The 72,089-nt window shown below is 48.0% G+C and overlaps 1 long non-coding RNA gene across 1 annotated transcript; it reads right to left on the reverse strand.

The window, feature by feature from the left end:
* Window positions 1-13,940: 13,940 nt before the first annotated feature.
* Window positions 13,941-47,633, reverse strand: LOC146356984 (uncharacterized). Its single transcript, XR_014786548.1, has 4 exons — window positions 46,935-47,633; window positions 43,480-43,639; window positions 25,633-25,738; window positions 13,941-14,834 (listed from the first exon to the last, which is right to left on the reverse strand). It is a non-coding gene; the product is annotated as an uncharacterized LOC146356984 (long non-coding RNA).
* Window positions 47,634-72,089: the final 24,456 nt, after the last annotated feature.

Raw genomic sequence — 72,089 nt, forward strand, 5'->3', positions numbered from 1 at the left:
TGGGTGTGTTGAGATAAACAGAACTCCCCAGGGGAGTTTTGCTAACCCTTATTGAAATTCAGTTGGGTTCCCGTGAAATTTCTAAGGCAGGGTGGGCAACTTTGGGTGGTCCAAGGGTCCATTTCCTGCCCCGGAACTCCCCTGGGGGCTACACTCCTGTCATCATCTCACTGCATGCTGCAGCAAAAAAAGGAAGAAAAGTGCCACCAAACCCCTATGGAGGTTTAAAAAGACCACACCTTGAAAACAAGCTAAATATGGCATGTTTGAGTCTCCATAGCAGCTTGCTGCTAAATTTCAGCAGCAAAACAATCTTTTTTTTTCTTTTTTGCACTGCACCACTGAACTTTAGAAATATAGGGGTGGCAGTAGGTACAGGGGGGCACACTCAAGGCCACAGGGGTGCATACAGTCCTTGGGCTGCATGGGAACCACTCCTGACCTAAAAAGTGAAGCCCAGAGATGTCACTTCGTATGATATTTTGGCGACAACTCTTTATCTTTTTCATTTTGCCAAGTGTAGTGAAAAGAATTTGACCACTGCTATGCTTCCCCACTTTTCTGATTAGGTACAGGATTGTAGTAAAAATTCTTTCCACATCGTTTGGCAGAGCAATACAGATTATATGGGTTTCCTGAGAGATACAACTGTATCATCTTCAGTTACCATCCACCTTGAACATTTTCATCTCTGTTCACCCCCATGGCACCTCTCCAGTAATGCCATCCTTCCTTTCCTGTTCAAAGTATTTTAATTAAAATGTTGTACAACATTCTTAAAAGACACAGTATTCATTGTAATCTAGTGGCTTTGCAGCACTGCTTGTGAGGAGATGCAGCGTAAGAGGCCTGGGCCTGGATAGATTGTCAGAGTTATGCAGCCTTTGTTATTTTTATTTCATTTTATTTCATTTATTAATTGATTATACTTTAAAACCATCCAGTAACCCTGGGCAGTGTACAATAGGGCTGTGCACCACTTCGGCCCAAGGCCCGAACCCCGAGTTGAAGCGGGCTGCTTCGGGTCACTCTGTGCCCCTTCCAAGGCAAAGCGGAGGGGGCACGAAGCAACCCAGAGAGGGTCAGGGGCTCTCCGAAGCACTCAGTGTGATTCGGAGCTTCACCCCCCCAACCCAGTCACCCTGGCCCAGCCCCCCCAGCACCTCCAGCCTTCTCCTCTGCTGCCTTCTCCTCTGCTGCCATGCCACCACTGCCATCCTCACCCCTGCTGACACCGACGCCCTCGCCGACACCACCGCTGCCTTCTCCACCACTGTCCTCACCACCACCACTGCCGCCACCACCGTCATCACCACTGCCACCACCACTGCAGTCACCACTGCTGTCCTCGCTACCTCCTCCAACGCCGTTCTTGCCGACGCCAACTGCTGAGGCCTGGATGCGCGCAACGACCCTTACTGCAGGGAGTCGCCATTTTTAAAATAGCAACCTCCAGGAAGTTCCAGGAAGGTTTGCACAGGGGTATTTGGGGGGGGGCAAGTCAAGTCAGGGGCCCCCTGAAGTTGCCCAAGCCAAATTGGGCCTGCCTCAGACGCTGCAAAGCTGCTCCCGAGTCGGATCAGGGGGTCCCTGCACAGCCGTAGTGTACAATACATTAACAACATTCAGTTCCAACAATAAAACACTGAATAAAACCAGCACACATTAAAAACAAGGTAAAACCAGCAGCAAAGAGTAAAAACATTCCAGCACATAAAACCAAAGTTAAGCCAGCAGCGCTAGGGGTGCACGAAAGTCACTTACCTGGTCTCGCAGCTTGCTTTGCAGTGGGGGGAGGTGCTTCACTGCTCCCCCCGAAGTTCAGGCCGGGGGCGGAGGCTTCCCTCCTCGCCCGGCCGAAATTCAGGCCGGGGAGGAGGCTCCTCGCCTCGCCCGGCCGCGAAATAAAAAGTTAAAAAAAAACGCCCCCGTGATAGGCTACGTGACGATTTACGTAGCCTATCACGGCTAGATCTGCAAAGTCAGCCGTGATAGGCTACATTAATCATCACGTAGCCTATCATGGGTGACTTTAAAAAAAAAAAAAGTGCGTACGCAAATGGCGGCCCCCATAGGGAGCCACCATTCGCGTTCCTTATTTGGTCGCTGTAGTCTACGTAAATCTTTACGTAGACTAGAGCGAAAATAAGGGCAACGCAAATAGTCTTATATAAGAATGAGACTTATTTTCGCCGTAGTCTACGTAATCTTTATGTTAATCGTCACATAGCCTATCACGGGGGTGTTTTGTTTTTTTTTTACTTTTCTTGGAATGGCGGCGGCGGCAGCCTGTCGAAAGACCAGCTGCCGCCCCTGCCCCTGTCGAAGCCCTGCCGAACCACCGCTGCGACCCGCCACCGGGAGCGACATTCGGGAAAGGTAAGTCCCATCCCGGGGGGGCGGGGGGCGGAGAATTTCTCCCCGAAACTACTTCGGGGGGCCGAATACATTGGCACTCGGCCCCCCGAAGTTTCGGGGAGAAATTCTCCCCCATCCCTAACTGCAGCGCTAAGAGTGCAGTGATCTAAAAGCACTAAAAACAGTTCTTAAAATGCCTGGGAGAATAAAAAAGGTTTCACATGGTGCTGAAAAGATCACAGTGTAGGTGCCAGGTAAGCCTTGCACAGATGGGGGCCACGTTTTAGTTTCTGGAATAAAACTTGATGCAACTAGGGAAGGAAGGGCACCTCCCCATCTGGGTTCTCCAGGTACCTGCCCAGTCCTTCCCTCTCTCACATGCCCTTGGACCTGCACCCGAGTTCCCTGCTGCTCACAGAGCCACCAGCACTCACCCAGGACCCCTAAATGGGCCATTTACACCTGTAATCTTGCATATATGGGCTATTTCATGGTGCCATTTTGGGTACAACTAGATATACACACATCACGATCGCTATTTGTTTTGCAAAATGGCAATCACGGAGCTTGACAACAGGTCCCAGGTGAGTGCAGGTGACTCAGTGAGGGGCAGGGGTTCGGCAGGCACAGCTCAGGGGTGCGGGGGAGGGGAGGAGTTCTGCCAGACTCCCAGATAGAATCAGGCACCTGCACCATCCCTAGTTGCAACTCAACCTTTGGTCCCTTGGTGACTTGATACAACTCGTGGGCATTTTTTCAGATTAGTGTAATGTTACCAAGTGTCCCATCGCCATAGGATTGCACCCTAAGAGAATTTTTTTCTTCTTCTTCTCTCATAAAACTACAAACCAGGGTTCATCCAGTGCTGATGAATTGTGGAAGATTCAGGACAGACAAAAGGAGGTGCTTCTTCAGACAACACATAGTTAAACAATGGAATTCACTAAATGTGGTGATGGTCACTCACTTGGTTGGCTTTCAAAGGAGATTAGACAAATTCATAAGGATGTCAGAGAATTCCGCCACGGATCTTGGTGAGGCCGAATGCCAGTGCATTCAGCCCCCTGAACTCCGTGGCGGAATGGCCTGCCCCCCACCCCCCCCGGGGATCCCCCCCAGGATGAGACTTACCTAGGGTGGATGTTCCGGATGGCGGCGGATCCAGCGGCAGCTGCGGCGGCGGCAGCGGTGGCTGGTCTTCTGACCGGCTGCCACCGCCGCCATTTGCAGTCTGTTCCCCCCCCCATTCATGATAGACTACGTAAAGACTTACGTAGCCTATCACGTCTGGGTTAAAAAATTTTAAAAAACACATACGCAAATGGCGGTGGCTACAGCCGCCACCATTTGCGTTCCTTATTTTTCGCCGTCTTAGTCTACGTAAATGTTTACGTAGAGTAAGATGGTGAAAATAAAGGGGAACACAAATAGCGTCCGCTACGCTATTTGTATTCCCCTTTCTTGTCTTCGTCTTAGTCTATGTAAATTTACGTAGACTAAGACGGCCAAAAATAAGGAATGCAAATAGCAGCAGCCATAGCCACCATTTGCGTACGTGTTGGTTTTGTGTGTTTTTTTAGCCCAGACATGATAGGCTATGTAAGTCTTTACGTAGCCTATCACGGCTGAATTGAGGGATGCAAACGGCGGCGGCTACAGCCACCACCCTTTGCATCCCTGCTAGCCAGCGGCCGGATGTTCGGCTGCTGGCGGAGCTGGCCAGCAGCTCTGCAGAATCCCCGTGGAGCTGGCTGGCCAGGATTCCAGGGGGAGGCGCAGAGCGCCTCCCCCCTGGTGAGGATTCTGGGGGGAGGGATGGAGCGCCTCCCCCCCAGCGGAACCCAGCAGAGCCAGGTAAGCAGGGTTTCGTACACCCCTACAAATTCATGGAGAATAATGCTACCAATCTCAATGAGTCTTGATGGCTATATATTATCTCCAGTAATAGAGGTATTATTTTGTATTTATTTATTTTGTAGTTCTTTTATTTATTTAAAACATTTATATCCTGCCTTGTATCATTAGGATCTTTGGGTGGCATACAGATAAAATCAATTTAGACAGTATAAAACAATAAATAATGTTAACAGCTAAAAATATATTAAACCATTAAGCAAGCTAATACCAATTTAAAATCTAAAACAATAAAACAGTTAAAACAGTGTGCTACTTTAGGGAATGCATTTAGCCCCCAAAGGCTTTGGTGAAAAGCCATGTTTTGACTTAGCACTGACATTAAACCAATGCACATGCCAGTTGGGCCTCCGGGGGGGGGCATTCCACAACCGGGGTGCCACAGCAGAGAAGACCCTCCCCCATGTCCCACCATAGAATCATAGAATAGTAGGGTTGGAAGGGGCCTTTAAGACCATCGAGTCCACCCACTGCTTAATGCAGGAATCTAAGTCAAACCATCTGTATGTCCCAGCCGTGTGCTGCTAAGGTTTGGAGGTGCCACGGAAGTGATAAGCCAGATCCAGGTTTACTTACAAGAAGACTTTATTGAGTACGTACAGCACACAGGCGTACCCAATGGTTGGATCAGACAGCTTCTCTGAACCCAGAGCCAAGGGGTACAATGGGTCTTATACCATACATGTTAGCAGTGAGGCAGCATGATAGCAGGAAGAGTTAATTATTGTTCACCTGCAACTTTCCCAGCACAGACTAACAGTGCTTGTTCAGAAGGAAAACCATCAGAACTTTCTCAGAACAGACACCGTAGCTTAGCATAAACAAAGCCTCACTTCTCAGGTGCATCCTAGGCCCTGATAAGATACCAGAGCTTGTTAGCCTGTAATGTGCTGAGGCGGCAGTATCAACCTTTGACTCATCTTACAAGCTCAGATGCCCGCTAGCAAGGAAATTGCACTTAATAATGAACCAAAGCAAAGCATTATGGATCTCTAGGCCCCTCTAAAACTACTGGTGACTTGGTTACAGGCCTTGGGCCATTACAGCATCCCTGACAGATGGCTGTCCAGCTTCATCTTGAATGCCTCCAGTGTGGGAGAGGCCACCACCTCCCTAGGTCATTGGTTCCATTGTCATATTGCTCTGACAGTCAGGAAGTTTTTCCTGATGTCCAGCCGGAATCTGGCTTCCTGTCACTTGAGCCCATTATTCCATGTGCTGCACTCTGGGATGATTGATCCATAGTGTATGTCTAGCACTGGTGGGATGCCAAGGACGGCCCCTCCAACAGATCTCGATCTTCAGGCAGGCATATATAGGGAGAGGCGCTCCTTCAAATATCAAGGTCCCAATTCACTCAGTGCTTTTAATATCACTAGCACCTTGAATTCTGACCAGCATTATGCCTTTGTATGCCAGTTGCTGGGGGACATGAGTGGGAAGGATGCTACTGTGCTCATGTCCTCCATGTAGGATTCCGATGGGCACCTGGTGGACCAATGTGAAAAACAGGATGATGGACTAGATAGACTGCTGGTCTGATCCAGCAGGGCTCTTCTTACATTTTTGGTGGGCCATAAGCAATAAGTTCTGAATCAGGGCCTGGGCACGGTAATAGACTGGATGAGGGCCAATAAACTGAAACTCAATCCAGACAAGACGGAGATACTGTTAGTGAGTGGTTGTCTGCCCGGCTAGGTGATAATCAACCTGTTCTGGAGGGGGTTGCACTCCCCCTAAAGGATCAGGTTCATAGTTTGGGGTGCTCTTGGATCCAGAACTGTCACTTGAGGCACAGGTGAACTCAGTGGCACGGAGCACTTTTTATCAGCTTAGGCTGGTATACCAACTACGCCCTTATCTGGGCAGAGATTAGGGATGTTAGAGAATTCCGCCACAGATCCCAGGGGGGCCCAATTCCAGTGAATTCGGCCCCCCAGAATCCATGGTGGAATGGAGCCCACCACCCCGTGAAAGCCCCGCAAAACGGAGCCTACCTGGCTGAGGCTCCGGCTCTGCCAGTGGCGGCTCCTGACACTGCCAGGCTGCTGCAGCCGCAAATGGCGGCTGTCATAGTGGCCGCCATTTGCGTCCCTATGCCAGCCCGTGATAGACTATGTATATATTTATGTAGCCTATCACGGCTAAAGCAGGGATGCAAATGGCATCCCCTATGCCATTTGTGTTCCCACTTTAGCCGTGATAGGTGACGCCATTTGCATCCCTGCTTTAGCTGTGATAGGCTACGTAAATATTTACATAGCCTACCATGGGCTTGCGTAGGGACACAAATGGCGTCCCCTACACAGGACGCCATTTGCATCCGCAGCAACTCGGCAGCAGCTGGAGGCCCCGCTGTGGGTTGGCCTGGCCAGCAGTTCTGCAGCCTAGCCACAGAGTGGAGCCGGCTGGGCAGGATTCCGGGGGGGAGGAACGGATCTCCTCCCCCCCGTTGAGGTTTCCAGGGGGAGGAATGGATCACCTCCCTCCACCTGTGGAACCTGGTGGAGCCAGGTAAGCGGGGTTTCATACACGCCTAGCAGAGATAGCCTAGCTACAGTTATGCATGCTCTGATAACTTCTTGTTTGGATTATTGCAATGTGTTATACGTGGGGCTGCCTTTGAAAATGGTCCAGAAACTTCAGCTGGTCCAAAATAGGGCAGCAAGATTGTTAACAGGGACTGGCCAGCGAGCTCATACTATGCCAGTACTTTTCCAGCTGCGCTGGCTGCCAGTCCATTTCCAGGCCCGATTCAAAGTGCTGGCATTAACATTCAAAGCCCTTAACAGCTTGGGGCCAGGTTATCTGAAGGATCGCCTCCTCCCATATGTGCCTGCCCGGACCTTAAGATCATCCTCAGCGGCCCTTCTCCGTGAGCCCCTGCCAAAGGAAGTGAGGCAGGTGGCTACTGGGAGGAGGGCCTTTTCTGCTGTGGCTCCCTGGCTGTGGAATGAGTTCCCTATTGAGGTTCACCTGGCACCTTCATTGTATTCATTCCAGTGCCAGGTGAAGACCTTTTTATTCTCCCAGGCATTTCAGGATTTTAGCTCTTTAGACTTTTAGCTTTGCTGTTTTAAATCTGTATTTTAAATCCCTGCACTGCTGCTAGCTTTTATTCTGGTTTTATTCTGGTTGTATTGTTTACTGTGGTTTTAATGTTTTATATATTTTGTATTGTTTTGTGTGCTCTTTGGTTTTAAGTTTTGTGAACCTCCCAGAGAGCTTCAGCTATTTGATCGGTATAGAAATGAATAAGTAAGTAAGTAAGTAAGTAAATAAGGCTGCACCCAGATTCCGTGATGCAACACACGGGACAGCTGACAGCCATGGGGGAATCCCAGGAGTATTACCATGGACCTGAAAGCATGGCTACATCCCTGAACTCTGAAGACAAAGAGGCTGGGACATGCAGATGCCAGGTTAAGTGGGCTTTGTTTTTGCAGCTGCCCATTATTTTAGGGCTTATCGATGAAAAATAAATGCACATTTTTGAGTGTAGGAGTGAAGTGTGCTTTCAGTGTTAATCCAGGATGGGGAAGGTTTACGCCAAGTATCAAAAGCTTGGGAAATACAGATGCATTGCATTTATATGCATTTCATCCTTCTGTCACGATGTGCACTCTAAACTGAAAAGGTGCACTTAATGGGCTATAACAGCCATAAGTGACTTGAGATGAGTAGTTCAAATCAAGACCTTTTGCCTTGCTCCATATTTCTCCCTTCCAGCATCCCTTTGCCTCTCCTTTACACACACATCAAATATTCCAGGAAGTGGTTAGCACCACATCAAATCTATAAATACAAAAACAAATGAGGTTTGATGAGCTGAGCTCTCCAAAATTAAATTCCCATGGGCGGTCTATACTTCTCTTCCCCCTCCCCCAAAGTAGTATTCTTATGCTGGTTTTACATAATCAGGCTGTTGCATCTTCCCTCTTCCAATGATACATTTACAATATCTCTTAGACAATGCTCGGTTTGATGAGACAGGCTCTGGAGCAGCAGGAAACACCTATGCTACATTGGGCATTAGAGTAATAGTTTAGATCTATCTCCCCAGCAGGTAACACACATGTGCTTTGAAGCATAAAAATCACAAATGATTAACCTACTTGATTTCTTCCAAATGACAGAAATATGCCCTTTCTAGCCTATTCTTGGAATAACCAAAAAAAAAAAAAGTGTGAAGCCATCATTTGCTAGAAATCAGAGATTGTCTCTGTGGGAATTGGGGATTGTTGCTCAACGTGGTTATTCATAGTTTTGCCCTGCAACAATGGCTAATCATTCTCCATTTGCTATGTGCCCCCAAAGCTTGAGGAAGATATAGTCTTAAAAGCTTGTGCCATGCATTGTCTTTCTCCAATCTATGTAAGGTTGCCTCCAGTCTATTATAAATAAGGCTGTGGCAGAGCAAAGGGGAAAAATGAGTAAGGTCGAATTAAATATGAGATATGTCTAGATATGAGAAGATGAGAAGATCCCTATTGGATCAGCCCGAACAGTCATCTACTCCAGCATCCTGTTTCCGATAGTGGCCAACCAGATGGCCCCAAGACAGAGATGCAGGAGAAATTTATTCATTTATAATGTGCTCCAGAATTTTCCCAGGGATTGATGTCAAACTGATTGGTCTGTAGTTCCCAGGTTCCTCCTTTTTGCCCTTTTTGAGGATAGGGACAACATTAGCCCTCCTCCAGTCCTCTGGCCCTTCACCCATCCTCCATGATTTCTCAAAGAGAATAGACAGCGGTTCTGAGAGTTCTTCTGCCAGTTCCTTTATTACTCTAGGATGCAGTTCATCTGGCCCTGGAGATCTGAACTCATTCAAAGTAATGAGGTGTTCCTTGACCATATGCCTATTGATCTCAAGCTGCAATCCTGCCCCTTCAGCCTGTACTTCACCTTTGCCAGGGGGCTCATAGACCCTCTTTCAGGAGAAGACTGAGCCAAAGTAGGAATTGAGCACTTCTGCATTTTTCTTGTCATCTGTTATCATTTTGCCATCCCTATTGAATAGCTGAACCACCATTTCTTTCCTCTGCCTTTTACTATGCACGTAGCTGAAGAAAGCCTTCTTGTTGTTTTTAGCATCCCTTGCTAACCTCAGCTTGTTCTCAGCTTTAGCCTTCCTGACGCCATCCCTGCAATTCTGTGCTACATGCCTGAACACTTCCTTTGTAGCTTGGCCTTCCTTCCACTTCCTATATGTGTGCTTTTTTTGTTTTCAGGTCATTATCAAACTTTTTGTGAAGCCACATTGGCTTCTTCTGTTGTCTTCCACTTTTTTCTTGTTCGAATTGTTCGTAATTATGCCTTTAGAATAGGGATGTGCAAACTGACTGCCATGTTGGTTCTCCGGAAGCCTGCCCAGCTCCTGCCCTGGCTCACCGATCCCCGGACCGCTCCGGACCTCTGCCATGCTCGGTGCGCAGCCTGCACTCACCCCAGCAGCCTTGTCAAGCTCTGTGGTTGCTGGGGGGTTTTTTGGAAAATAAAATGGCAATCGCAAAAATGCGCACGTTTTGGTATGCACGAAAATGCACATTTCTATGAATACACATATGCGCAAAAATGCACATTCTTAAAAATGCGCGTCTTCACAAATGTGCAAATATACACATTCGCAAAAATGAGCATTTCTGCGTGTGCACAAATATGCACGCTTTTTGGAGTTGCCATTTTATTTCTCAAAAAATGCTGACTGCGAAGCTCAATGAGGCCGCCAGGGTGAGTGCAGGGCATTCACCAAGCATGGGCAGGGAGCCAGCAGGGGCTCAGCGAGCGGCGCTCAGTGGTGGTTCCTCTGAATTCCCGGACTGAATCGGTCACCCTCACCATCCCTACTTTAGAATTTCTTTTTTTAAAAACTCCCACCTATCTTGGACTCCTTCTCTCATTACAGCTGCTTTCCAAGGGACCTTACTTATCGTTGCCTCGCATCATGTCAAGGGCTCCTTGGAGGGCTCTCTCAGTCTCATCCAGTAGCCAAGTCCAGACACAGACCAAGGGCTTCTTTTCAAAGCTTTATTCTTATTTTACAACTTAACAACTCTACAGGTAGCAACTAGATCTGAGCAGCAGAGTTGTTGTTGTTGTTCAGTCGTTCAGTCGTGTCCGACTCTTCGTGACCCCATGGACCATAGCACGCCAGGCCTTCCTGTCCTGCGCTCTCTCCCGGAGCGTGCTCAAGTTCATATTCATTGCATCCGTGATGCTATCTAGCCATCTCATCCTCTGCCGTCCCCTTCTCCTTTTGCCTTCAGTCTTTCCCAGCATCAGGGTCTTTTCCAGGAACAGTTGGTCCCTGTTTGAAAGGGAATTACTGGCAGACTCCTGAACATAAGGACTAGGGAGAGTCCCTCCCCTTTTCCCTTGGATCCTTTGGGCGCAGCCGTTGTTTGAGCGCCAACCAGGTACTATGCCTCCTTTTCGCACCCTCCATCTGGCGCCGCTCTCTGCGTCTGCGTCGTGCGTCCACCAAGACTGCTTCCCATGCTTGATCACTCCCTGGACTGCTTTCTAATCTAGGAATGCTGGTGGGAGGACTCCCAGGAGCGACTGCTCTTCCTCAGAATCAGAACTACTCTGGGATTCTATGGGGTCAGTGTCCACCCTGACACATCACTTGCTCAGCACCCACAGACTGTCTGGCAGCTGGCCGCACATAGTAAACAGGTTTGGGTGCCGGCTGGAGTCTACCAAGCAGCGCTCAAGGTGAGCAGGGGTGAGTTCATCCATCCCTACGCAAATTCAGCAGTGTAGAAGAAAAAAAGGATGATCTTTCTCCAAAATGTGCATTTCCCACGAGTTTTGTTTTAAATAAAAAATCCCTATTTTTTGCTGCTGCACTGACATATTTCGGTGGCCAGTCACCATTGTTTCCTGTTGTGCCAGTTAGGGTGTATTAAGCATTGGCTTACACTAGCACAGCATCATTAACGTTAGTTAATGATCATTGGATACTACCTTCTCCGTGTGTGTGTGTACATCTGCAAAATATGGTGTTCCCATGAGCATGTTCATACCTTCTCCTTTGTGTTTCTCAGTGGCCCAATTTTGGCTCCATTTTTGTTGACACTTACCATTTGCGTTCACTGTTGACGGAAGTTATAAAATAATACGAAAATACATTCTTCCAAATTCTCCTAAATAAATTCTCCTCTAAGTGACACTGTTCTTCTTGTTGTTGTTGTTTGTTTATCTATCTATCATCTATCATTTGGGGTGCGTTAACATCAGTATGCTGATGACACGCATCCCTACTTCTCCTTTTCATCTTCTTCAGGTGAGGCTATGGGTGTGCTGATTCAGTGCCTGTCTGTGATAATGGACTGGATGAGGGCTAAAATAAACTGAAACTCAATCCAGACAAGACTAGGGATGGGGGAGAATTTCTCCCTGAAACTTTGGGGGGCCGAGTGCCAACGTATTTGGCCCCCTGAAGTAGTTTCGGGAGAAATTCTCCGCACCCCCCCCCGGGATGGGACTTACCTTTCCCGAATGTTGCTCCCGGTGGCGGGTCGCAGTGGCGGTTCGGTAGGGCTTCGACAGGTCAGGGGCGGCAGCCGGTCTTTTGACCGGCTGCCACCGCTGCCATTCCAAGAAAAGTAAAAAAAAAAACGCCCCCGTGATAGGCTACGTGATGATTAACGTAGCCTATCATGGCTAGATTTGCAAAGTCAGCCGTGATAGGCTATGTAAATCGTCACGTAGCCTATCACGGGTGACTTAAAAAAAAAATAAGTGCGTACGGCTAATGGCGGCCCCCATAGGGAGCCGCCATTCGCGTTCCTTATTTGGTCGCTGTAGTCTATGTAAAGATTACGTAGACTACAGCGAAAATAAGGGCAACGCTATTTGCGTTGCCCTTATTTTTGCCATAGTCTACGTAAAGATTTACGTAGACTACAGCGACCAAATAAGGAACGCGAATGGTGGCTCCCTATGGGGGCCGCCATTTGCGTACGCGCTTTTTTTTTTTAAGTCACCCGTGATAGGCTACATGACAATTATGTAGCCTATCACGGCTGACTTTGCAGATCTAGCCATGATAGGCTACGTAAATCGTCACGTAGGCTATCACGGGGGCGTTTTTTTTTTTAACTTTTTATTTCGCGGCCAGGCGAGGCGAGGCGCCTCCTCCCTGGCCTGAATTTCGGCCGGGCGAGGTGGGAAGCCTCCCCCCCGGCCTGAATTTCAGCTGGGTGAGGAGGGAAGCCTCCCCCCCCTGGCCTGAACTTTGGGGGGAGCAGCGAAGCGCCTCCCCCTCACCGCGAAGCAAGCTGCGAGACCAAGTAAGTGACTTTCGTGCACCCCTAGACAAGACGGAGATGCTGTTGGTGGGTGGTTCTGCTGACCAGATGGAGGGTGCTCAATCTGCTCTAGATGGGGTTGCACTCCCCCTGAAGGAGCAGGTTCGTAGCTTGGGGCTTCTCCTGAGCCATCCATGTCACTTGAGGTTCGGGTGGCCTCAGTGGCATGGGATGCCTTCCACCAGCTTTGGTTGGTGGCCCAGCTATGCCCCTATCTGGACAGGGATAACCTGGCTTCAGTTGTCTATGATCTGATAATCTCCAAGTTAGAATACTGCAATGCATTCTACGTGGGGCTGCCTTTGAAGATGGTTCAGAAACTTCAGCTCATGCAAAATGTGGTGGCCAGATTGATAACGGGGACCAGAAGGTCTGAACATAGAAGAACGACTCGGGCTCACTTGCGCTGGCTTCCTGTATATTTCTAAGCCCGATTCAAGGTGCTGGTTTTAACCTATAAAGCCTTACACAGCTTGGGACCACAATACCTGACGCAGCACCTGTCCCGGCATAACCCTACCTATACACTACACTCAAAATCTAAGGCCCCCAGCTGCCTACATCAAGGGAAGCTCAGAAGACCACGGCAAGGGAGAGGGCCTTTTCAGTGGCTGCCCCCAGATTATGGGATGATCTCCCCAGTGAGGCCCACCTGGAGCCAAGGTTGTTATCTTTTCGGTGCCAGATTAAGACCTTTCTCTTCTCCCAGGCATTTGGCAGCATATGATAAGTTTTCATCACTCCTGGAATGTCTTACAGTTATGGTTGTTTGTTTTTGAGATTGTTTGTTTGAAGTTGTTTTACATATAGGTTTCTTTTGTGTATATTGTCTGTTCATGTTTTTTGTATGTAAATCTCTGTATATTGTATTTTTAATGTTTTTAAACTTTCTAAACCACCCAGAGAGCTTCGGCTATTGGGCGGTATAGAAATGTAATAAATCATCATCATCTCCAGGTGTTTGGGCTGTGCAGTGAATCTTGCCCCAATCCTCCTAAAATCTTTTTTGACCCCACCTCTATCCCCAGTGAAGCCTGAAATGTGGCTTCTGCATAGTGGCTGCATCAATTCTAGTAGTACATGACTTCTGAGATGAGTCTGAGCCGGAAGGCAACTGGTAATTAGGTAATTAGGCAAAGGGTAATTGGAATGTGTAAAAGTATCTCACATTTGTGGTTTGTAAATACAAGTAAACAGCAGACGAAATTCACCAGGGATTTAAACAGTTGTTCAGTACTATCAAAATACAACATGGAATGTATCTGGCCATTAATTTGGGCTCCATTCCTAACCCATAGCTGCGATCTGAAATGTGTATCTTTATCCTCTCGAACACTAGAAAGCACAGATAAATTCCTTCCACTTTGTTTGAAATGTTGTGGTTCTTGACCTCTGGGGGTACAACAAGATTTATATAAATAGAATTTCCATTTCTGCCAGTTTCCTTGTCCTGGAGAAATATGTGTAAATAAGAGATCAAAGATCTGTGCAAACATTCAACATAAAACTGACAGACTGCAAAGGCACAGCAGCTTCTTGGGGACTTTCGTTGCGGTGTGACTTACGAAGCCCAGGGGAGATTACAGAGCCTCTTTTTTTTTTTCCTTTGCCCTTTACAAAATTTTGCCCTGAGAGAGATTCTCTCTGTTTTCCTGCTCCTTATATATCAGAGCTGGCTTTAAGGAGACTGGAATAGCTGTGCTAATCTGTTTTGAGAAATGGCCCTCTTGCTAGTTGCAGTATTGTTTCTGTATTGTTGGAACTTGATACTGAACAATGGGGGACTGATCAATGACCAGTAGCCAGTCTTGGAATGAGCCACATCCTCAGAACTTCTAAAGCCCACAATACAGGCCTAACACAGTAGAATCATGAAATAGTAGGGTTGGAAGGGGCCTACAAGACCATCGAGTCCAACCCCTTCTCAATGCAGGAATCCAAGTCAAAACATCCCTGACATCCCTGTCCAGCCTCATCTTGAACGCCTCCAGTGTGGGAGAGCCCACCACTTCCCTAGGTCATTGGTTCCATTGTCGTATTGCTGTAACAGTCAGGAAGTTTTTCCTGATGTTCAGCCAGAATCTGGCTTCCTGTAACTTGAGCCCACTATTCTGTGTCCTGCACTCTGGGATGATCGAGAAGAGATCCTGGCCTTCCTCTCTGTGACAGTATGGCAAAAAAGCCCATCAGCCATGTCTGGTGGGTCACCAGGGGACTGATACACCTCCCAGTTGTGCTGCCTGCCTGCAATGACAGAAACAATGAGGTTGTCAAGCATTTGTAAAATCCATTCCACCTGCACTTCTCAGATTGTCAGGTGACTTTCATTCTGTCCTCTGCTCATTGACTGAATCGGATTTTTCCAATTTCCTGAATTTGCACAAATTTGCATTTGCACATGTTCACAGTTGTGAACATGTGCAAATCCCCCCCAATGCATAAATCCCCCAAAATGAGCATCTTCGGGTTTTAGCCTAAGGTGGAAATGTGCATTTTTGGCTGGTGCTTTTTAATTTTACATATATTTCTATGACTACTTTTGCATACAGTTCCAAAAAGTAAAAAAAAAAAAAAATGGCCCTCAGGTCCATGGAATCTGTGGAACTCAGGAAAAGCATCCCAGTTGCAGAATTTGTGGGTTCAGCTCATAGAGATCTGAACCCATTAGATTCCTTTCTGGATTCCTCTGACATCCCTAGCTGCAATACATGGCCAGTGGGTAGGCTCCTATTCTTGTGTCATTAGAACATGAGAACATCAGAAGAGCCCTGCTGGATCAGATCAAGAAGATTCTGGGTTCTCCCCATATAATTGCTGTGTGCCCCAAGCCCCACATTTACCTCAGGTATGCTAGCCCTGGCCAGGGGTGCGCCTTTCACCGTGACCCCAGTCAAGGGGTGTTTCTTGTGTGTTTCCCATCCCTGCACAAACCAGTTCGTGTCTACTCTGAAGTCACTCCCATTGTGCTCAGTGAGGCTTGTCCCCTGAATGTCCACAGCAGAGCTTACAGAGATCCCCCTCAATTCAAATGGCACAGTTTAAAGAGCAAATTCCCTTAGTGAGTCCCTAATCTCAAGGCTCCGATTCTCCGTTGTTTGGTTTATTGCCTTTGGAAGTAACTACTTCACACCTTCATTATAGAGATCCTGGGCAGCATCGGGTTAGAAAGGGGGGTGGTTTCCCATCCCTGTGTTCTCCTCCCCCCTCTTTCCCAGCACAAGCATATGTGTGTCTACTCGGAAATAACTCCCGATGTGCTGAATGAGGCTTACCATCTGAATGCCCACATCAGAATTTACAGAGATTCCCCTTAATAGAATACAGCATTTAAACCAGTGATTCCCTGAAGCCTATAAAGCGCTTTACTGAACCTGTGATTCTCCATGGCTTGGTTTATTGCCTTAGGAGGTAACTAGTTCACACCTTCCTTATAGAGATCCTGCAGTTAGAAAGGGGGGCTGGTTTTCCATCCCTGTGTCTCCCCCCTATCCCAGCACAAGCACAAGTATGTCTACTCAGGAGTAACTCCCCTTGTGCTCAATGAGGCTTGCTCCTGAAATGAAGGTGCATTTGGCATTTCAGGGGAAAGGAGAAAGGGGGAGGGGGAAGCCTCTCTTAGTGGTTGAACAGCCCCTGCCAGTCAGATGTCATTCATTACAACTCTCACCCCCACCAGGAAGTATGCTCTGTGAAGTGATTTTTAATGGTGCCGAGAACTAGGGTTGGTGGAGAATTTCTCCACGAATCTTCGGGAGGCTGAGTGCCGACGCATTCGGCCCCCCGAAAGTGTTGGGGAAATTCTCCTCTGGCCCCCCGCCCCCCCCCCGGGATGGGACTTACCTTCGGCGAATGTCCCTCCCGGTGGCAGGTCCCGGCGGCGGTTCGGCGGCAGTTCGGCAGGGGCGGGGGCAGCGGCCGGTCTCCCGACTGGCTGCTGCTGCCGCCATTGCAAAAAAAAAGGAAAGTAAAAAAAAACACGCACCCCCATGATAGGCTACGTAACGATTTATCTAGTCTATCACGGCGAGATTTCCAAAGTCAGCCGTGATAGGCTACGTAAATCATCACGTAGCCTATCATGGGTGACTTTGAAAAAAAAAAGCACGTACACAAATGACGGCACCCATGGGGCGCCGCCATTTGCGTTCCTTATTTTGGCACGTCTAGTCTACGTGAAGATTTACGTAGACTACGGCAAAAATAAGGGCACGCTATTTGCGTAAATCTTTACATAGACTAGATGTGCCAAAATAAGGAATGCAAATGGCGGTCCCCATGGGAGCCCCCATGTGCGTACGCACTTTTTTTTTTTTCCAAAGTCACCCGTGATAGGCTACGTGAAGATTTACGTAGCGTATCACGGCTAGATTTCCAAAGTCAGCCGTGATAGGCTATGTAAATCGTCACATAGCCTATCATGGGTGACTTTGAAAAAAAAAAGCGCGTATGCAAATGGCGGCTCCCATGGGGACCGCCATTTGCGTTCCTTATTTTGGCACGTCTAGTCTCCGTAAAGATTTACGTAGACTACGGCGAAAATAAGGGCAACGCAAATAGCGTTCCCTTATTTTCTCCGTAGTCTACGTAAATCTTTACGTAGACTAGATGTGCCAAAATAAGGAACACAAATGGAGGTCCCCATGGGAGCCGCCATTTGCATACGCGCTTTTTTTTTCCAAAGTCACCCATGATAGGCTATGTGACGATTTACATAGCCTATCATGGCTGACTTTGGAAATCTAGCCGTGATAGGCTACGTAAATCATCACGTAGCCTATCACGGGTGTGGTTGTGTGTTTTTTTTACTTTTTTTTTTTGCAATGGCAGCGGCAGCAGCCGGTTGGGAGACCGGCCGCCACCCCCACCCACGACAAAACGCCGCCGAACCACTGCCAGGACCCTCCGCCGAGAGGGACATTCACCGAAGGTAAGTCCCGTCCCGGGGGGGGCGGGGGGCCGGGGACCGGCAGAGAATTTCTCAACCAACTTCGGGGGGCCGAATGCGATGGCGCTCGGCCTCCCGAAGGTTCAGGGAGAAATTCTTTGCCATCCCTACCTTTGTTGTCATGGAAACATGGTCCTTCTCTCATAGGGGAGATCTTCCAACCCCTTGATCATTTCAGTTGCCCTTTTCTGCACTTTTTCCAGCTCTACAATATATTTTTTTAGGTGTGGTGACCAGAACTGTACACAGTATTCCAAGTGTGGTCACACCATAGATTTGTATAAAGGCAGTATGCTGTTGGCAATTTTATTCACAGTTCCTTTTCTAATTATGCCTAACATAATTAGAAAACATAATTGCCTTTTTTTGAACAGCATCTGCACACTGGGTTAACATTTTCATAGAGCTGTCCTCCACAACCCCAAGATCTCTTTCTTGGTCAGTCATGCTAGCTCAGATCCCATCAGGTTAATACTTGAAGTTGGGATGTTTTGCCCCAGTGTGCATCACTGTACACTTGCTTGGATTGAACTGCATTTGCCCATTCTCCCAGTTTGGAGAGATCCTTTTGGAGCTCTTCACAATCCCTTTTTGTTTTAACCACTCTAAATATTTTGGTGTCATCAGCAAACTTGGCCACTTCACTGCTCGCTCCTAATTCCAGATCATTTATGAACAAGTTGAAAAGCATTGATCCCAATACAGATCCCTGTGGGACCCCACTATTTACTTCCCTCCATTTGGAGAATTTACAATGTAGCCCAACTCTGTTCTTTAACCAGTTACTGATCCATAGGGATTTTGCAGGCACCCGACTTGGTCCAGGAGTCCTCTGCCCACCCCACCCCCGAGCCCCAGACTGCACCTGCTGAGACGCTGTCCTCACTTGCCCCCTGCTCGCACCCACTCACCCCCTGCTTGCACACTCCCAGACTCACCACAATTGGTCCGCTGAGCACCAGCCATTTTCCCGCCTTTGTTGTCTGAGAAAAAAGGAAGTTTTACAAAATGTGCATATTTAAATATGCATAGTTTGAGGCCAGGAAAGTTGAGTGTGCACAATATTAGAGGTATAATGCCTCTGGTATGGCACATATTAAGCTTTCCTGACCCCAAACTGCACATATTTAAATACGCACATTTTTTAAAAAAACAAACTTCCTTTTTGCACAGACAACAAAGGTGGTAAAATAGCAGGCGCTCACCAGACAGGATCATGGTGAGTCCATGCAACTCATCGAGCGTAGGTCCGGGGGGGGGGGCAAGCGGGAGCCACACTTCTGAGGGCACCCAGAGAAGGCAGGGGAGTTCTCACATTCCTACTGATCCATTAGAAGACCTGTCATCTTATTCCAAGATGGCTACATTTGCTCAGGAGCCTTTGATGAGGGACTTTGTCAAAAGCCTTTTGGAAGTCCAAGGAAACAATGCATTCTGGGTCACCCTATTTTACAGAGCACAGTCCTCTATTAGAAGGGCTGTCAGAGGGCATTCCCCTACATTCTCTGTTTGAAAGGCTGCCCAGTCCAGGTCTAATTTAAAGATCAAGAACCATTGGCAAGGAGAGCAAGGGCCTTGAAACTGCCCATCAATGTTTAGCACAACCTTTCCTAACCTGGTGCCCACCAGATGTTTTGGACTACAACTCCCAAAACTACTGATGATTGGGCTGATGGGAACTGAAGTGCAAAATATAGAGAGAGGGTACCAAATTGGAAAATATTTTTTTGGGGGGGGTAATTAATTCATTAGAAATGTGCAAAACTACCCTGAGGAAGTTCACAACTTTAAACAAAAACTCCTCAGATGTTTTGCCTGGAGAGGAACCTCCACATTCACTTTGAATTCCATCACTTTGTAACCTAATTTTTTTTTTAAAAAATGTTGCTCGTTTTACCCAAAACTCCTTTGGCTGCCCTCAGAATGTTCAGATATTCTTGCTTAAGGGGGAAAAACACATACATTCACTTAGAGTGAAATGTTAGTGGCAATTCTATTCCTAACAGAACCTTTTGGGGATGTTTCTTTTGTCCTATCCTTCCATCCATTTCCTCCCAATACTTTCCCAGCCAGCATTGCCAATTCATAACCAAGATGGAGAATAGGGGAGAGAGAAAGAGTCCAGCAGGAAGATATTGATGGCTTTATCTGTATGAAATGCTCACAATGCATCACATACATGCTTAGAAAATAATACTGACAATAAATATGATAATAGTTGTCACACATCAGTGAGAGAAATGTTGAGCTCCCAAAGGACAAAATAAATTGCATTTCCTTTTACATATCCAGCACAATGGATGGTACAAAAATGGTAGAACAAACCAACCATCTTGACATGTTTACAAGGCTTTTAAATCATGAGAGGGGGTTGTTGTGATGCTGAAATGATTGGGCAATTCCTTAAAAAAAATGCAGTGTGCTTTCTGCTCAAAATGGCAGACATTTTAATTTACATTTGTTGTAAGTGCCTATCAGCTTAAAGCTTTTTTAAAAAATCAAATCAAGGGAGATGGAATGGAAAACCATACTGCCCATGAACCCTGAAGAAGGCTGCTTCATTGTACGCCAGTGGATCATCTCATATAAGCCCTGTGTCTTTAAGGGAGAAGCCATATATAGGGCCCCTTCATGGATCACTGCCTTGTTGTGGCGAAGGGGCTTGCATAACTCAGTGAAGCCATAAGCTATGCCATGCAGGGCCACCCAAGACGGACAGGTCATGGCAGAGAGTTCTGACAAAATGTGGTCCACTGGAGAAGGAAATGGCAACCCACTCCAGTATTCTTGCCAAGAAAACCCTATGGAACGTATCACAAGGCTAAAAGAGATGATGCTGGAAGATGAGCCCCTCAGGTCAGAAGGTGTCCAATATACCACTGGGGAAGAGCAGAGGGTATTTCCAAGTAGCGCCAGAAAGAGTGAAGCAGCTAGGCCAAAGCCGAAAGGACACTCAGCTGTGGATGTGTCTGGTGTTGAAAAGAAAATCCGATGCTGTAAAGAACAATATTGTTTAGGAACCTGGAATGTCAGATCAATGAATCAAGGTAAGCTGGAGGTGGTCAAACATGAGATGGCAAGATTGAACATCGACATCTTGGGAACTAGCGAACTGAAATGGACAAGCATGGGCAAATTTAATTCAGGTGACAATTATATCTACTACTGTGGGCAAGAATCCCTTAGAAGAAATGGAGTAGCACTCATAGACAATAAAAGGGTGGGAAAAGCAGTACTGGGGTACAATCTCAAAAACAATAGAATGATCTCAGTACGAATCCAAGGCAAACCATTCAACATCACAGTAATTCAAGTCTATGCCCCAACCACTGAGGTCGAAGAAGCTGAGGTTGATCGGTTCTATGAAGACCTACAACACCTTCTAGAACTAACACCAAAAAAAAGATGTCCTCTTCATCATAGGGGATTGGAATGCCAAAGTAGGAAGTCAAGAAATCACCAGGATAACAGGCAAGCATGGCCTTGGTGTACAAAATGAAGCAGGACAAAGGCTAATAGAGTTTTGCCAAGAGAACACGCTGATCATAGCAAACACTCTTTTCCAACAGCACGAGAGGTGACTGTACACATGGACATCACCAGATGGTCAATATCAAAATCAGATTGATTATATACTTTGCAGCCAAAGATGGAGAAGCTCCATACAGTCAGTAAAAACAAGACCTGGAGCTGACTGTGGCTCAGATCATGAGCTGCTTCTTGCAAAATTTCAGCTGAAATTGAAGAACGTAGGGAAAACCACTAAACCATTCAGGTATGACCTAAATCATATCCCTTATGAATATATGGTGGAGGTGAGGAATAGATTTCAGGGATTAGACCTGATAGACAGAGTGCCTGAGGAACTATGGACGGAGGTCTATAACGTTGTTCAGGAGGGAGCAACTCAATCCATGCCAAAGAAAAAGAAATGCAAGAAAGCCAAGTGGCTGTCTGATGAGGCTTTACAAGTAGCTGAGGAAAGAAGGGAAGCAAAAAGCAAGGGAGAAAGGGGAAGATACATCCAACTGAATGCAGAGTTCCAGAGAATAGCAAGGAGAGACAAGAAGGCCTTTTTAAATGAACAATGCAAAGAAATCAAGGAAAACAATAGAATGGGAAAGACTAGAGATCTTTTCAAGAAAACTGGAGATCTCAAGGGAATGTTTTGTGCAAAGACGGGCATGATAAAGGACAAAGACGGCAGGGACCTAACAGAAGCAGATGGGATTAAGAAGAGGTGGAAAGAAAACACAGAAGAACTCTACAAGAAAGATCTTAATGTCCCTGATAGCCATGATAGTGCAGTCACTGAACTTGAGCCAGACATCCTCTAGAGTGAAGTCAAGTGGGCCTTAGGAAGCATTACCAACAACAAAGCTAGCGGAGATGACAGTATTCCAGCTGAGCTATTTAAAATCCTAAAAGATGATGCTGTTAAAGTGCTGCACTCAATATGCCAACAAATTTGGAACACTCAACAAGACTGGAAAAGGTCAGTTTACATTCCAATTCCAAAGAAGAGCAACGCCAAAGAGTGTTCAAACTACCGCACAATTGTGCTAATTTCATATGCCAGCAAGGTTATGCTCAAAATCCTACAAGCTAGGGTTCAGCAGCATGTGAACCGAGAACTACCAGAAGTACAAGCTGGGTTCCGAAGAGGCAGAGGAACTAGAGATCAAATCGCCAACATTCGCAGTTCGAAAGCATCAATTCTTCAGCGCTCAGCCTTCCTTACAGTCCAGCTCTCACAGCCATACGTTACTACTGGGAAAACCATAGCTTTGATTATATGAACCTTTGTCGGCAAGGTGATGTCTCTGCTTCTTACTATGCTGTCTAGGTTGGCCATAGCTTTCTTCCCAAGGAGCAAGCGTCTTTTAATTTCGTGGCTACAGTCACCGTCTGCAGTGATCTTGGAGCACAAGAAAATAAAATCTGTCACTGCTTCCACTTCTTCCCCTTCTATATGCCAGGAAGTGATGGGGGCAGATGCCATGATCTTAGTTTTTTTAATGTTGAGTTTCAGACCAGCTTTTGCACTCTCCACTTTCACCCTCAACAAGAGGCTCTTGAGATCCTCTTCGCTTTCTGCCATTAGGGTGGTATCATCTGCGTATCTGAGGTTGTTGATAATTCTCCCGGCAATCTTAATTCCGGCTTGTGATTCATCCAACCCGGCATTTCTCATGATGTACTCTGCATTGGGATGTCGGAGGATTTCTCCACGAATCTCCGGGAGGCCGAATGCTAACGCATTTGGCCCCCAGAAATTGGTGGAGAAACGGTCCGCCACCCCCCCCCGCCACCCTGGGATCGGACTTACCTTTGTCGAATGTCCCTGGCAGCGGCAGCTCCCGGCGGCCTTCCGACCGGCTACCGCCACCGCCATTTCCAAGTTAAAAAAAAAAAAAGTGATAGGCTACATAAAGATTTATGTAGCCTATCACGGCTAGATTTTAAAAAAAACACTGTGATAGGCTACGTAAATGTTTACGTAGCCTATCACGGCTGACTTTGGGGGGGGGAAAGCATGTACGCAAATGGCGGTGACCATGGGCGCCACCATTTGCATTCCTTATTTGGGCACATGAAGTCTACGTAAACATTTACGTAGACTATGGTGAAAATAAGGGCTATTTGCGTTGCCCTTATTTTCACCGTAGTCTATGTAAATGTTTGCGTAGACTACACGTGCCCAAATAAGGAACGCAACTGGCGGCACGCATGGGCGCTGCCATTTGCGTACACGTGTTTTTTTTTCCCCAAAGTCAGCCTTGATAGGCTACGTAAACTTTATGTAGCCTATCATGGCTGACTGCAGGGACACAAACAGCAGCGGCTATGGCCACCGCCATTTGCGTCCTGGCAGGAGATGAGATTCGCAGCCGGAGGGATGGGGCGCCTCCCCCCCAACCAGAATTTCGGTGGGGAGGGATGGGGCACCTCCCACCCCACCCAGAATTTTGGGGGGAGGGACGGAGTGCCTCCCCCCCACAGCGAAGCAAGCTGCGGGACCAGGTAAGGGACTTTCGTCCATCCCTAACTCTGCATATAAGTTAAATAAGCAGGGCGACAATATGCAGCCTTGTCATATTCCTTTCCCAATTTTGAACCAATCGGTTTTTCCATGTCTGGTTCTTACTGTTGCTTCTTGACCTTCGTACAGGTTTCTCGGGAGACAGGTAAGGTGGTCTGGTACTAGGGATGTACGTAGGGGTGGACGAAAGTCCCTTACCTTTCACCGAAGCTTGTTCGCGGTGGGGGGGAGGCGCTTCGCTGCTCCCCCCGTGAAGTTCAGGCCCGGGGGAGGCTTCCCGCCTCGCCCAGCTGCGAACGAGAAAGTTAAAAAAAAAAACACCCCCTGATAGGCTACGTGACGATTAACGTAGCCTATCACGGCTAGATTTGCAAAGTCAGCCGTGATAGGCTACGTCAATCGTCACGTAGCCTATCACGGGTGACTTAAAAAAAAAAAAGCGCGTACGCTAATGGCGGCCCCCATAGGGAGCCGCCATTCCCGTTCCTTATTTGGTCGCTGTAGTCTACGTAAATGTTTACGTAGACTACGGCGAAAATAAGGGCAACGGTATTTGCGTTGCCCTTATTTTCGCCATAGTCGATGGAAAGATTTACGTAGACTACAGTGACCAAATAAGGAACGGGAATGGCGGCTCCCTATGGGGGCCGCCATTATCCGTACGCGCTTTTTTTTTTTTTAAAGTCACCCGTGATAGGCTACGTGACGATTGACGTAGCCTATCACGGCTGACTTTGCAAATCTAGCCGTGATAGGCTACGTTAATCGTCACGTAGCCTATCAGGGGGCGTTTTTTTTTCTTTTATTGCAATGGCGGCGGCGGCAGCTGGTCGAAAGACCGGCTGCCGCTCCCGCCCCGCTCGAACACCCACCGAACCGCCGGCCGGACCCGCCGCCGGGAGGGACATTCTGCGAAGGTAAGTCCCGTCCCGGGGGAGGTGCGGGGGGCAGGGGGGTTCGGAGGATTTCTCCCCGAAACTTGTTCGGGGGGCCGAACACGTTGGCGCTCGGCCCCCCGAAGTTTCGGGGAGAAATTATCCGCCATCCCTAGATGTACGAAAGGGACTTACCTTGTCCCGCAGCTTGCTTCGCGGTGGGGGGGAGGCACTTCCCTTCTCCCCCTGAAGTTCAGGCGAGAGGGGGGAGGCACCCCGCGTCACCCATCTGAAATTCAGGCCGGGGAGAAGCGCCCCGTCTCCCCAGCCGTGAAAGAAAAAGTGGGGGGAAAAAAAACCCATGATAGGCTACGTAATGATTAACGTAGCCTATCACGGCTAGATGTCCAAAGTCAGCCGTGATAGGCTATGTTAATCATCACGTAGCCTATCACTGGTGACTTTGGGGGGGGGAAAGCCCGTACGCAAATGGCGGCGGCCCATGGGTGCCGCCATTTGCATTCCTTATTTTGGCACGTCTAGTCTACGTAAAGATTTACGTAGACTACGGCGAAAATAAGGGCACGCTATTTGCGTTGCCCTTATTTTCACCGTAGTCTACATAAATCTTAACGTAGACTAGATGTGCCAAAACAAGGAATGCAAATGGCAGCGCCAATGGGCCACCGCCATTTACGTACGCGCTTTTTTTTTCCCAAAGTCACCCGTGATAGGCTACGTGACGATTTACGTAGCCTATCATGGCTGACTTTGGAAATCTAGCCATGATAGGCTACGTAAATCATCTCGTAGCCTATCACGGGTGTGTGTTTTTTGTTTACTTTTTTATTTTGTAATGGTGGCGGCAGCAGCTTCTCGGTTCACATGCTGCTGAAGCCTAGCTTGTAGGATTTTGAGCATAACCTTGCTGGCATGTGAAATGAGCACAATTGTGCAGTAGTTTGAACACTCTTTGGCATTGCCCTTCTTTGGAATTGGAATGTAAACTGACCTTTTCCAGTCTTGTGGCCACTGTTGAGTGTTCCGAATAGGGATGTCAGAGAATTCTGCCATGGATCTCGGTGAGGCCAAATGCCAGTGCATTCGGCCCCCCAAAATCTGTGGTGCAACGGCCTGCCACCCCCCCGCCCCCCACAGATCCCCCCGGGTGAGACTTACCTGGGGTGGATCTTCCGGGTGGCGGCAGCTCTGGCAGCGGCTCTGGCGGTGGCGGCAGCGGCGGCGGGCGGTCTTCCGACTGGCTGCCTCCGCCGCCATTTCCAGGCTTGTGAAAAAAAAAAGAAAAGAAAAGGCATGATAGGCTACGTAAAGATTTATGTAGCCTATCATGTCTAGGTTTTTAAAAAAAGAAAAAAAGACGTGATAAGCTACGCAAATCTTTACGTAGCCTATCATGGTTCGCGGTGGGTTTAAACAAAAAACACGCGTACGCAAATGGCGGCGACTACGGCCGCCGCCATTTGCATTCCTTCTTTTTACCATCTTAATCTACGTAAATCTTTACGTAGACTATGATGGCGAAAATCAAGGGGAACGCAAATAGCGTAGCGGGTGCTATTTGCGTCCCCTTTTGATTCGCCGTTTTAGCCTACATAAAGATTTACGTAGGCTAAAACAGTGAATGAAAAAGGGACGCAAATAGCGCCCGCTACGCTATTTGCGCTCCCCTTGATTTTTTCCGTCATAGTCTACATAAATATTTAGTTAGATTAAGACAGCCAAAAAGAAGGAACGCAATTGGCGGCGGCCATAGCCGCCGCCATTTGCGTACGCTGTTGTTTTTTGTTTTTTTCCCAGAGCCCTCCATGGCCAGAAAACTGGCTGCGGACGGCTCTGGCCTGTCCGGGCCAGGCCTGGCCGGCTGCTCTCTGGAGCTGCCGTGGAGCACAGCTGGCCATTCAAGGATTCCAGGGGGAGGAACGGACCGCCTCCCCCCCTGGCCAGGATTCCAGGGGTAGGGATGGAACGCCTCCCCCCCACCATCAACATAATCCACGAAAGGTAAGTCACTTTCGTACATCCCTAGTTCCGAATTTGTTGGCATATTGAGTGCATCACTTTAACAGCATCATCTTTTAGGATCTTAAATAGCTCAGCTGGAAGACTGTCATCTCCGCTAGCTTTGTTGTTAGTAATGCTTCCGAAGGCCCACTTGTATTTAGGTTAATCTAACAGCTATATGGCTGCAAATGGCGTAGTGGACACCATTTGCATCCAGATGCCTTCCTCCTCAGCCATACAGCATGGCAGTGGCGGCCATATAGCTGGCTATATGGAGCTGGCCGTGGAGAGGAGCCGGCTTCACAATGGATTCCAGGGAGGGCAGAGGTGAGTGCCCCATTCCGTCACAGACTCCAGAGTCCAGATTTCTTTGAATTCAGCCTCACTGGGGTCTGTGGCAGATTTCTCTGACATCCCTAGATGAAGCTATCAGTGACTACTAGTCCTAATGGCTATGTGCTACCTCCAAGATCAGAGGCAGTATGCTGATGTACGTGTACACCAGTTGCTGGGGGAACATGGGTGGGAGTGTACTGTTGCACTCATGTCCTGATTGTGGACTTCCCATGGGCACCTGGTTGGCAACTGTACAGGCAGAGTGCAGGACTAGATGGACTCAAGTTACAGGAAGCCAGATTGCGGCTGAACATCAGGAAAAACTTCCTGACTGTCAGAGCAATACAACAATGAAACCAATGACCTAGGGAGGTGGTGGGCTCTCCCACACTGGAGGCATTCAAGACGAGGCTGGACAGCCACCTGTCAGGGATGCTCTGACTTGGATTCCTGCATTGAGCAGGGGGTTGGACTCGATGGCCTTGTGGGCCCCTTCCAGCCCTACTATTCTATGATTCTATGACCCTTGGTTGGATCCTCTTCTTATATTCTTCTCTCTCTCTCTCTCTCTCTCTCTCTCTCTCTCTCTCTTTCTATTTGTGTATGTATGGGTGTGTATACACATATACATACATACATGCACACATCATTTGACATCTTCAGTGGTAAGAAATATCTTATTTTCATTAGGTACTGTGTGACATAATCTACAGAGTATTGGGCTTAGATCAGAGAGACCTGGGTTTGAATACTTGCTGAATAATGAATCTCGCTGAATTACCTTGGGCAAGGCATTATATCCTAACTTATCCTACCTTCCAGGGTTGTTGTGAAGCTGAAATATGACATCCTTAACTTCCCTGCTCTAAATACTCTACCTCTTTTCCAGCAGCTATCTGTCAGGAGCCCCTAACCTGAGAAGCTTACTATTTAAAGATTAACAGTTGAGGAGATAAGAAAGAGAGGAAGAAATGTAAATACAGCCTCATGTACAAATACAGTTACATATATTTAAGTGTCTTTTCAGTTGTGGGTTAAGCCAATGGCTTCACAGAAGAAGCTGGTTGAGTCTGTAGTCTGCTTATTGATGGAAGCAGATTTTTTTTAGGGATGTGCAGCAATATCTTTCCACTTGCGCTAATGCACATTAGCACCAATTTGCACTGCAAATTTGCACAAATCCCTCCCACCCCCAAAATAGGAAAACTGGTCCACAAGTCTGTGGAATCTACATGACTCATAAAAAGCTGGTCCACTGTGGAATCAGCAGGTCAGATCCATAGAAATCTGAACTCATTTGGATTCCTCCAACATCCTTAACACTTGTAAAGCAGACCTCTTGCCACACACCTTTGAAAATGAACACTGCCAATGGCCTCCTGTATATTCTTGCTTCCAAGTAGGAGAGAACCCCAGAAGCTACAGACTTAAGGAGGGAGGAAGATCTGATACCAGCTCAATACTTCCCAGATGATACTGAAAAAGTTTCAGCTCAGTTTCTCTTTTCTCCCTTAGACCCAATCTTGTAAAGTGATCCAAGTGCCTCAGCAAGTGGAAAATTACCCGTCTGGGTGCTTCAGTAAACAGCCAGACTCCAAAATCTGAATTAAGGTTTCATTAAACAAAGGGGGAAGAGATCAGAATAGGGATGGATGGGCACCCCCCCCCCCATCTGGGTTCTTTGGGTGCCTGCTGAGACCTTGCCCCAGCTCACACACACCCAGACCTACGCCCAAGCCCCCCTCCCCACTCACCGAGCTGCCCGCACTCACTCCGGGCCCCTCCAGCAAGTCCTGAGGTCACAATTTTGGGTCATTTACAATAGTAGTCTAACATGTATCAGCCATTCGCGGTGCCATTTTACGTAAGGTCAAATATGTGTATTTTTGTGATTGCCATTTTTTCCCCCACAAAATGGCAATCACAGAACTTGCCAGATGGACCCAGGGTGAATGTAGGCAGCTTGGAAAGCTTGAGAAGGGGAGGGGGCTTGGTGGGCATGGCTTAGGGCAGTGGGTGAGGAGGGGGACTCCACTGGACTCCTGGACCAGATCAAGCACCCATGCCATCCCTAGATCAGGCAGAAAGCAAACGAAGTACAATAACAAAGAAAATAAAACAAATTGTTCCAAATAAACGATACTGCAGTTGTGAAAGGCTCGGTTCAAGCACATACATGCAAATGGGCATGATCTCCTTAAATGTGAAGTTGGAGATGACAACACAGTAAAAGCATGCCCCCTTCCCCCTCTACTGTCACTGAGCATTGACAGACAGAGGAAATGTCAGGGGTTAGCAAGGAGTGTGTGGTGTCAACACGTAATGGGCACTTTGCATCACAGGAAACTAGGATGGGAGATGTGTAAACTAGAGACAACAGTTATTCATTAAAAATTCTAGGCTGCCCTTCATCCTGACAGATTCCAGGGCAGTGTAAAGTAATAAAAATATAATAAAAACAGCACATCATAACATATCATCCTTCATATTACAATAAAACTGAGAAGCAACAAAACGTTAGAACAATAAACCAGACAGAGGCAGCAAAACCAATTTAAAATGCCTGGGCGAATAAAATGCCTTGAACTGGCACCAAAAATATAGTAAGGTTGGTGTCAGTCAAATTTCCTTGGGGAGGATATTCCAAAGTTGGGGCACCACCATTCCTCTCTATTCCTCACAATACTCTGGAAAGGGCCTCATCAGATCTTAATTTCCCCTTTTGCTGCTGCTGGTAGGGATGGCAGAGAATTCCTCCATGAGGCTGGATTCTTAGAATCCACCCCCCCCACCAGAGTCCGTGGCAGAACGGACAACCCCACCCGGCCTCCCCATGAAGTCCAATCCGGCTGGATCCTACCTGGCACTGCCAGGTCCGGGTCCGTCCAGGTCTGTCCGCTGCCCCTGTGCAGATGCAAAATGGCATCTGGCATAGTGGACGCCATTTGTGCCCTTCCCTTTTGCCATGATAGGCTATGTAAATCTTTACATAGCCTATATACTGGTGCCCTAAGCCATTTGAGTGCCTCCCTTTTGCCGTGATAAGCTATGTAAAGATTTACATAGCCTATCACAGCCAAAGGGAGGCACTCAAATGGAGTCCGCTATGCCAGACACCATTTGCGTCCGTAGACCAGCCACAGCCGGAAGTCTGGCAGCAGCTGGCCCTGGCTGGCTGCTCCGAGGACTCATTGAGCCGGCCGGGGAGGATTCCAGGGGGAGGACCGGATCGCCTCCCCCACCCATGGACCTCCCAGTGGATGAAGGTGAGTGGGGTTCCTACACCCCTTGCTGCTGGGCAGTTTTTACCATGGGGCAGACTCACCCACCTTGCTGATTCAGGGGCAAAGGTTGGTGTACATTATCTTATCTGTTGTGGAGAAATGGAGTACTTGGTCTGGGGGCTTTTTAAAGTGACAAGCAATGTCTGTGAAGTGCAGCGTGAGAGTGCCACTTTTATATTGCAGTGACCATTTAAAAAAAAAATCCTAAAGGAAGTTATGGTCCATCATGTTTTACCTAGCTTTCATTCATTAACTAACTGAGAAAGGAAACAAAGGATTATTTTTTTTTAGAAGGAAGAATGTAAGAGATGAATACTCAAGATGCAATGCAAATTAACAGATATGGCGATCCCTTTTCCATCAGGCCTGTCTTTCCTGATGAATAGAGATGCCATATCAGAACATGAGGAGCCCTCTGGGAAACATCATGGCAGAGGCCTAAGGGAGGAGAAGCACCAGAAGCAGAAGCACATTGTTCTTCGATGACATGCAGAGAGTCCAGCAGTACCTTGGGATTGACAGCATCGAAGGCAATCCATTGATCAGAATGTCTTGGCATGACGCTTTGAACACGTCTAACGATCACTGTGCAAACTAAGATGACCCAGTGGGGATTCTGAAGCTCAGGGTGGGAAGTTGAGTAATGGGATGGTGCCTATGAAACATCTGTTTCTCCCCAAATCTAGGGATGTCAGGGAATTTCTCCACGAATCTCTGGGGGGCCGAATGCCAATGCATTCGGCCCCCCGAAATTGGTGGATAAACGGTCCGCCCCCCGCCCCCCCCCTGGGATGGGACTTTCCTTCGGTGAATGTCCCCCGTGGCGGCGGCTCCCGGCGGTGGTTCGGCGGCGGCCGGTCTTCCAACCGGCTGCCGCCGCTGCCATTTCCAAGTGAAAAACAAAGAACAAATGTGATAGGCTACGTAAAGATTTACGTAGCCTATCATGGCTAGATTTTCAAAAAACACCGTGATAGGCTACGTAAATCCTTATGTAGCCTATCACGGCTGACTTTGGGGAAAAAAAAAACACGTACGCAAATGTACATTTGCGTTCCTTATTTGGGCACGGGTAGTCTATGTAAATATTTATGTAGACTACGGTGAAAACAAGGGCAACGCAAATAGCGTTGCCCTTATTTTCGCTGTAGTCTACGTAAATATTTACGTAGACTACCCGTACCCACATAAGGAACACAAATGGCAGCGCCCATGGGCGCCGCCATTTGCGTACGCGTTTTTTTTCCCCCAAAGTCAGCCGTGATAGGCTATGTAAGGATTTACGTAGCCTATCATGGATGACTGCAGGGACGCAACCGGCGGCGGCTACGGCCGCCGCCATTTGCGTCCCGGCAAGAGACGAGATTCGTGGCTGGGGAAACGGGGCGCTACCCCCCATCCAGAATTTCGGCAGGGAGGGATGGGGCACCTCCCCCCCGGCCAGAATTTTGGCAGGGAGGGACGGGGCACCTCCCCCCCGGCCAGAATTTCATGGGGAGAAACAGAGCGCCTCCCCCCAACCGCGAAGCAAGCTTCGGGATCAAACACGCGAGCATGTCCTTTTCAAAGCCCAAGACACGATGGCGAGTGCAAGCATGTGTCTTCCGAAAATGTTTGCAAATTGCTGGACATGTGCTCATGTTTGATTTGCGGAACTTCCCAGTTCAATTTTGTGCAAATTTCTTAATTTGTACAAATTTCCCATGCAGACTGCATCAGCCCCACTTTAATCTGTGGAGGAAAGTTGCTCAAATCAGGAAATGTACACAAATTTCGGTAAATGTTCTCAAATTTCACATTCAAGCACTGCTTGATTTGTGCAACTTTCCCATCGCACAGAGCAAGCAGCAATCATAAACACAAAACAGGAATCATGAGTGGTGACACCATGTTCAGAGACTCCTCATGATCTTGGACATCGCTCATTCACTCATCCCTTGTTATGAGTGTCAAGAATTGAGAAAGAGAAAGCAGCTTTTAAAAAATAACCAAGAAAGAAAGAAAGAAAGAAAGAGACACAGCTCAACGTTTTCTGGAATAGCAATAAATAGAAGGGGGTGGTTATTTTAAGATTTTGACAGCATTTATTTATTTTTTAAAGATACAAATCTAAGTCTTGCCACTAAGCCAGACGTCCCCTCCCCTCATACACATATTCAGAGTTAATAAAGTTACCTGGAATATTGAATACTGCCTATAGCGAGTTCACTTGAGTCATTACTGCTCATTCTTACTAATTTTCTTCACCCTCGGGGTGGCAGTTTAACACTGTGACCTCCTCCCCACCTCCCCCAAATGACGCTTTTACATTTCTATAAGGCCTTTCAGAATAAGCCCAGGACTGTGATTATGCCAGTGTAAAAATAGACTTGTAAGCTCAGCACTGAATATAACATTCATTGTAATCGGGGCAGTCTGCAGAGGAGACAGGTGAATTGTTCATACTTCCAGTACCGTTGGAGGCAAACATACTGAAAGGTCAGCCACATATATAATTAGCTGATACCTAATACTTATTAATCTGGAGAAGGAAATGGCAACCCACTCCAGTATTCTTGCCAAGAAAACCCCATGGAACGTATCACAAGGCTAAAAGATATGACGCCGGAAGATGAGCCCCTCAGGTCGGAAGGTGTACAATATGCTACTGGGGAAGAGCAGAGGGTATTTCCAAGTAGCGCCAGAAAGAGTGAAGCGGCTGGGCCAAACCCAAAAGGACACTCAGCTGTGGATGTGTCTGGTGGTGAAAAGAAAATCCGATGCTGTAAAGAACAATATTGTTTAGGAACCTGGAATGTCAGATCAATGAATCAAGGTAAGCTGGAGGTGGTCAAACATGAGATGGCAAGATTGAACATCGACATCTTGGGAATCAGCGAACTAAAATGGACAGGCATGGGCGAATTTAATTCAGGTGACCATCGTATCTACTATTGTGGGCAAGAATCCCTTAGAAGAAATGGAGTAGCACTCATAGTCAACAAAAGGGTGGGAAAAGCAGTACTGGGGTACAATCTTAAAAATGATAGAATGATCTCAGTACGAATCCAAGGCAAACCATTCAACATCACAGTAATTCAAGTCTATGCCCCAACCACTGAGGCCGAAGAAGCTGAGGTTGATAGGTTCTATGAAGACCTACAACACCTTCTAGTACTAACACCAAAAAAAGATGTCCTCTTCATCATAGGGGATTGGAATGCTAAAGTAGGAAGTCAAGAAATCACCGGGATAACAGGCAGGCATGGCCTTGGTGTACAAAATGAAGTAGGACAAAAGCTAATAGAGTTTTGCCAAGAGAACATGCTGATCATAGCGAACACTCTTTTCCAACAGCACAAGAGGCGACTCTACACATGGATGTCACCAGATGGTCAATATCGAAATCAGATTGATTATGTCCTTTGCAGCCAAAGATGGAGAAGCTCCATACAGTCAGTAAAAACAAGACCTGGAGCTGACTGTGGCTCAGATCATGAGCTGCTTCTTGCAAAATTTCGGCTTAAATTGAAGAACGTCGGGAAAACCACTAAACCGTTCAGGTATGACCTAAATCATATCCCTGATGAATATACAGTGGAGGTGAGGAATAGATTTCAGGGATTAGACCTGATAGACAGAGCGCCTGAGGAACTATGGACGGAGGTCCGTAACATTGTTCAGGAGGCAGCAACGAAATCCATCCCAAAGAAAAAGAAAAGCAAGAAAGCCAAGTGGCTGTCTGATGAGGCTTTACAAGTAGCTGAGGAAAGAAGGGAAGCGAAAAGCAAGGGAGAAAGGGGAAGATATACCCAACTGAATGCAGAGTTCCAGAGAATAGCAAGGAGAGACAAGAAGGCCTTCTTAAATGAACAATGCAAAGAAATCGAGGAAAACAACAGAATGGGAAAGACTAGAGATCTCTTCAAGAAAATTGGAGATCTCAAGGGAACGTTTTGTGCAAAGACGGGCATGATCAAGGACAAAGAAGGCAGGGACCTAACAGAAGCAGATGAGATTAAGCAGAGGTGGAAAGAAAACACAGAAGAACTCTACAAGAAAGATCTGAATGTCCCTGATAGCCATGATAGTGCGGTCACTGAACTTGAGCCGGACATCCTCGAGAGTGAAGTCAAGTGGGCCTTAGGAAGCATTAGTAACAAGAAAGCTAGCGGAGATGACATTATTCCAGCCGAGCTATTTAAAATCCTAAAAGATGATGCTGTTAAAGTGCTGCATTCAATATGCCAACAAATCTGGAACACTCAACAGTGGCCACAAGACTGGAAAAGGTCAGTTTACATTCCAATTCCAAAGAAGGGCAACGCCAAAGAGTGTTCAAACTACCGCACAATTGCGCTCATTTCACATGCCAGCAAGGTGATGCTCAAAATCCTACAAGCTAGGCTTCAGCAGTATGCGAACCGAGAACTACCGGAAGTACAAGCTGGATTTAGAAGAGGCAGAGGAACTAGAGATCAAATCGCCAACATTCGCTGCATCATGGAGAAAGCAAGAGAATTCCAGAAAAACGTCTATTTCTGCTTCATTGACTACGCTAAAGCCTTTGATTGTGTGGATCACAACAAACTGTGGCAAATTCTTAAAGTGATGGGAGTACCAGACCACGTTACCTGTCTCCTGAGAAACCTGTACGAGGGTCAAGAAGCAACAGTAAGAACCAGACATGGAACAACCGATTGGTTCAAAATTGGGAAAGGAGTACGACAAGGCTGCATATTGTCACCCTGCTTATTTAACTTATATGCAGAGTACATCATGAGAAATGCTGGGTTGGATGAATCAGAGGTCGGAATTAAGATTGCTGGGAGAATTATCAACAACCTCCGATATGCAGACGATACCACCCTAATGGCAGAAAGCGAAGAGGATCTCAAGAGCCTCTTGTTGAGGGTGAAAGAGGAGAGTGCAAAAGCTGGTTTGAAACTCAACATTAAAAAAACGAAGATCATGGCATCTGGCCCCATCACTTCCTGGCATATAGAAGGGGAAGAAATGGAAGCAGTGACAGATTTTACTTTCTTGGGCTCCAAGATCACCGCAGACGGTGACTGTAGCCATGAAATTAAAAGACGCTTGCTCCTTGGGAGGAAAGCTATGGCCAACCTAGACAGCATAGTAAGAAGCAGAGACATCACCTTGCCGACAAAGGTCCGTCTAATCAAAGCTATGGTTTTCCCAGTAGTAATGTATGGCTGTGAGAGCTGGACTATAAGGAAGGCTGAGCGCCGAAGAATTGATGCTTTCGAACTGTGGTGCTGGAGAAGACTCTTACGAGTCCCCTGGACTGCAAGGAGGTCAAATCAGTCCATCCTATCAACCCTGAGTGCTCATTGGAAGGACAGATAATGAAGGACAGATAATGAAGCTGAAGCTCCAATATTTTGGCCACCTAATGCGAAGAGAAAACTCCCTGGAAAAGACCCTGATGCCGGGAAAGACTGAAGGCAAAAGGAGAAGGGGACGGCAGAGGATGAGATGGCTAGATAGCATCATGGATGCAATGAATATGAACCTGAGCACGCTCCGGGAGAGAGCGCAGGACAGGAAGGCCTGGCGTGCTATGGTCCATGGGGTCACGAAGAGTCGGACACGACTGAACGACTGAACAACAACAAATACTTATTAATACTGAAGACAGTTGTTGTGTTTGGGCTTAACATGCCTGACAACACAGTTATACGATATAGGATGCAAAGTTTCCTCCCAGATCTCCGATGCCCTGGACTCATTTTTCTCTCTGTGCATTAATGAGACTCATTCAGAACCTTCACAACTGAGTGTGGAAGTAGTGCTGGGAATTTGATAAGCAAATGTACTTTGCAACCAATAGATTAGCATTTGCTTGTAAAGTTATGGATATGTTGTTGTTGTTGTTCAGTCGTTCAGTCGTGTCCGACTCTTCGTACACCAGTTCTTGGGGAACATGGGTAGGAGGGTGCTGATGCACTCATATCCTGCTTGTTAGTTTTCCATAGGGAGTTGGTTGGCCAATGTGTGAATGGAATGCTGGACTAGATAGACCCTTGGTCTGATCCAGTAGGGCTCTTCTTATTAGGGATGGCAGAGAATTCCGCCACGGATCTTGGCATGCACGAATGCACTGGCATTCGGCCCCCCGAAATCTGTGGCGGAATGGCCTGCCACCCCCCCACCCCCCAGCGGATCCCCCCTGGGATGAGACTTACCTGGGGCAGATCTTCCGGGCGGCGGCAGCTCCGGCGGCGGCTCCGGCGGCGGCAGCTGCTGAGGCTGGTCTTCCAACCGGCTGCCTCCGCCGCCATTTGCAGACTTGTGGGGGGGGGGTTTCAAGACGTGATAGGCTACATAAAGATTTACGTAGCCTATCATGGCTGGGTTTTAAAAAAAAAACTGCGTTCCTTATTTTTGGTGTCTTAGTCTACGTAAATATTTACGTAGACTAAGACGGCGAAAATAAGGGGAACGCAAATAGCATAGCGGGCGCTATTTGTGTCCCTTTTTGATTTGCCGTTTTAGCCTATGTAAATATTTATGCAGGCTAAAACGGCGAATCAAAAAGGGACGCAAATAGCGCCCACTACGCTATTTGCATTCCCCTTTATTTTCGCCATCATAGTCTATGTAAATATTTACGTAGACTAAGATGGCCAAAAATAAGGAATGCAAATGGCAGCGGCTGTAGCCGCCGCCATTTGTGTACGTGGGGTTTTTTTGTTTTGTTTTTTTACCCAGACCCCTCCACAGCTGGAAATCCAGCTGTGGACAGCTCTGGCCTGGGCCTGGCCGGCCGCTCCATGGAGCTGCCGCAGAGAACAGCCGGCCATCAAGGATTCCAGGGGGAGGGACGGAACGCCTCCCCCCCCCACCATAAACATAATCCGCAGAAAGGTAAGTACATTTCGTACATCCCTACTTCTTATGTGCTTATGTAATCACCTGGGCGTTCCAGGAAGCATTGCCAGGCTAAAAGCCTCTCTGAGAAGAGCCCTGCCAAGCTCAAAAGCATGAGGGCATTTTGAGAGTCAAAGAAGCGAAAGAAGACCCTTTGGCCACCTCCTACACTTACAAGGTAAACTGAAGCACTGCCCCTCCTCCCCAATGAGAAAATTCTATGAAACTCTCCCCCTCCACAGCCTCTTCCATTGGAGTGTTAATTTCTCCTCCACCCCCATGAAAAAGAAAGCACTGAAATATTAAGCAAAACAGTAATTATAATGTATGAAAAGGCTCATTGTTTGTAGTGAAAAGTGAGACAGATTAAAATGAGCTTGGATATCTAAGAATCTGACCTGAGGAAACTTCTGCAGAGTACCCCCCTCAGGCTGCACACAGTCCATGGACTTTCAGATGATTTTTTTTTACTTTCCTGAATTGTACGCATACAAATCCATAGAAAAAATGTACGTTTATGCTGAGGAAATGCTGAATGGAATGGGGGACAATACACTAAATGTTACATACTGAGGTAAATTATATAAATACTTACATAAATATTCCACATGACAAAAAAAAATTTGCATCTGTCTGTCAGCAGATGATGGAACAAAAGGCACTTGACAAGCCACGAAACACAGACGGAGTCCTTACATCCCTAATCTCAAGTGCTTCATTACTATCTAGTTGAGGACTGCACAATGTGTGACCCACTAATCCACATCCAGCCCACCAGCCATGTTTGGCAGCCCACTAGGGGGTCAATGAACTGGAATTTGGTGCTTGCCTGGGACTATGGATGTATGATAATTTTGTTTGGATTGATTTTTCACTCAGATTTGCCCCATCTGCACCTCCGTACACAAACAAGAACACAGGAGCTTTTTGAGGGGAAAGCTTGCATTTTCCTGAACATGCATTCAAGTTCAAAAAATGTGCACTTAAAAAAACGTACACTTTTAAAAATATGGATGTTCACACTTTACTCTATAGGACAGCAGTCTCCAACCTTTTTGGCACCAGGGACCGGTTTCGTGGAAGACAATTTTTCCATGGACTGGGGGGGATGGTTTTGGGATGATTCAAGTGCATTACATTTATTACTTTGCAGTAATAGGCTGCGTAAAGATTAACGTAGCCTATTACTTGAAGAACAGGGACGCAAATGGCGGCTGCTATGCGGACTTGACATGGAGCAGAGCTGGCCAGGGCCGGTGAGGATTCCGGGGGGGGGGAGGGACGGATCATCTCCCCCCCCACAGACCCCCACGGACCCAAGGTAAGGGGGTTTCGCACACCCCTACATGCACCTCCTGCTGTATGGCCCAGTTCCTAACAGGCCACAGACCGGTACCGGCCCGTGGCCCGGGGATTGGGGACCTCTGCTATAGGGGACATGCATATTTGGGTATGCATTTTCCAAAATGTGCATTTTTCCCATTTGACTTGCAAATATTTCTTGTTTGAATGAAATGAGAACAGATCACAACTGAACATGAAAGCAAAGCAATCGAAGCTTCAAGGTGTTTGTCCATCCCTACCTGGGACCGCAAAAAGAAAGGGTTTGTCAAAAAGCTGGCAGGTCATAATACCACAGCTGCTTATTTACATTGGGACTGTTGAGTTGCGAGTTGTGCCTGCCTGGTTCAGATTGCTTGGGGAAATGCAAAGTATTCCCTTTGGATCACCGCATGGCTTAGCTGAGAGACCTGGTGTCCATTCACCACAGGCATGCTTGGCAGAACAGCTTTGTATTAGAACAGAAAGAAGGTGCTGTCTTGGTGGGTGGGGCTCAGGGCAAAATATATGCAAAGGGATGCATTCAATCACTTCTATTTTCATCAAAGCATCATAAAGATGATGAGGCCTGAGAGTTCACCACCACAATTACATCCCAGGCACAAAAATGATGTGCATCAATCATACCAATGGCACAAGAGTATTTCCTTGATTTTTTCATCCATGAGGGCATCCCTCAGCAACCCACTGATACTCAACCAACTGTACTGACTGTCATGTCCCCATCTGATTCCTCCTCCTCCGAGGAAGTTAGATTAAGGATGTTGGAGGAGGCCCTAAGGTAGCATTACCCAGCCTCTCTATCCTCTCTTTTGTCCTGGTACGTCGCAGGGAGGGCCACTAGATCCATGGGCCAGGCTCTTCTGACCCACTCTACTTCATGGATTGTGGTGTCTCATTATCGTGCATTCCAGGATCTTGTCTCGTAGCTGTGGAACTCCCTCCTGCTACCATTACAGCTAACTGTGAGTTTGGAGGTGTTTAAGAAAGGTTTGAAAACTTATCTTTTTGAGTTGGAGGGGAGTGGTTGGTTGTTTCTGAAGTAAAGTATGCTGGTGGCTTTTATGTGTATTTGGGTTATTAAGACTATTGTTATAATATTGCATTTTTGAGTTAATTTGTACTAGAATCATTGTAATTATGTATTTTAAATTGTCAAGTTATTCTTTTATATACAGCACTTGGTAACAAAGTGCTTTATAAATAATAATAATTAGTAGTAATCCATCTGGGGGTTGAAGTTTGCCAAGCTTTCAGCAGCTCCCCCCCCCCCCCGCTCAATTGCCTGAAAGCTGGCCCGACTTGATCTGGATCGAGTTGAGGCAGCTCATGGATTTTTTTTTTTCTTAAAACACCATTTACACACATTGTAGTTGCAATTTGCATAATTGGTTGCAATTTGTGTAATTTAATTGCAATTTGCATAATTTGCACAAATTTCGGTCGCATTTGTGGCACTTATGCACATTTTGGCCATAATTCTGGCCATGATATGCTTAACTTGCGCAAATTGCTGGTGCAGTTGTGCAAATTGCAGGTGCAATTTGTGCAAAATTAAGGATGTTTTGGCCACCATGATTTAAAGAAAAAGCCTGCTTTGGTCCCAGATAGGGATGTACAAACACCCCACTGTCCTGTTGGGGGGGAGTCTGTAGTGGGGCAATTTGGGCCGCTCGGAGCCCCGTGGAATCCTCCAGAGCCCAGCCTCATCTGTTGAAGTTGGCAGAGTGGGTCTCTGGCTCCCTGTGGAGCAATACACTCATGGTGGCTGCCATTAGCCTATCACAGGGAAAAATACAGCTGTAAATGGCATATTGTATGCCATTTGTGGCCGTAAAGCACTAACTTTCACATAAATTGCAGCTATTTACAGCTATATTTAGGTCAAAGTCAGTGCTTTACGGCCACAAATGGCATACAATATGCCATTTACAGCTGTATTTTTCCCTGCGATAGGCTAATGGCAGCCACCATTAGTGCATCGCATCAAAGAGGGAGCCAGAAAGCCGCTCCGTGGGAACTCCTCCAGACCTGGAGGTAAGTGTGGCCACTCCACCATGGACTCCAAAGGTCGGATTCTTTGTAATCCAGCCTCATTTGAGTCTGTGGTGGAATTCTCCAGCATCCCTAGTCTCAGCCCTCAGGAAGAGGGGGACTCTACCTCAGAGGAGGAAGCTGATCACCCCCAAGTCCGAGGGAGCAATGGAGCCAGAGGGGGCAGGCCCAGCTCAGGGAAACTCAATGAAGTGCCAGGCTGCAGCAGAGTCTACTTGGGAGGAAAGGGGCTCCTCATGAGTAGGGCTTGGACCAGAGAGCTCTAAGGTACTGCAGCTGATCCCTGGCTGCTTGCCTGTGTTTGACCATTTGCCTGCTTAATTGACCATTCTCTTGTTTACCTCCCAGCATAGGCTAGCAAAGAACCAGGACTCAATTTAGAGTGGAACACTGACTTTAATAGGCCTAATTTGGGGTCTTATTTTGAGCACTGGGGTTGAGACCAGGGCCTTGCTTTCAATGCCTTGTTTCTACATATTCAGCCCTGGAACACATAATGGATACCTCTTCGTATCAGCTGCCAGAGTTCTTCCAAATACCCTAAAGGAAAGCTAAGGGAGACTATACGTGTCATAAGTCTTATGAAAAATGCCCCCCCTGAGGTCCAGCTTGCCTGGGGGGGGCATTGCGGGCAGCAGCGGGGTGAGATGACATGGGAGGCCACAACCGGCAGTCTCCGATGGTGCCACTGGAGGTGGGAGCGGCCTGAGAGGTGGTTTTAGCTCTCGGAGCCCCTCCTCAACACCTCCTCAAAGCACTGCTCCCTCCCGCCCTCCCTGTATGCACTGTGGGTTCTGCTGGTGGCCCTTCGGGGGGCAGAGTAGGAATTTTTGGCTCACAGTCTGATTGGCCAGGGCTGTCAGTCTTTTTGCCTCCTCCTCACTGTAAGTGGGGAGGGCATGTCTAATAGGTGATTTAGGCCTTATTTGATGGTCAGGTTATTTGGTCACCTTTTCAGGCAGGCTGTTAGGGATGGGCAACATGGGTGAGAACAGGGATGGTGAGCATTCAGAGGCACTGTTTTGGTGACAGGTGATGCCTGAGGCCTCCTGCTCTGGGTTTTGCAGCCCCAGCAGGGGGATAACGGTTACCTGTGAGGCCACCTCACCTCACCCACCCACCCGGTGTTTTGCGGCCTGGAAGGGGGTGACAAGGGAAGGCCTACCTCCCCCAAAAGGGGTATTCCTGGGGGTGGTGATCTCTTAGACACCACTCAGCAGGCTTCAAATGTCTTGCCCGATACAGTGGCTAGGTAGTTGCTGGCACAGATTAGTTGCCCGTCCAGGTCTCCGCCTTTGCAGATTGATCAATAAATGTGGCTCAATTTGATACCAAACTCTTGTGTCTCATTTTTTTCCCCCACCTTTATGCCCACAAAGCTACTATTCTCTGTATAACCAGAAATTACATAAACAACACTCCTAACAAAAAGAAGCTCTAAACATCACATCCCTGCCTGAGTAAGCACCAGGATAAACAAGAAGAAAAAGCTAAAACACTAATAGAATTAGAAGTATATCAACTGGAGCTGAAAAGTGCAACAAAGTTTACATTAGAGGAATTTGCTTCACAATAGTTCCTGCATTTCGAGTTTCCAGCTGTCAAGTTCAGCTCCGCAAATTACTTGTGAGGAAACCTTAAGGTTAAATGTAGATTATCCATGGGTGATCAGACCCAGACTCAAAGCACCCCAAAGGCTCCAAATATTTCATATACAGGATTTCCATTCCTGGTCCCTCAGAAAGAATCTAGACATAATAATATAAATTAAGCCTGTGCAAGAAGCTAGCCCAAAACAAACAGAAGTATACACTTGATATGACCAGAGACAAAAGAAAATTCACCAAGAGCAGAAGCCAATTCCTTCAGAAGCAGCAAACAGGAAACACCTGTGCTGGAGAGACCATCACAAGGTCAGGGTAACATCATCTTTCATAGAATTTCTGGGAAGGAGGAGACTGGAAGACCTTAAAGCCAGTAGGTGAATGCCAGAGGAAGAGTTGAGTGAGATGAAGTGCCAAAATAGAGCTTTCTCATTTCCTAAAAGCATTGAGATGTTTGGTCCATGACGTCTCCCTTTCTTTCTAGGTCTTTCCCTAGAGCTAAGGATGCTAGTCCCTCCTTTATCCACTGAAAACTAGGCTGATCCAGATATGCTGGCAAGCACTTGATGTGTCACTCTACCATCTCTAGAGTACACCTGGGAGATGTGTTACTCTAAGAGCAACCCCACATTAACCTCTCCTGGCACATGGAAAGCTGAGATATTTGAGGAAGAATGCAATACTAGGGATGTCAGAGGAATCCGATTTGTGGCTTGAGCTCATAGAGTTGTCACCAGCTTGCCCCCTGAAGGCCAGCTCACGGACTCCTGAGCTTGTCTGACTCAGGGCATGCCAAGTCAGGCAAGCTCGTGTTTCCCCACTTGTCTGCAAGCCGCCATTTTATGCAAAACTGCAGGTAAGGCTTTTATGAAAGTCACCATTTTTGCGCCAAATGGAGGCCATAAATAGCATGATTTATGCAATATTGCAGGTGTAAAGAGTCCAATGAGACCATTTCTGCCTGCAATTTTGTGTAAACCATGCTATTTATGGGCAACATTTTGCAAAAAATTGTGATTTCCGTAGAAGTCTTAGCTGTGATTTTGCATAAAATGGTGGCTCATGGGAAAGCGGGATACTGCTCACCAGGTACCCATGGACCATCAAGCTTACCTTGTGTACCTGCAAGGGTTGGGCAAGCAGCAGAGGGCCAGTGAGTGGTGCACAAGGTGGGCTTGGGAGAGTTCACCTGTCCCTATGCAATACTATGATTTCCCCTGTGTATTTGGAGGTGGTATATCTCCACAAGGACTGTGCAACATGCTCCCGCTAGATATGCTTGAGGAACTTGTTGTTTACAAATTTTAATAGGGTCTGACCTGTTCCTCACTTCCCAAACTAAGGTGCTGATCAGAACGTGGTTATCCTTCTGATTTCTATGATTTTTTTTTAAAGTACCAAAATGAGTATTAAAATGTGTATTTTAGGATAAAATACATATAGAAATGCATACTGTGAAATGAAATATATTTAGAAATGACCACCTAGGCTGGCCATTGGCTTGTCCTAACCTGGAAGGAATAGAAAGGAGTATAAAGGCCATAGGTTTCCAGTTCTGTGTACTTCCAGATGGAACTTGGATTTGTACGGACGACCCACAGATTACATCCATTTCCAAGCTTGGTATGAGATTCTTGGACCAAAAAAATGTGTTTGGCAGCATGCATACATCTGAAAAATGCACACAGATATCCTTTAGTTAATGGAAGAACAATGCATACATTTCAAAGATGTGCCCAACTGATGTGTACTTTTGGGAAAATACGCACAAAAATATGCATGGATTTTCATGCGAAAAGAAACAACAACAACAACAAAGCTCGTAATCTGATATGGACCTGAGTCATAACAAGCTTTCAGATGGAAATCAGAAAACTTGAGTGAGCTCTTCCTTTGCTAATTCACACATCTCTAACCCTGCCAAGGCCATTGGAGGAATCCGTCCAAGGGGTGGAGACCACCAAGCTTTCATCAGTTCAGCACCCCAGACTTCAGCTTGGTATCTGCAAGCTGGCCCAACTCAATCTGCATCGAGTTGGGCCAGTTTGTGCATTTAACTTTAAAAAAAGTATAAATAGACATTTGTTCAAATTGCCACTGTAATGTGCGTAATTTGCACGAGTCGTGACTGCAGTTTGTGCAAATTTCTATTTACACATTTTTTTAAAAAAAAATGGAAGACGTTCCTGGATTTAAACCCTCAGCTCAGCTCACAGATGCAAACAGAGTTGCGGGCACTGTGGAAATCCAGTGAGACCAAAAAGGGTCCAATTTCACAGGGATGGCCATCCCTAACTCTGCTCCACCATGCCCATGACATGAGCAAGGGATGGTCCCAGTTCCTCTCTCTTGTCATCCCACCCCTACATTCTATAAAAGTGGCATTGTGGCTGAAGAAGATCAGTAGTAGGGATGTTGGACAATCCACCACGAACTCCAGTGAGGCTGGATTCTTTAGAATCGCCCCCCCCCCCAGAGTCCATGGCGGAATGGACTACCCCCTCACCACACCCCGAAATCCCCCCCGGAATGGACCTACCTGGCAGCGGCAGCGGCTCCAGCAGCTCCGGTGGCAGCTCCAGCGGCAGCTTCGGCGGCGGTGGCTCTGGGTAGTCTTCTGGATGCTGCCAGGCTGCGGCCGCACTGGCAGCTGCTATGCCAGCCGCCATTTGTGTCCCTGCTAAGTCGTGATAGGCTACGTAAGTATCTACATAGCCTATCATGGCAAAAGGCAGGGACATAGCAGCCGCCATTTGCGACTGCAGTCCAGCAGTAGTCGGAAGTCTGGCTGCGGCCAGGGAGGATTCTGGGGGGGAGGGACGAATCACCTCCTCCCCCACTGCGAACTGCTGGCCAGAACGTGTTAAGTATTTCACACACCCCTAATCAGTAGGCGTTGGCACTGTGGCTGATATGGCTGCCTGACCATGTCACTTTGGGCTGCTGGGCCTGGCCTTTAAAGCAGTGTTCACTAGGGATGGCACAGGCACCCAATTACATCTGGGAATCCAATGGAACACCCCATGCCGGCACCCCAGAGACCCACTCTCCAAACCCCTGCCCCCACTTGCCCCCTAGCAGCGCTCGGCATGCAGTCTGCACTCACCCCAGAGGCCTCATTGAGCTCTGCAGTTGCCATTTTTTTAAGATTAAAATGGTGATCGCAAAAATGTGCATATTTGTGTATGTGCAAAAATGCACATTTTGCCATCACCATCTCATTTTTCACAAAATGGTGACCACGGAGCTCAACCAGGGTGAATGTGGGCTGGTTTCATAGCATGGGAGGGGCTCGAGCATGGTCCAGGGACCAGTGAGCTGGGGCAGGGGCTGGGCGGGGGCCCAGAGAACCCAGACAGGGGTGGGTTCACATATCCCTAGTATTCACTCACTTTAACCCATGATTAATGGCTCCATAATGGCTGCCTATAGCCCAGCACCAACTCACTATATAGATCAGGGGTGTTGAACGTATTCTACTTTGGAGAAGCTCTCAGAAGAGCTTCTCAGAAGCACCCCACCCACCACTCCAGGGGTGGGTATGGCTCACGGCAAAAGGGGTGGGGCCAAAAATACCAGCATATTTTAGGTTAAAGCTCTTACTGCCAGTAACTAAGCTTTAGGAGAAGCATTTCAAGATTTTAGAATGGGAGAAATATTTGCACAAAAGCCAAGGCGGTTGGGAGAAAGGTGGCGTGGGGACAGGGGACAGGGTGTGGCCATATCGGGGCCTCCAGAGGGCCAGATTGGAACTCCGGGAAGCTGGATTTGTCCCCCAGGCCTGAGGTTCTGTACCCCTGATGTAGAAGAAGAATACTTTTGGGTAGGGATGTACGAAATTGCCCTTACCTGGCTCCGCTGGGTTCCACTGGATGGGGGGGGAAGCACTCCGTCCCTTCCCCGGGAATCCTCGCCAGGGGGGAGGCACTCCACGCCTCCCCCCCGGAATCCTGGCCGGCCGGCTCCACTCCGCGGGGATTCCGCGGAGCCGCCAGCCGTCTCCACCAGCAGCTGGACATCCGGCTGCTGGCTGGCAGGGACACAAATGGCGGCAGCCGTAGCTGCCCCCGTTTGCGTCCCTGTAGTCAGCCATGATAGGCTACGTAAATCTTTACGTAGCCTGTCACGTCTGACTTTAAAAAACAAACAAACGCGCGTACGCAAATGGCGGCGGCTATGGCCGCCGCCATTTGCATTCCTTATTTTGGGCCGTCTTAGTCTACATAAATATTTACATAGACTAAGACGGCGAAAATAAGGGGAACGCAAATAGCATAGCGGACGCTATTTGCGTTCCCCCTTATTCTCGCCATCTTAGTCTACGAAAATATTTATATAGACTAAGACGGCCCAAAATAAGGAACGCAAATGGCAGCGGCCATAGCTGCCGCCGCCATTTGCATACGCGCGTTTTTGGGGTTTTTTTAAGTCAGACGTGATAGGCTACGTAAAGATTTACATAGCCTATCACATCATTGTTGTTGGGTTTTTTTAAAACCTAGCCATGATAGGCTACATAAATCTTTACGTAGCCCATCACGTCTTTTTTTTTTTTTTCCAACACTGCAAATGGCGGTGGCGGCAGCCGGTCGGAAGACCAGCCGCCGCAGCCGCCGCAGCCGCCACCGGAGCTGCCGCCACCCAGAAGATCCGCCCCAGGTAAGTCTCATCCCAGGGGGGGATCCGTGGGGGGCGGGGGGGCAGGCCGTTCTGCCACGGAGTTCAGGGGGCCGAATGCACTGGCATTTGGTCTCATCGAGATCCGTGGCGGAATTCTCTGCCATCCCTGCTTTGGGGTTGTATCTCATTAGGTGCATCTGCCAGTGGAATGGACACTGCCGGCAGAACTGATTCCCATTCCCTCCCTGCAGCCTCCTTCACACCTCCCAAATCTGCACTAAAGGGGGTGCAGAGGGGTGCAGAGGAGGAAGGGGAAGTCTTATTGCATGAACAGTAGTCTACTCACATGACATTGGATGCTGCTTGATGATGATGATGATGGTGATGGTGATGATGATGATGATAATCATAGAATCACAGAATAGTAGGGTTGGAAGGCGCCTACAAGACCATTGAGTCCAACCCCCTGCTCAGTGCAGGAATGCAAGTCAGAGCATCCCTGACAAGTGGCTGTCCAGCCTCGTCTTGAAGGCCTCCAGTGTGGGAGAGCCCACCACCTCCCTAGGTCAGTGGTTCCATTGTCGTATTGCTCTAACAGTCAGGAAGTTTTTCCTGATGTTCAGCCGGAATCTGGCTTCCTGTAACTTGAGCCCAATATTCTGTGTCCTGCATTCTGGGATGATGGAGAAGAGATCCTGGCCTTCCTCTCTCTGACAGCCTTTCAAGTCCTTGTAGAGCACTATCATATCTCCCCTCAGTCTTCTCTTCTTAAGGCTAAACATGCCCAGTTCTTTCAGTCTCTCTTCATAGGGCTTTGTTTCCAGTGATGATGATGATGATGAGGATGAGGATGATACAGCTGGCCCCAAAAGTGATGATGAGTGATGATGATGATGATGATGATGATACAGCTGGCCCCAAAAGTGATGATGAGTGATGATGATGATGATGATGATGATGATACAGCTGGCCCCAAAAGTGATGATGAGTGATGATGATGATGATGATGATGATGATGATGATACAGCTGGCCCCAAAAGTCTCCTAGATAAAATTTAGTCTGCATCTACCCTGTTTTCTCTTCCACCCACCCATCACAGAAATCCCGAACAGACCACATGAATTCAGCAATTAATAATACAAGCAGCACAAAGTAATCAGCCTACACTCTGGAAGAAGGGGCACAATTGATAAATAAGAGCAAGTACTTGGAGAAGGAACTCATTAAAGTGTATATCATTTCTAAAGTCTCCTTTTCTAAGTTATTCTTGGAGAAAAAGCAATTAGGTTTGGAGGCTCTTCTTTTGTACTCAGCCTGTATTACGCCTTTCATTTCCTGAGTGAAAGCGATATCCTTCATTCTTCCCACTTAAAATGAAATACCCACATCATGAGTTAATGCAGGATCTTGGTTGCCAAGGCTTGTAAGGTGTCTCCCAGCTTGGGGTGACTCACCTGCAGTGCTTTGCGGCTTCGACCCATTGCAAAGCAATAAGGCAAACTGTAATAGGTAAGCAGTGATCAGACTCATATCTATCGAAAGAGGGCTTCACTTTTTAATGCCCTATAGAGCTCCACTTAAATTCAACTTAAATCCCTTCTGATTTCTATATGACATGAAAGTGATTCCCATTCATTGAAAACTAAATGGGACTAAAGCAAAGAAGGATGAAAAAAACGCATTTCTCATTTTATAAGAAATATTAAAATGGAATCTAATGTGGAAACACAAGTATCACTGATTTTTATAATGATCCTTTGTGGAGTGGAAGGGCTTGGTTAATTATAGTTGATTATAATGATTGCATGATACAAGAAGTAAAGCCAAAGCATTTATAAAAGATGCTTTTTCCTTAAACCAGGAGGTCTAAAAACATGGAGCATAGCCCTACCCAAATTAAGCCCTTTGAAGAGTCACTTTGATTTGAGTGAGAAAGTGAGCACCCATTTGTATAACTTTAAGCTCATATCGGGAATCCTGAAAAAGCGGAGTTGTACACTAGGTTGTACTCTTACACATTTTCAAAAATCACCAAAAAAAGGGGACAAAAGAGGACACAGATTTGCATAAAATTTGCATATGCTAATTGTATATATAGATACAAATTTAGAAATCATTTCTAGAATTTAAATAGAAATACAATACTTCCCACCATAGCAGGGAAGACCAAGTGACCTGCGTGCCTACTCAGTCTGGTGTCCAGGTGCTAACTGTTGATGGGTAACTTCAAGGCCCCAGCTCTTACTTCTTTATCTTTAAATTGGACTTGGACTGGACATTCCTTAGAATTAGGGATGTATGAGAACTTCATTTTGGTTCATTTATGACCAGAATGTGCCCCATTTGCAACCCTGACCATGTACTGAACATGAATACATTTGGCAAGCAAAAGTCACACAGTGCCAAATTTGCAATGCCAGTTCATCATAGAATCATAGAATCATAGAACAGTAGGGTTGGAAGGGACCTACAAGGCCATCGAGTCCAACCCCCTGCTCAATGCAGGAATCCAAGTCACAGCATCCCTGACAGATGGCTGTCCAGCCTCGTCTTTAACGCCTCCAGTGTGGGAGAGCCCACCACCTCCCTAGGTCATTGGTTCCATTGTCGTATTGCTCTTACAGTCAGGAAGGTTTTCCTGATGGTCAGCCGGAATCTGGATTCCTGTAACTTGAGCCCATGATTCCGTGTCCTGCACTCTGGCATGATCGAGAAGAGATCCTGGCCTTCCTCTCTGTGACAACCTTTCAAGGACTTGAAAAGTGCTATCATATCTCCCCTCAGTCTTCTCTTCTCAAGGCTAAACATGCCCAGTTCTTTCAGTCTCTCCTCATAGGGCTTTGTTTCCAGTCCCCTGATCATCTTTGTTGCCCTCCTCTGAACCCTCTCCAGTTTGTCTGCATCCTTCTTAAAGTGTGGTGCCCAGAACTGGACACAGTACTCCAGATGAGGCCTAACCAGTGCTGAGTAGAGGGGAACTAGTACTTCCCCAGATTTGGAAGCTATGCTTCTATGAATGCAGCCCAAAAGAACATTTGCCTTTTTTGCAGCCACATCACATTGTTGGCTCATCTTCAGCTTGTGATCGACAACAGTTCCAAGATCCTTCTCTCTTGTCATGTTGTTGAGCCACGTATCCCCCATCTTGTAACTGTGCATTTGGTTCCATTTTCCTAGGTGCAGAACTTGGCATTTATCCCTATTAAATGCCATTCTGTTGTTTTCTGCCCAGCGCTCCAGTCTATCAAGATCCCTTTGAATTTTGTTTCTGTCTTCTAAAGTATTAGCTATCCCACCCAAAAAGTACACATTTCAAAAAGTGCACCTTTGGAAAAGTTCATGCTTTTAAAAGTGTACGCTTTAAAAAATGCATGCTTTGACACTAGTCAACGGTGAAGAGTATGCCTTTGGGTAGATGCTTTAAAAAATGCAGGCCAAATGTAGGGATGGATGGACTCACCCCATGGGAAACCTTAACAAGCTCAAGCTTCACTGATTCTTACTTGGAATTCCTTCAAACAGAGGACTGTCCTCTGTAATATAAAACATGTGGCCACCCTATGTACATATGGGGTCTTTTTATACCCTACCATGAGGGCATGTAGCTTGCAGTTGCACTCTCCCCCCACCACTATAACCCACTAATTATAGAAAGGATTAGCACTTTGAGCTGCACATGTTCAGTGCTGTTCTTCTGTTTAGAGGGCTTCTGGGTGTCTTTGTCACCTCACAGTTGTTGCTATGGAGATCAGGCCTAGCTGGGAAGACTAGGCCTAGCGGGGAAGAATTGAACATGAACAGCTTGGCTTGAAGAAGTGAAATATTCAGGAATTATAAGAGCCACAATAATTTCTGTGTTGAGTGGACACATTCTGTTAAGTGTTTGTGTTATTAAAATTGCCTCTCTTGGACAGGGATAGCTTGGCCACTGTGGTACAGATGCTAGTAACCTCAAGATTGCTTCCATACTAGTCCTTCTAGTTACCCTGAGGAAAGTAAGATGATATTATACCTTCAATTGTTCATATAATTTCTGAAAACAGCTATGAGCCAAGTGTAAGGATATATGCACCCTCCTTTCCTGCCCCTGCACCAGCAAACTTCCTAGCCTTGAAACTCTTTTGCCCACCCTTAGAATCCCTCAGATATTTATCTGAGATAGACCTTCCTGTTTAGCTGAAACCTGATGACCACCAAGGCATGTGCATACCCTCCCTGAAGAAGACAGCTAGCCTTTTTGGTTCTTTTCAAAATTGCTTGGATGCAAACCCCAAAGGAGAAACCAAAAAGCTTGCTTCAAAACTCCCATGACACAGCTGAGCAACTGCATAACTTTCCTCTTGAAACCAGTAGATCTTTGAAGGGCTTAATTTTAGAACTGAGACCATGTTTTCCAAACACAATGGAAACTGAGAGTCTAAGCTTCCTACATGACTTGAAGATAAATGGGGGTGGGAGGAAACCCAGCTATTACAACACTGATGGTCTAACTGGCAGAGTTAGACCATCAGCACCTTTTGATGTACTGCTACATTGCCATGTTTTGTTCTTATTGGTGCTATTTTCTTTTAAAGAGCACATGGAGAATTTAAATCCCGAAGCAGGTCCAAATCCTATAGCAGCTCCAGATTAACCTAGTATTTCAGCTCTATAACCTAATATCCAGGGTTTAAGTGATTCTCTGAAAAGTCAAGCTCTCTAGCTGTTGTAGCCGAACTTGGATCTGATGTAAGAAGTGTGTCTTTTTAAAGGCCATAAACCCTTTGCCAGTACGAAATAGTGAGTTAATCTATAGACCTGGACTAAGGAGGTCTGTGATCAAATGCCTATTCACCCATGAAGCTCGTTGGGCAGGCTTGGGTAATTTACTAAATTTCAGTCTAACCTACCTCACAGGATTGTTGAGAAGATAAAATAGGCTAAAGCCATTTAGGGCGCAATCCTATCTGGATAGCTGGCCTCCTCCAAACATGGAGGTGACCGCCTATCCAATGCAGGGCAGGAGGAACATGGAGGGGATTGTTCCCCGAACGCTTCTCCTGCCCTGCATTTGCCGCTAGGCAGCTGATTTCAGCTGTCTAGTCATGGCAAGGTGGAGTGGGGGAAGAGGCTGCCGGACGACACATAGGATGTGTCGTACCTGCATTTCTGCCTTCCCCTCCCCGGAATGCCCCCTGGAATGCCCCTTTGTGGCTGCTCCTCACTCCTCTTGCGAGCACAGAGCATGGGGCTGTTCCGCGCTACCTACGAGGCAGCGCAGAACGGGAGGGAAGCTTGGTTCCCGGAAAACCAGATCTCCTATGGCTGTAGGGATGTACGAAAGTCACTTACCTTTTCGTGGATTGATTCACGGTAGGGGGGGAGGCACTCTGTCCCTCCCCATGGAATCCTCGATGGGGGGGAGGCGATCTGGTCCTCCCCACCGGAATCCTGCCCTGCCCGCTCCGCTCCGCAGTGGCTCCGCGGAGCAGCTGGCCAGGGCCGTCCGCAGCCGGAGTTCCACCCATGGACTGGCTGCTGCGGATGCAAATGGCGGCTGCCGTAGTGGCCGCCAATTGTGTCCAGCCAGGCTGTCATGATAGGCTATGTAAGTATTTACATAGCCTATCAAGGCAGGCAAAAAAAAAGAAACAGCGTACACAAATGGCAGCGGCTACAGCAGCCGCCATTTGCGTTCACTATTTTTCGCCGTTTTAGCCTATGTAAATATTTACTTAGGCTATTACGGCGAAAAAAAGGGGGAATGCAAATAGCGCCCACTATGCTATTTGTGTTCCCCTTTTTTTCGCTGTAATAGCCTATGTAAATATTTACGTAGGCTAAAACAGTGAAAAAAAGGTACGCAAATAGCGCCCACTATGCTATTTGCGTTCCCCTTTTTTTTTGCTGTAATAGCCTACGTAAATACCTACGTAGGTTAAAATGGCGAAAAATAGGGAATGCAAATGGCGGCCGCCATAGCCGCCGCCATTTGCATACGCCTTTTTTTTTTTTTTTGCGTGGCTTGCCATGATAGGCTACATAAATACTTATGTAGCCTATGATGGCAAAGACTAGGTTGCAAATGGCGGCCGCGGCAGCCGGTCGAAAGACCAGCCACCGCCAGAGCCGCTGGAGCCGCCACCGTCTGGAACATCCACCCCAGGTAAGCTTCGTCCCGGGGGGAATCCGCGGGGGGGTGGGGGGTGGCAGGCTGTTCCACCACGGATTTCAGGGGCCAAATGCCAGTGCATTCGGCCTCACTGAAATCCATGGCAGAATTCTCCGCCATCCCTATATGGCTGTCTAGCCACTGACTAGCTGCCATAGGATTGCTCCCTTAGCATGCCAGTGTGTTAAATCGCAGCATACTAATTTGACTAACCTATATTTCAAGAAGTTCAGATCTGAAATCATTCCATTTCATATTCATTGATTTCTAACTTTATAACTTTAAAACGCTGTGCTTAATCAGTAAAAAAAGTAATGAACGAGGTTAAAAGTTAATTAATTGTAAGCACAGTTAAACATACCCAATCCTTTGCTTCTTTCTCATAAAATCTACCTACTGTAATAATATTAAAAAGGAGTGCCTTTTTAACCCCCTTGGATTGCCACTGTTCCTCTGTCTCATCACTGTTACCACTTGCTTGCTTGACAGGCAGCCAGTGAGCAAGTAGGCAGTGGCATGGACAAAGGCTGGACAAAGGTTGCATTTGAAACTGAAAATTGGTGGGTCTGTAATGAAACCCTTGAGTTCCACATTGCTTTGGATCCCCCAGAATGCATTTCTCAGCTCTAACATATCAATAGACTCTGCAGCCTTGCTCTAAATGAAAGCAAAACTTGCCAAGTAGAAATAACAGCTATTTCCTTAATTACAGCTTAAGTGTGCACTTTTTTTTTTCTTTTTACAGTCCAACATGTTTGCCTGTACGCTTTGCTGTTGTTAGGGAATTAAACCAGTAGGAAACTGAATCTGAATTAATATGCAGGTTGGTTGACAAGTAGTAAAAGGTTTCAATATGTGGCAGTTGCTAATATGTATCATCTGCATCTGAAGTTTAGTCAATAGAGGAAAAATAGTGCACCAAAGATGAAATTATACTTTGCTTCTGAGCTGTGTTTATAAGGGAGAAGAAGTGGTACAACAGGTCGAAAGCTTTTAAACATCCAGTTAATTGCCATGCACCTTTGAAGAGGGTTTTCCCCTCCTTTGAACAACATTTTAAATACCTAGGGATCACAGTTCATCTGCAAGACAGAACTCCATTAAAAGATCTGAGAGAACATCTCCAGAAGCACCCCGTGTCCCAGATGTGTGGGAGCTAATGGTGTTCTGTGCATTTAAGGAGGGGTAATTGCAAACATGGCCTTCTCAAATTATCATGACCAGAATCTAGGCAAGCACAGCTCTGCAAATTGCTTTGGATGGGTGGGACACTCGCAAAGCGTCAAGCCCTTTCAGGACAAGCAGTAGGATGATTGAGAATCCCTAGCTGGAGCTAAGGTGGCCACTTATGGACCACCAAAGGAGAGTAACTGCATCATCACATCCCCACAAAGGACAGCAATTAGGGATGGCGTGAGCACCCGTTTCAGTCCAGGAGTCCAGCGGACCACCTGTGCCCCCCAAGCCATCCCTGCTGAACCCCTGCCTCCATTTGACACACACACACACACACACACACACACACACATTCACTGAGCTTCTTGCACTCACCCGGGCCCCATCCTCCTGCACTGTGATCGCCATGTTGCAAAAAAAACACAGCGATCGCAAAAATATGCACATAAGACTTATACACAAAATGTGTCGTAAACGCCCTATACACAAGATGACAGGCATAAATAGCCCATACAGTTATACGCTAGAGCTACACTGCTGCTTTATAGAGGCATTGAAGTTCACTGATAACTGTTGGGGCACATTACCCATTCGATATGACACTATCGTAGTGTTATTTCCTGCTTTTTATTCCACATTATCCAAAATACCTCAGCAACTGATACTGTGTGTCCTACGAGGTATGAAGGCACAAGAGGGATATACTGATGGGATCATAATGATATGACGTGAGGTGTAGTTCTGGCTGCAGTCAAACTGGGGACAGGACCTGTGTGATCATGCATGCCATGGGCCCAAGCATCCCTGCATGCCTGGCTACCTCAGAGACTTTAGCATCCTGCCTTATCAGGGATCCCAAGTGCAGGAGCTATGAAGGAACGTTTGGCCATTCACCCTAGGGATGGCAGAGAATTTCTCCACGAATCTCCGGGAGGCCGAATGCCAACACATTCGGCCCCCCGAAATTAGTGGAGAAACGGGATGGGACTTACCTTTGGCGAATGTCCCTGGCGCTGGCGGCTCCCGGTGGTGGTGCGGCAGCGGCGGCGGCCCGTCTTCCGATTGGCTGCCGCCGCTGCCATTTCCCTGTTTAAAAAAAAAAAAAACTCAAGTAGGGTTGGCAGAGAATTTCTCCGCGAATCTAAAGTGTTGGGGAAATTCTCCTCCAGACCCCTGCCACCCCCCGGGATGGGACTTACCTTTGGCGAATGTCCCTCTCGGCGGCGGGTCCCGGCAGCGTTTCGGCGGTGTTTCGTCGGGAGCGGGGGCAGCGGCCGGTCTCCCAACCGGCTGCTGCCACCGCCATTGCAAAAAAAAAAAGTAAAGTAAAAAAAAACACACACACCCGTGATAGGCTACGTAACGATTTACGTAGCCTATCATGGCTAGATTTCCAAAGTCAGACATGACAGGCTACGTAAATTGTCACGTAGCCTATCACGGGTGACTTAGGGGGAAAAAAAAAAGCGCGTACGCAAATGGCAGCACCCATGGGGCGCCATTTGCGTACGTGCTTTTTTTTTTCTTTTTTCAAATTCACCCGTGATAGGCTATGTGACAATTTACATAGCCTATCATGGCTGACTTTGGAAATCTAGCCGTGATAGGCTACGTAAATCGTTACGTAGCCTATCACGTGTGTGTGTGTGTGTTTTACTCTTTTTTTCGCGGCCGGGTAGACAGGGCGCTCCTACCCAGCCTGAATTTCGCTGGCGAGGGATGGGGCACCTCCCCCCCAGCTTGAATTTCGGCCGGGCGAGGCGGGGCGCCTCCCCCCCCTCACCTGAACTTCAGGGGGAGGACCGAAATGCCTCCCCCCCACCGCGAAGCAAGCTTTGAGAACAGGTAAGGGAGTTTCGTCCATCCCTAAACTCAAGCAAACGTGATAGGCTACGTAAACATTTACGTAGCCTATCATGGCTAGATTTTCAAAAAACACCGTGATAGGCTACGTAAGGATTTACGGCTATCACGGCTGACTTTAAAAAAGGGGGGGGAAAGCGCGTACGCAAATCTTTATGTAGACTAGACATGCCAAAATAAGGAACGCAAATGGCGGTCCTTTAAAAAAAAGGGGGAAAATTGCGTACGCAAATGGCGGTGCCCATGGGTGCCGCCATTTGCGTACGCGCTTTTTTTTTTTTCAAAGTCAGCCGTGATAGGCTACATAAGGATTTACACCATTTGCATCCCGGCCGGCAAGGAGGATTTGTGGCCGGAGGGACTGGGCACCTCCCCCCGGCCAGAATTTCAGCGGGGAGGGATGGGGCACCTCCCACCCAGCCAAGAATTTTGGGGGGAGGAACGGAGCGCCTCCCCTGCACCACGAAGCAAGCTGCGGGACCAGGTGAGGGACTTTTGTCCATCCCTACTAGGAAGACCTATGGGCTCAATGTGTCCTTTGACAGCTGTAACGTTCTGTAAATTTTTTGTGAACCACCCAGAGAGCTTCAGCTATTGGGCGGTATGGAAATAAATAAAGAAATGGCCCCTTTATGGTCGTTATTTATGCAACATTACTTTTACAGAGAAACATGAGCCACCATTTTTACACAAAATGGCGGCTCGCTGAGGGGACAGGCAGTTGCTGGGTGCTCACTGTGCAAATCCCCAGCGAACAGGTCCAGTAAGTGGCAGAAGCTTAGCATGCCAGGTTCAGGGGGCCAAGTGAGAGGAGTCCACTGGACTCCACCCCCTCGTGGACTCCTGCAACATCCCTAGTGTACAGGAACAAATAAAATAGAAAAGGAAGTGTTATCTGACACTGCCCAAAATGTTATCCACAAAACCTGAGTTGCCTTGGCTCAACTCTCATCTAAACCACTGCCATATGAACTACTTTTAGGGCACAGTCCTATGCATGTTTAGACAGAGAAAAGGCCTACAACTCCCAGCATTCCACAGCCAGCAAATGCTGGGAGTTGTAGGCCTTTTCTCTGTCTAAACATGCATAGGATTGTTCCTTTAATCTTATAATTATTGGGAAGACAAGCATATGGCTAACATTTGGGGTTTCACCAACCTTAGTGTAATGGGCAAGTCTAACAAGCTGAAGTCAATCTTTGTCTATAGTCATAGAAGAATACCTACATGATTACAAATTTGCTTGTGCAAGACAACTAGTTCCACATTATGATTTCTGGCTGAATGTTTGCCATTAGGTGCATGTTTCAGGCGATTGGGTACCATTGTTAGTTGCTGAGCACCCATACTCTGAGTAAGTATAAAATGAGGAGTTTCTTACATTTTCCTAAATCCCCCTCTGATTGCACAGACAAGATATACACTTAAAATTCTGATTAAAAGAGAGAATCAAGACCGTACTGAATGCAGACTAAATATGTATTTATTCTGTATTTTGAGCAGAAAGGCACTGTTTTGCTGAAGTATCAGAGAGGGAGACTTTACAATGCCAAGGCATCTGCTATTGTGTGACATCTTTTCTTTTGAAAATTTCAAAAGGCTTTTTGCATATGAATTAATAGGAAAGGATGTGTGTTCTGGGAAACAACAGACAGCATCTCTATGGATATAGAAGGTTTGAAGGAAGGGGTCTCAAGGACAGCAGGGTGGAGGAAGTCTAAACATAGAGGAAATTGAAGCTCGGGTTGTCAGGAGTGTTTCTGAGCACAGGGAGTGAGATAGTAGTTCAGATTCTGAAGAAGAACCACCAGACATGGGGGAGGTATTTTCTCAGGCTTGTCCAGACATGGCTAGGCAGGCTTCTCAGGTTTCAAAGGTCTAGCTGGAGGAGGAGGGTCCCTCTTCATGCACACACCCCCATGAGAGATAGCGAACAGGGAGTGGCGGGATTTGGGGAGTCTGAATTAATAGACGCCAGGTGCAGGCGTAGAGCCAAGAGACAGAAGGCCGGGGCAGAACTTAGATGGTTTACCTGATTGGCTCTGCGTGAAACACTGAGCTTAGAAGCTTCATGAGAGAGACGGAGACCTCCCCCCACCCCTTAAGTTAGGCTAGTGAGACTGCCTTTCTTTCAAATGGTGGGCAACTTTTGCAGCTACCTTTTGAGCCCCCCAAAGGCATTTCCTTGTAGGCTGAGAGTCACTGAAAATTTGCATCTGTATGACCCTTTGAAGTAATGGATTAAAAGCTGTAGATTGAAGCTCCTTGTCTGTGTTTGCTTCAGCATTTCAAGTTCAGTGGGGGCAAAAGGAATCCTGACAGACACATAAGAAGTGTCGTACCAGCCCTTCCAAAGTCCCCACCCCTCCCTGGCCCCAAGAATGCTCCCTTTCCTCCTGCTCCACACTGCTCTTACAAGCATGGAGCCCAGGATGATCCCTGCCACCTATGAGGTGGCGGGGGCAGGGAGGCGGTTTTTTGGGAACTGACGTTGGAATGCGGGCTCCAAGGTCAGTTCCTGAAAACCAACTAATCCTATAGCCTTCTAGCAGCCAAAGGACTCAGTAGGGATGTATGAATCCCTTACCTGGCTCCATTCCAGGGATCTGCGGTGGGGGGGGAGGCGATCCGTTCCTCCCCCCGGAATCCTCCCCAGCCAGCTCCGCTCTGCAAGAAGGCTGCAGAGCTGCCAGCCGGGGCCGGCCACAGCCAGACTTCCGGCCGCTGCCGGGCTGCTCTGGCCACAAATGGCGGCCATCGTAGCGGCTGCCATTTGCGTCCTTGCTAGGGGTGCACGAAAGCCACTTACCTGGTCTCGCAGCTTGCTTTGCGGTGGGGGAAGGCGCTTCGCTGCTCCCCCTGAAGTTCAGGCCGGGGGGGGAGGCGTCCCGCCTTGCCCGGCCAAAATTCAGGCCGGGGGGGAGGCTTCCCACCTCGCCTGGCCGAAATTCAGGCCAGGAAGGAGGCGCCTCGCCTTGCCTGGCCACGAAATAAAAAGTAAAAAAAAAAAAACGCCCCTGTGATAGGCTACGTGACGATCAACATAGCCTATCACGGCTAGATCTGCAAAGTCAGCCATGATAGGCTACGTTGATCGTCACGTAGCCTATCACAGGTGACTTAAAAAAAAAAAAAGCGCGTACGCAAATGGCGGCCCCCATAGGGAGCCGCCATTCGCGTTCCTTATTTGGTCGCTGTAGTCTACGTAAATCTTTACATAGACTACGGCGAAAATAAGGGCAACGCAAATAGCATTGCCCTTATTTTCGCCGTAGTCTACGTAATCTTTACGTAGACTACAGCGACCAAATAAGGAATGCGAATGGCGGCTCCCTATGGGGGCCGCCATTAGCCGTACGCGCTTTTTTTTTTTTTTAAAGTCACCCGTGATAGGCTACGTGACGATTGACGTAGCCTATCACGGCTGACTTTGCAAATCTAGCCGTGATAGGCTACATTAATCGTCACGTAGCCTATCACGGGGGCATTTTTTAAAAAAAATTTTATTGGAATGGCGGCGGCGGCAGCCGGTCAAATGACCGGCTGCCGCCTCTGCCCCTGTCGAAGACCTGCCGAACCGCCGCCAGGACCCGCCGCCGGGAGGGACATTCGGGAAAGGTAAGTCCCATCCTGGGGGGGCGGGGGCAGGGGGGTGTGGAGAATTTCTCCCCGAAACTACTTCGGGGGGCCGAATACGTTGGCACTCGGCCATCCGAAGTTTCGGGGAGAAATTCTCCCCCATCCCTAGTCCTTGCATTAAACTGTGATAGGCTATGTAAATACTTACATAGCCTACTACGGCAAAGAGCAGGGGTGCAAATGGTGTAGTGGCTGCCATTTGTGCCCCTGCTCTTTGCCGTGATAGGCTACGTAGCCTATCACAGACTAATGCAGGCATGCAAATGGCGGCCACTACGACGGCCGCCATTTGCAGCCAGAGCGGCAGGAAGATGAGCTGGCACCACTGCCGCCACCGCCACCTCCACTGCCAGGTAGGTCCATTCCAGGGGGGGATTCCAGGGGTTGGCATGGGGGAGGCCATTCCACCACAGATCCTGGGAGGGCAGATTCTAAAGAATCCAGCCTCACTGGAGTCTGTGGCGGAATTCTCCAACATCCCTAGGACTGAGCCCTAAAGCTCATAGTACTAATGAAAATCCCATAGTTAACAAAGATAAGGGAAAAAAAGTAGGGATGGCGGAGAATTCTGCCATGGATCTCAGTGAGGCCAAAAGCCAGTGCATTCGGCCCCCCGAAACCCATGGCGGAACGAAGCCCCCCACGCCCCCACCCCGTGAAAGGTGCACAAAACGGAGTACTCACCTGCTGCCGTTCATGCTGCTCTGCGAATGGCGGCAGTGTCTGCGGCCGCCATTCGCTTCACCATTTTAGCCATGATAGGCTACATAAATACTTACGTAAATACTAGGGATGAATGAAAGTTCCACCATGGATCTCGGGGAGGCCGAATGCCAGACGCTATGCTATTTGCATTCCCCTTATTTTTGCCGTCTTAGTGTACGTAAATGTTTACGTAGCGTTGCCCTTATTTTCACCGTAGTCTACGTAAATCTTTACATAGACTACCTGTGCCCAAATAAGGAATGCAAATGGTGGCACCCATGGGCCGTGAATAATGTAAATCATTACGTAGCCTATCACTTTTTTTTTTTTTACAATTTACTTTTTTATTTCGGGGCTGGGGAGACGGGGCGCTTCCCCCGGCCAGAATTTCAGCAGGGAGGGGTGGGGTGCCTCCCCCCCGCCAAGAATTTCAGGGGGAGAAACAGAGCGCCTCCCCCCCCACCGAACACAGCTGCGGGACCAGGTAAGGGACTTTCGTCCATCCTTACTTGTGAAGAGCCTGCGTCCTCCACCATATATGAGGGCAATGTGTCGTCTGCATGGCCTGCAGAGCTCTGTCCAGCACAACATTGCCACACCCTGCCCCAAGCATCTGGCAAATGACGGCAGCCACTTCCCTGTATCTCATGGCAGGTCTGGCCCTGCCTCCATCTAAATACACATCTCCCTATACTGATCAGAGGGAGTTATCATCTAGAAATTGACCCTTCCCTTTCTAGTTTTCGTCCACCTTTCAAGTATTGAAGATATGATATGGGCCTATTTTTCCTTCCTAAACATTATATGAATTGTTGATGGGATCAACATGGTTTATATGTATGACTTTAGGGGCTTACTAAAATCTCTAGTTTCCTTTTGTTTGTTTTGTCATTTGTGTTTAGAGAAAAAAATTGACTTGTAGAAATTCTGGAGAGTTCTAAAACAGATTAAAATATCAAGGTGAGCGTAGAAATGGGATCACACCCCCAAAAGGCATTCTTAGTGGAAATAGTTTTATGCTTACGATCTGGACTTTCTTTCTCCTATCCTCTCTGTTCTTTCAAATTACCAGGAGGCAGAAAAACCACACTTTTGAACAATATGCAAATTATGTGTGATCATGTGATGGTGATGTTGTTGTGCTGCAGAAGGTGACAACCTTTCTTCTTTGCAGTCTGCTAATGCAAAGTGGTGGTTGTTTTGTTTCCCTTTCATGCTGGCAACATTCCAGAAAGTCGCCTCATCTCTGGACTGATGGAATACATAAATCCACATTTAATTTCATGAGGCAATGAGCCAAACTGTGGTAATTGAAAGTGGCTAATCAGAGAAGATAAACTTCACCCCACAGAAGACCTAGGAACCATTTAATGTATAATCTGTCTATGACTCCAGTTTCTGTCCAGTTTGAGGGGATATTCCTGAAATGCACAGATTGTGATTGGAAGACTGGGGAGGGAGTATGTGTATTATAGGTTGGAATGGCAGGAGGGAAAAAATGTTTACATTTACACTTGGTGCCACAATGGATGACAGTGTCCCAATATCTAATAGGACTGGCACAGGAGTCTGGGGGGGGGGAGTCTGATGGACTCCCCCTATCCAGCCTCCCAGGCCCCTCTGGAAAGAGTCATTAAGTTGTAAAAGGATTAAAGCCTTGAAAAGAATCCTTTCATCTGTGTCTTGAGTTGGCTATTGGAGTCTACTGAAAGAGGTCGCTAAGGCGCTCCAACAGCTTGATCCCCGTTCCTCTTTTTTTTTCTCTCTCTCTCTCTTCTCCTACTGCCGAATGAAGGGTGCCAGGGACCCGGTGGTGCAAGCTATGGTGCAAGAGAACCAGATTCTCCATGATCAAGTGGCTCAACTGACTGCCATACAGAATCTGCAAGCTGCGGTTCAACCCCCCACCACCTCCGATTTCCCCCCACCGCAAGTGCCCAGTGGCTTTGCCAGAGAGGTTTTCTGGGACTTTTTCAGATTTTCTGGGCCCAATCGGAGCTGTACCTGTGCCTCTGACCTGAGGATTTCCTGACGGAACAGGTTCGTGTGGGCTTCATCATTAACCTACTTTCAGGCGTGGCAGCTAAATGGGCTTTGGGACTTCTTCTCGCTAATGACCCCCTGCTCAGGAACTATCAAGGTTTCATGACAGTGATGGCCAGAGTTTTCGGTGACCCCCTGCGCATGCAGATGGCTTCTTGGGAGATTCGCCGCCTCGGGCAGGGCAAGGACTCAGTTTCCAGCTATGCAACAACTTTTTGCTTGCCGATGCAGGATTTAGAGTGGAATGATGCCGCACTGGTGGCTCAATTTTTGGACAGTTTGAATGACAAGATCTTGGACGAGTTGGCGCGCACGCCTAGCCTGCCAACTTTGGAGGACCGCATCCAGACCTGCCTCCAGATAGATAGTCAGCTGGAGGGGCACCGACAGACCCGGTGGGGTGCCAGGGGCCAAGATTTCCCTCCACCCATTCCCCCCATTTCCTGCCCCCTCCCCCACCCCCTGCCCCTGCGGTGGGGGCGGAGGAGACCCTGATGCAGCTGGGAGCTACCCAAGCCCCACTGCTGCTGGAGGAACTAAAGTGGCAGCATGCTGAGCGCCGATGCTTTCGGTGTGGAAAACTGGGACATTTCACCAAAACCTGCTGCACTAGACCCACAGCTCCTCTGCCTCCCCCTCCTCTCCTTCCTCCTCCTCCTCCTCCTTGCCCCCAGGCCTGACTAGGCTGCCCCCCAAGCCTGTTGGGGATCTCCAGTGTGGGGGTTGGTTCCACACCCGGTGGGTGCCTTCCGCAACCCCCCCACCCTCCCATCTGCTATTGCATGTTCACCTCTGCTCTTCCCAGTGGGGTGGGGTGGAGGCCCTGGCTTTAGTGGACTCGGGGTCTACGACCATTTTCATGGATGAAACCTTCACCCTCTTCCACAAGATTCCTACCCTGACTCTTCTTGCCCCCTTGGCAGTGGAGACCATCGATGGCCATCCTCTTTCTTCGGGCTCAGTGACCCAGATTACAGCTCCACTCACTCTGCATGCCCAGTCCCACGTTAAGCAGATTCAGTTTCACTTGGCCAAGGTTCCCCAATACCTAGGGGTGGACGAAAGTCACTTACCTTTCCTCGAAGGACGTTCGCGGTGGGGGGGAGGAGCTTCGCTGGTCCCCCCGCGAAGTTCCGTCCGGGGGGGGAGGCTTCCCGCCTCGGCCCGGCCGAAATTCAGGCTGGGGGGGAGGCTTCCCGCCTCGGCCCGGCCGAAATTCAGGCCGGGGAGGAGGCTTCCCGCCTCGCCCGGCCGCGAACGCGAAAGTTAAAAAAAAAAAATGCCACCTGATAGGCTACGTGACGATTCACGTAGCCTATCACGGCTAGATCTGCAAAGTCAGCCGTGATAGGCTACGTGAATCGTCACGTAGCCTATCACGGGTGACTTTAAAAAAAAAAAAAGTGTGTACGGATAATGGCGGCCCCCATAGGGAGCCGCCATTCGCGTTCCTTATTTAGTCTCTGTAGTCTACGTAAATGTTTACGTAGACTACGGCGAAAATAAGGGCAACGCAAATAGCGTTGCCCTTATTTTCGCCGTAGTCTACGTAAATCTTTACGTAGACTGCAGCGACCAAATAAGGAACGGGAATGGCGGCTCCCTATGGGGGCCGCCATTATCCGTACACATTTTTTTTAAAAAAAAAAAGTCACCCGTGATAGGCTACGTGACGATTCACGTAGCCTATCACGGCTGACTTTGCAAATCTAGCCGTGATAGGCTACGTGAATCGTCACGTAGCTTATCAGGTGGCGTTTGTTTGTTTTTTTCTTTCATTGCAATGGTGGCGGCGGCGGCAGCCGGTCGAAAGACCGGCTGCCGCTCCCGCCTCACTCCAACACCCGCCGAACCGCCGGCCGGACCAGCCACCGGGAGGGACATTCGGCGAAGGTAAGTCCCGTCCCGGGGGGGTGCGGGGGGCAGGGGGGTTCGGAGGATTTCTCCCCGAAACTTGTTCGGGGGGCCGAACACGTTGGCGCTCGGCCCCCCGAAGTTTCGGGGAGAAATTCTCCGCCAACCCTACCAATACCCAATCGTGCTGGGTGTTTCCTGGCTCTCTAAGCATAATCCTCAGATTTCTTGGGAGCTTCAGCAAGTGGAGTTTGCATCTCCCTACTGCTGGGAGCATTGCCTCCTGATGGAGGCACCAGTCCCAGTCCAGGCCTTAACCCTTTCCTCCCCCTCCTCATCTGCTTCTGGCAGTTCTTCAGCTACCGTGATCCTCCCAGAGAAGTATGCAGCTTTTTGGGACATTTTCAACAAGAAGGAGGCCAACCAGCTCCCCCCCACACACCGCCCATTTGACTGTGCCATTAACCTCATTCCGGGAGTGACCATCCCTGCTGGATGACTGTATTTGAGGTCAAAGCCGGAACTTCGAGCTCTGCGCAAGTTTTTGGACACAAATCTCAAACGTGGCTTCATTCACCCTTCCTCCTCCACCAGCTGTGCCCCTATGAACTTTGTGACCAAGAAATCAGGAGAACTCCACCCGGTGCACAACTATAGAGCCCTCAATTCGGTCTCGATCCCTGACAAGTACCCTCTCCCCCTGATCCCTGAGATGCTGGAGCGCATGGGGCGAGCCAAGATTTTCATGAAGTTGGACCTGTGTGGTGCCTAAAATCTGATTTGCATCCAGGAGGGGGATGAGTGGAAGACCTGTTTTGGCACCGGGTACGGAGTGTATGAGTACCTAGTGATGCCGTTTGGGCTCACCTGCGCTCCCCCCCCATGTTTTCGCATTTTATGAATGCCATCTTCCGGAACTATTTGGACACTTCCCTCATTGTGTATCTCAATGATTTACTTATATTTTCTGAGGACCCATCAGCACCATGTCTCCACTGTTCTCCAGCGCCTCCGCGAGCACCATCTTTATGCCAAGCTGGAGTGGAGGAATTGGAGCTAGCCTTTGCCCCCTAGGGATGGCGGAGAATTTCTCCCCGAATCTTTGGGGGGACGAGCGCCAACGCATTTGACCCCCCAAAATCAGCAGTGAAATTCTCAGCCCCCCCGCCCCCCCTGGATGGGACTTAGCTTTGGCGAATGTCCCTCCTGGTGGCGGGTCCCGGCGGCGGTTCGTCGGTCTTTCGTCGGGGGCGGGGGCCGCAATTACAAAGTGTAAAAAAAAAAAAAACGTGATAGGCTATGTAACGATTTACGTAGCCTATCACAGCTAGATTTCCAAAGTCAGCCGTGTTAGGCTACGTAAATCGTTACGTAGCCTATCACGGGTGACTTTGAAAAAAAAAAGCGTGTACGTAAATGGCGGCGGCCTATGGGCGCTGCCATTTGCGTTCCTTATTTGGTCCCGGTAGTCTACGTAAAGAATTACATAGACTATGCCGTAGTTCGTTACGTAGCCTATCACGTTACGTAAATCGTTACGTAGCCTATCACGCGGGGGTTTTTTGTTGTTGTTGTTGTTTTAGACTTCATTTCGCGGCCGGGGAGATGGGGCGCTTCTCCCCGGCCTGAATTTCAGCCGGGCGAGGCGGGAAGCCTCACCCCCCCACCTGAATTTCGGCCGGGCGAAGTGGGACGGCTCCCCCCCCTTGCCTGAACTTTGGGGGGAGAAGCGAAGTGCCTCCCCCCCACCGTGAATCACCCCTGCAAAAAGGTAAGTGACTTTCGTACATCCCTATTGCCCCCCATTCTACCCCCTTCTCTTTGTGAGGTGGCCTGCTTTACCATTCCGGTGAGGTCTATGTGCCTTCTAGACCCCTCCATGAGAAGGTCCTCCATCAGTGCCACAACTCCCCCACCGCTGGGCATTTTGGCTTCGCCAAGACCCTGCACGGAGTGATGCAGGATTTTTGGTGGCCTCGTGTGTGTTGGGACATCAAGACCTATGTCGCCTCCTGCCCAACCTGCCAGTGGGCGAAGGCCCCCTCAGGCAAGCCCACAGGCTTGCTTCACCCCCTGCCTACCCCCTCAAGACCTTGGAAACTGCTCTCCCTTGACTTCATCATTGACTTGCCTCCCTCACACAGTAAGACCACCATTCTGGTGGTGGTGGTTTTGTTTTCTAAGATGGCCCATTTCATCCCCCGCTCTGGGTTGCCCACAGCCAGGGAGACAGGGGAGCTGTTTTTGGCCCATGTTTTCCAGCTCCACGAATGGCCTGAGGGTCTCATTTTGGATAGGGGGGCCCAATTCACTGCCCATTTCTGAAGGGAGCTACTTGGGCTTCTTGATGTGACACTCTGTCTTTCCTCCGCCCACCATCCACAGACGGACGATCAGACCAAGCACATCAATGCAACTCTGGAGTAATATTTGTGCTGTTATGTCAATTACCAGCAAGATGACTGGTTTTCCTTGCTGCCTCTCGCAGAATTTGCTTATAACAATGCCTGCCATGCTTCCACCTACCAAACTCCATTTTTTGCCAATTTTGGTTACCACCCCAAGGCTTTCCCATCCACCTTAGTTCCCTCTTCGGTGCCAGTGGCCCATCACTTTTTAGAGGAGTTACAAGCAGTACTCCTTGTAACTTACGGGACTCCCTCGAGCAAGCCAAGACAGCCTACAAGGCCTCTGTGGTCTGGCGGTGCCAGCTGGGTCCATCTCTGCAACTGGGGGTCTGGGTTTGGTTGTCCACCCAATACCTCCCCTCTCACTCGCCCGCAAGGAAGCTCACATCTCGCCGCATGGGGTCTTTCCAGATTACAGCCCAGATTAACCCTGTTGCTTTTCGCCTGGCTCTCCCCCCCTCCATGAAGATCCATCTTGTTTTTCATCGGTCCTTGCTGCCCCCCCTGGTTTCTGGCAACCCTCATAGCTCAGTCGGTTCCCCCCTGCCGCCAGTGCTGGTGGAGGGGGAGGAGGAGTTTGAGGTCACGGAGATTCTGAACTCCCGCCTTTCTTGCAGCTGCCTGCAATATCTAGTGGACTGGTAGGGGTACGGGCCAGATGAGCGAACCTGGGAACCCGCAGAAAATGTGCATGCTGCATTGCTGCTGAGGCGTTTCCACCAGCTGTACCCCCACAAACCCGGGGCCCCAGGGGAAGAGCATGAGGGGGGGCCTCATGGGAGTGGGGATGATGTCAAGGTGGAAACTGAGCTGATAGAACCCCAGACCAGTTCTGATTCTGAGGAGGATCAGCAATCCATGGGAGAGGAGCCAGCTTATCCCTCACAGGCACAGCAGCTGTCAGACATTCCTCCTGCTGGCATTCCTGAGATAGATAGTGATCCCCTCAGTGAGAAAGTGCAGGAACGGGGCTTGCTAGATGCTCGACGCAGACGCAGGGAGCGACGAGCGATGGAGGGCGCGGAAAGGAGCCGTAGTGCCTGTTTGGCGCGCAACCAACAGCCACCTCCCATGGACCCAAGGGAAAGAGGGAGGATCTCTCCCTAGCCCATAAGTTCAGGGTCTTCAAGTGATTCTCCTTCAAACGGGGATCAACTGCCTACTCGGAGCATAGGGTACTCTGCTGTCCCTTGCTTAGTCACTGGTGATTAGCATCTGAAAGAGTCATTAAGTTGTAAAAGGATTAAAGCCTTGAAAAGAATTCTTTCATCTGTGTCTTGAGTTGGCTATTGGAGTGTACTGAAAGAGGCCACTAGGGAGCTCCTGACACCGGTTTACAATATATCTGTTAAAGATGACAAGCCTGTCAGAAAAAAAGACATGGCAACTCTAATTAAGAACTCATATGGTTGAACATCAAGGGTGGAGGAGGGGATTTTCCTTGGCTGCTCCCCCAGAACCGTGATAAATCACTACAGTCTTACAAAAAATCTTATGTTTATTACGGATTCATTTTCACTTCTTACACCTGCCTTGGAAGCTGGTTGACAGTAGGGATGTCAGAGAATTCCATGATGGATCTCAGTGAGGCCGAATGCCAGTGCATTCGACCCCCAAAATCCATCGCAGAATGGCCTGCCAGCCCCCGCCCCCCACATATCCCCCCCGGGACGAGACTTACCTGGGGCGGACGTTTCGGATGGCAGCAGCTCCAGTGGCAGCTTCGGCGGTGGCAGAGGCGGCGGCTGGTCTTCTGAACAGCTGCCGCCGCCACCATTTGCAGTCTGTGTTGTGTGTTTTTTTCCCCCCATAGACGTACAAATACCAAAGACTTACGTAGCCTATTACGTCTGGGTTAAAATAGGGATGTACGAAAGTCACTCACCTTTTCGCAGGGGTGCTTCGCGGTGGGGGGGAGGCGCTTCACTTCTCCCCCCGAAGTTCAGGCAAGGGGGGGGAGCCATCCTGCCTCGCCCGGCCGAAATTCAGGCCGGGGAGCAGCGCCCCATCTCCCCGGCCGCGAAACAAAGTGTAAAAAACAAAAACAACAACCCCATGATAGGCTACGTAATGATTAATGTAGCCTATCATGGCTAGATTTCCAAAGTCAGCCGTGATAGGCTACATTAATCGTTACGTAGCCTATCACGGATGACTTTGGGGAAAAAAAAGCGCATACGCAAATGGCGGCGGCCTATGGGCGCCGCCATTTGCGTTCCTTATTTGGTCCCGGTAGTCTACGTACAGATTTACGTAGACTACGGCCTAGTGTATGTAAATCTTTGTATGTAAATGTAGACTACCAGGACCAAATAAGGAACGCAAATGGTGGCGCCCATAGGCCTCCGCCATTTGCGTACGCGCTTTTTTTTTTTTTCAAAGTCACCCGTGATAGGCTACGTAACTATTTACGTAGCCTATCACAGCTGACTTTGGAAATCTAGCCATGATAGGCTATGTTAATTGTTACGCAGCCTATTACGGGGTTTGGGGGGTTTTTTTACACTTTGTAATGGCGGTGGTGGCAGCCGGTCAGAAGACCGGCTGCCGCCCCTGCCCCCGACGAAAGGCCGACGAACCGCCACCGGGACCCGCCGTCGGAAGGGACATTCGCCAAAGTTAAGTCCCATCCCAGGGGGGTGGGGGGAGGAGAATTTCACCGCCGATTTTGGGGGGCCGAATGCGTTGGCGCTCGGCCCCCCGAAGATTCGGGGAGAAATTCTCCGCCATCCCTAGGTTAAAAAAAAAATGCATACACAAATGGCGGTGGCTACGGCCGCCGCCATTTGTGTTCCTTATTTTTCGCCGTCTCAGTCTATGTAAATATTTACATAGACTAAGACGAAGACAAGAAAGGGGAACTAGGGATGTACGAAAGTCACTTACCTTTTCGAAGGGTGATATTCGTGGGGGGGGAGGCGCTCTGTCCCTCCCCCTGAAATTCTGGCCAAGGGGGGAGGCGCTCCGTCCCTCCCCCCCAAAACTCTGGCCGGCCGGCTCCGCTCCACAGGCATTCTGCGGAGCCGCCGGCCAGCTCCACCAGCGTCCAGACAGCTGGCCGTTGGCTAGCAGGGACGCAAATGGCGGCGACCATCCACTGCTGTTTGCGCTCCTGCAGTCAGCCATGATAGGCTACATAAATGTTTACGTAGCCTATCACGGCTGATTTAAAAAAACAACAACGCGCGTACGCAAAAACAGTGAAAATAAGGGGAACGCAAATAGCGTAGACGCTACGCTATTTGCGTTCCCCTTATTTTCGCCGTCTTAGTCTACGTAAATGTTTACGTGGACTAAGACATGCCAAAATAAGGAACGCAAATGGTGGCGCCCATGCATACGCACATATTTTTTTTAATCAGCTGTGATAGGCTACGTAAACATTTATGTAGCCTATCACCGTGTTTTTTAATAATCTAGCCATGATAGTCTACGTAAATCTTTATGTAGCCTATCACTTTTTTTGTTTTTTTGTTTTTTTAACTGGAAATGGCAGTGGCGCTGCCGCTGCCGAACCGCCGCTGAACTGCCGCCAGAGCCACCGCCGCCAGGAAGATCCACCCAAGGTAATTCCCATCCCGGGGGGGCAGGGGGGGCATACCATTCCGCCACCAATTTCAGGGGCCAAATGCGCTGGTATTCGGCCTCCCCAAGATCTGTGGCAGAATTCTCTGACATCCCTAAGGGGAACGCAAATAGCGCCCAGTATGCTATTTGTGTTCCCCTTTCTTTTCTTCATCTTAGTCTATGTAAATATTTACGTAGACTAAGACGAAGACAAGAAAGGGGAAGGCAAATAGCGCCCACTACGCTATTTGCATTCCCCTTTCTTTTCTTCGTCTTAGTCTATGTAAATATTTACGTAGACTAAGACGGCGAAAAATAAGGAACGCAAATGGTGGTGGCCACAGCCGCCACCATTTGCGTATGCTTTTTTTTTTTTTTTACCCAGAGCCCTCCGCGGCCGGAAATCCGGCTGCAGGTGGCCCTGGCCTGGGCCTGGCTGGCTGCTCTGCAGAGCCGCTGTGGAGCACAGCCGGCCATCGAGGATTCCGGGGGGGAGGACCGGATCGCCTCCCCCCTGTCGAGGATTCCAGGGGGAGGGACAGAACACCTCCCCCCCACCATGAACAGAATCCGCAAAAAGGTAAGTGATTTTCGTACATCCCTAGTTGACAGTCTCAAATAACTCTAAAAGACATGAGACATGACTTACCTTTGCAGAAGCGATGTTGATACTTTTTCAGCATGCTTACTAATTTTATCTTTAATAATGTTTTCAACCAATTTACCTAGAACAGACATTAAGCTAACTGGCCTGTAATTTTCCTGGATGCTGCTTTAGAAATTGATGATTCTCCAATCTGGTATAGAGGCTGATCTTAGGGAGATGTTACATTTTATTTTATTTTTTTAGAAGATCAGTACTTTCACATTTGAGTTCTTTAAGAATTCCAGAATGGATACCATTTGGGCCTGGTGGTTTATTAACTTTCAATTTGTCAATAATGTTGAGAGCTTCAACTTTTGTCACTACTATTTCCCTCAGTTCCTGAGACTCCTTCCCTGAAAACATCAGTTCAGGCCCAGGTATGTTCCCTATCTTTCCTATATCTTCTGCAGTGAAGACAAATGAAAACAATTCATTTAGTTTGTCCACAACCTCCTTATCCTCCTTTAGTACTATTTCAACTCCATTGTCATCCAACGGTCCAACTGCCTCCCTAGCTGGTTCCTGGTTCTCATATGTTTAAAGAATTCTTTATTGTTGGCCTTAATGTTGTTAGTGATATGCTCTTCAAAATACTTTTTTGTGTCTCTTGTTGTCTGCTTACATTGCCTTTGTGCATGCTTGTGCTCCCTTTTGTTTTCCTCACTTGGGCAAGACTTCCATTTTCTGAAGGAAACTTCCTTTTCTCTAGTAGTTCCCTTAACACTGCCCATTAACCATGCCAGCGGCCTCTTGGACTTGGTGCTACCTTTCCTAACCTGTGGTACACATTTTAGCCAGGCTCCTATTACCATGGTTTTGAGTAATCTCCAAGCATTCTGAAGGGACTGAATCCTCTTGACTCCCCCTTTTAATGTCCTTTTCACCCGTTCCTGCATTTTAGAGAAGTTTCCTCTTTTGAAGTCAAATGTGACTGTGCTGGACTTCCTGGACAATCTTCCACTTAAGTATATATTAAAACTGAGTCAGACCAACTCACGGGAATGAAGCAAAGTCCAGGGGGCCAAGCTGATGAAATCTCAGCAAGCTCCCGCCCCCCACAGATTCCTCTGAACCCATGTGCAAGATTTATCCATGCTGTATACAAGCATACGTTTGCATGCTGGCTTTGGAAATCTATGTCTATTCTTGCCATATCTATATTTATTCTTATTTCTACTATTTGTTTCAGCTATTGAGTTGATCACTGAACAGATAGCCCATGATAGTTGCTCCATCCTGCTCCGTCTAAATTGCCTGGGTCATTTGTCCCTAATACGACCCTGGACGTAGATACTACCCTCTCTTTTTTTTCAATTTCAGCTATAGATCAAGACAAAACAGCCACTTCTTTAAAAATCTGTTTCATTTCCTTGACTTTCCTATAAAGATTTTCTCTCTGCATCATGATTGTGTGAGAAAATCATCCCCAGCTTCCTGCCACCAGCCAC

The sequence above is a fragment of the Heloderma suspectum genome, chromosome 1 (genome assembly GCF_057233095.1).
Source record: "Heloderma suspectum isolate Gila_16-S chromosome 1, 16-S_ref, whole genome shotgun sequence".
In the NCBI taxonomy this organism is placed as follows: Eukaryota; Metazoa; Chordata; class Lepidosauria; order Squamata; family Helodermatidae; genus Heloderma; species Heloderma suspectum.